We start from the raw sequence: 71,905 nt of genomic DNA on the forward strand, positions 1-71,905 counted from the left end.
TATTTATGGCCCTGCCACAAGTGTGCTAGCAACTTTTAGTAGTTACAAACCACAGCAGAAATGGCCAAAATCCAAAGTGGGTACTTCCATTCTGTCTAATGTCCCCAGACAGTAGGATGCTTCTTCACTTGCTGTCCTAATGTGTTGTGGAGTGTTGCTGTATGTTAGTTATCTCCCACCTAGAGATGGCTGTATTTCACTTGACAGTGGAGAAATTCCTATGAATACATTTTCTATGTTTTTAAAGTACTTTGGGACAGGGGTGCACTGAGGGGGAAGGGCCATACACTACCTCCCCACCTTTGGCCAGCTCTGAGCAGAGACCCAGTAGATGCCACCTCTTCCCAGCCATGCCTGAGACAGTAGTGGCCCCTGGGCTGGGGACACACCACCGATACAGGAGGTAATGGGTTGGGTTGCCCAGTGACGAAGACAGTGCTGCAGTCTGGGAAGGGAGGTCTGGCACTTCCCTGAGCCTGCTGCCCCGGCAGGACAGCAGTGGAAGGGGGCTGCACCCTGGATTCTGGGACTTGCTACAGGGAGTGGGAGTGCTTGGGGCCTGCAGGGCTGCATGGTACCTCCCCCTGCACTTTCCATGCATTGCCATGGTACCAGAGGCCTGGGCTTGGCACATCTCAGAGCTTCCTTCCCTGGCTGCAACCCCACAAACCTGTCTGCAGCTGGATCTGCCCTCTGCAAGCTGTGCGCCAAGCTAAGCCATGCCCATGTGGCACCCTGTGCTTTACTATCTTCTCCATCCTGGGACAGGTGCCCTTCTGGGGAGGAGTCCTCTCTCTGGGCCTCCTCCTTAGGAAAATGGTGATTGCACCCTGATTTGGGATCTGTTGGGATGAAAGGCCCATTATCTCCTCCACAAATCAGTTGATGAGGAATTGGTGGGTGTAACCTACCCGTTCAAGAAGACATAGAAACCCTTTGTGGTTTCTAGGATTTTCATTTTTGTACCTTGATTATTTCTTACATAGCTATCAAAATACAATCATCCCTTAATGATAGCTAACTTTTCTTCATAAGATTTGACACAGTAATTTCTTGGATTCATCTTTGCACAATGCAATTTATGATAGGAGAATGCCACATCTGTATAGCTGGAGGACTCTTGACTACAGTCAGAAAGAACTGTTATTTTGAAAGACGCTGTTCTTCTAAAGTGGTATTCACCAAGTCTCTGGTTTAGTTTCCTGATTGCAAATGTCTTTTTAGCAAACAAAAAGTGCCATTGTGTGTGGCCAAACAGAAAAGAGACACCCCTTTGTTCTGTAAATAATCTGTCTGAAATTCAAATTACCCAAGCAGTACATCCTGTGGCACTGGAAAGGAGCTGGTGTTTATGGTCACTCAGAGAGCATCCACTAACATTCAGAGAGGTCAAAGTGAATGGCAGCTGCAAATCCACAAACTGAAGTCAAGGGGATATGCTAGATTTACACGGATGTAGCTGAAAGTAGAATTTGGCCCATCGCTACCCTGAAATCATGTGCAAGACCTGAACACAAATCCAGAAATATCACTCCATGCTTTAGACTCCAAGGCCTTGATATACTCATTGCCCAGGCTGCCAAACGTCAGTGGCGATAAGTTTGCCTGCAGTGGGGGATACAGCGGTGCAAATTGGATATAGTGGTGCCTGCAACTCCTGCTCCATAAGAGAAAGTGAAGCCAGCTGGTACAGTCTCAAACTGGACAGAGGACACTTGTGATTTTTAGGGCCTCAGGTTGAGGAAAAGCCTCTTGTTGGGGAGAGTTGCAGGAAATCACCTAATGAGTAACTTTCCCTTCTGTGCCAGCTGTAGAGAAGCAGATAGAGCAGCCTATGATTTGCAGAGTCTACGAAAAGAGCAGGAACCAAACTAGCCTTTTGTTTGCTTACACTGAAGGCCAGTCCTAGCAGCTGGTTTCACAAAGAAATTTCAGCCCAAGCAGCAAAATATTCACTGGTTCAGGGACTCTGGGGTCTAATACACTCACAATGCTCATTTTTAAAAAAAAGGTTAACAGAATTAGTTTTGTATGATTTAGAACAGATAAGGCTAGGGGTCAAATTCTTTCTGCATTTACCTCCTATATATCTTGTTATAAGTCTTTGTGTCATTCTGTCAATTATACAGAATGCACCCACCAAATATTTGGAGGAATTTCCAATTATGAAAGCTATGTATGCATTTCCCCATCCATCCTTTGGAGGAATGAGGAAACGAGCACAAAGCAGGTGGAACTGGCATATAAGAGCAACATGTATCTGCCTCTTGAGAAAAATAACTAAATTTGAAGAGGCTTATAAACTGGTCAGCTTTCGGTTACCCATCTAGAGTCTGATTTTCGGAAGTACTAAACACCCTCAGTACCAGCAGAAGTTAATGGGAACTGCGATGCTCATCGTCTGACAGAAGCAGGCCCTTAGCCATTGACCCACTCACACCATAATATGATCACTTCCATAACCCAGACACACATAATTAATTAATAATCATCAATATTTGATATAACAGTAGCACTTCACTGGGGCACCATTACACAGATTACATCCTGAATTTGGTTCAAATATAGTTAATGCCAGCTAATAGATATGGAAATGGGAGAAAGGCAATGGACGCTATTTTCCGAATGCTTTAGGCGACACTGTGCTAAATACCTCTTTACTTTACGGAAAGTTAAAGGTGCTCAGCACTGCACAGGATCAAGTCCTAAATATGTAACAATAGCAGCATTATAGGCCAAATACAGGGGCCATTGAAATCACTGTCCAAACTCTCATATACTTCATCAATATTCATTAAAAAGCAGTTGCTACATTTGAAGAGTAAGCATCACTTAAAAATTACAAAAGAGCCATCAAAATTATTCACTGGAGTAAGCTAAGGAAGGATCTAGTGCAAGCTATTCATTTTATGCGCCTCAGTTTTTATAATTAAGTGTATGAGGGCTTACAGCAAATATTATAGTTTCCTCCTCCACTGAGAAAAGCCAGATGGATTCCTTTGCTGAGAGAAGCCAGATGTCCTTTATCTACCAACACATACTTTTCTATAAACAGAGAATCAATCCGTTTACTTCTAATGAAAACACTTTAAAGACCTATCAGCCCAAATACTCCAGCACTAATAACTAATGTAATATAATATTAACAATAAAAAGCATAATAGAAGTTGGAGATGGAAAAGGTATTGTAGTCAACTCTGGCCAATGCAAGATGATTTTCTATGTTAACCTTTCTAGTGTTTTGTCCACTCTACTTTTTAGCGTCTCAAGCAATAGGCTTCCACTACTTCCCTTCCCCAGAAGTGACTGGATTTCATAGAAGCTGTATGTATTGTACATAGAGCTAATTTGTAGCAAATCTGTAATAAAACAGTGCTAAATGAACAAGGTTGCAGCACTAGCTGAAAGAATAAATCTGACCAACATATGCGTGACTCTGGATTAATCAAATCAGCGATGTCTACATTCACATGGGCTTTTATCAGTATTTTTTCCCCCACTTTCTAGTAAAGGAAGATTCCCAAGACACCTAATTGTAATTTCCTGGGACAACCCCCACTCCTCACTTGTCAGAATTATTTTTATTTGAAGCTTGTTTACGTTCTTGCAGTGTGGGATTGGATGGAAGTTTGGGTTTCCTTGTGATGAAATATCTAAGTTGTTGTACATTCCCACAAAATGAAGATAGGAAAACTCGAGGTTAATTAAACTAATCATTAAACCTTTGGGAGATCTGACTTTGCTTCTCCCTTCAATTTGGCTATTTTCCCCACTCCTCCCAATATACTTTATCTATTTTATTCTTCCATTTTGAATTTCACTACATTGTTTTTTAAATCTCCCTATGAAATATTGTATCCATGTGAAGGATTATTACAAACATTCCATTGCCGTGCAAATTATTTGGTTCCTTATAAATATATCTGATCCTCTTTATACTATGCAGTTCCATATCCAATCCTGGTGTAATCAGGTGTTCATTGCACCTGGTTACATGAGGGTTGAATTTGGTCTGTAATCTTTTTGTTTGTAGCATCACAGTTGTCAGCATGGAAATTATGATGATGTCACAAATGGAGGATTATGACTACAGATGGGGAGCCAGCAACCAGAGCAGATTTGTTCTTTAAAGTTTTCTATAAGAATTCTGATTTTTAAAATAGTCGATGGCATGAGAGAATGGAGACCAACAAGTAGTTGCAAGAGAGGCCAATGAGGAAGATGAGCAGGTTCTGTTTGATCATGATTTACATAGGGACAGAGTTGCTGAATTAAGAGGGATTGCCTTCACTGCAGAGTTAAGTTATAACTTGAGTGTTGTTCCTAACTTGAGTCCCATCCAAACATAAAAACCCACAAGTCAAATGGGGTGGTGCTTCTAACCGTAGGCACCGACTTCCTCTCTACCCTGGGGGGTGCTCAATCCCCACTCCGCCCCAGGCCACGCCCCCACTCTACCCCTTCTCCCAAAACCCCACCCACTCCGCCTCTTCCCACCCTTGCTCTGCCCATACCACCATTCCCCCTTCCCCCAAGGCCACACCCTGCCCCACCTCTTCCCGCCCCCACCCCGCCTCTTTCTGCCCCCTCCCCAGAGCATGCCACGTCCCTGCTCCTCCTCCTCCCTCCCAGCGCCTCCTGCAGGCTGCAGAACAGCCGATCTGCGGCGGGTGGGAGGCAGGGGGAGAAGTTGATCAGCAGGGCTGCTGGCGGGGGAGAGGCATTGGGTGTGGGGGGGAGCTGGCTGCCTATGGATTCTAAGCACCTGCTAATTATTTTCCGTGGATGCTCCAGCCCTGGAGCACTCACGGAATCTGCACCTATGCTTCTAATTCAAGTTGGCTGGTCCATCATTGGTTGTAGGCTACCGCTCCAGTTACCATAACTCATCAGCCACTAATACAATCACTCTGTGCAGTAATCCAATTACTCTGTGCAGCTTGAGTGTTATTTTGCAGAGTGGCTGCTCTTGAGAGGAATGAACTCAAATGTAGATAACAGGTTAACTCAGTAATGAAGACATAGCCACAGTGGGACTGGTATCCCACAGTGAACAACTGAGCCCATTCGTGATCATGACTCAGCAGGACACTCTTATTCCAAAATCAAACCAAACAAAATTCCAGCATACATATAATTAACTCTCACCGCATCTCAGTATCTAGGGTCAGATTGTCCGCTATACGGAAAACGTATCCTCATAGCAGATAAAAATTTCTACGGAGTTCCCACTAATGGAAGTGCCCAATGGCTTAATTCCAAAGAGCTGGTCCCTCATGGAACTTCACAGGGGTTTGTCCTCATAAACCCCTAAATCCACCCTCATACAACTGCAGATATTTCATGAGATCTGTGAAAGCCAAGGTAATCCTCATCATTGGAGGTTTTTAAGAACAGGTTAGACAAAGGTTAGACAAACACCTCTTAGGGATGGTGTGACCCAGGGACCTGTTGATTCCAACTGGCAGAAGACACAGGAGATGCATACGGTTTTACAGGAATATCTAGTTAATCAAGTCTACATTCTAGACTGGGGTTCTCACAACAAATTTTTTGGTGGCCTCAGAGTTCGGCCACCAACTCTTGCTGGTGGCCGCTATGACAATTTTTCCAAAAAAATTAATTAACTTTAGAAAAAAACAAATAAATATGCCTATATACCTGTCCAAATCATTGTAATTTATTTATATAAGGTGGGTTTTTTTTGCAGACTCAATAATAACAACGTACAGTCGGCGCTATTCTTTACTGGACCTAATCAGAATAGAAATACAAATAAGGTGTTTTGCATGTTCTTGTCTTTTTTGTTATTGTTGTTTCGTTTGCTTTTTTGGTTACTGGTTGTTGTTGTTGTTTTTTAATAGAGTTGCTAGCTAGTAAATCTGCTTCTGTGAAAAGTGGTATTTGTATGTTTGTTAATATCACTTTTCACAGCAACAAACTTGTTAGCTAGCTGGGAGGCAGTGAAAAGTGATATTAACAAACATACAAATATCACTTTTCACAGCAGACTTACTCAGCCCTGGCAAGCTGGGGGACAAATTAAGCCTTGGATGGAGAGGTGGGTAGGGAGGCATTGGGGGCCAGGGATGATGGGGTGGATGGGTCAGGGGCTGGGGGAGGCAGCGGGGGTCAGAAGCGATGAAGGGGGTGGTGAGCCTGAAGCACAGAGGCCAGAGCCTGCTGCCACGTGGCCGAAGCTTGCCACCTGCCACCCCAGGGCTGAAGCCAGAAGCCTGAGCCCCACTGCCCACGGGAAGGTAGGGAACTCACACTAGCTGTCTGCTCCTCCAGCATTTGTGGCTCCAGAGGGGGGCAGGGCCCAACCGCTACTTGCAGACAATGCTTTGCCCTCCCAATCACTGCCCAGACAGCTGTGGCTGCAAGAAAAGCCTCTGGTGGCCGCATGCAGCCACGGTGGCCGCATTTGAGAAACACTGTTCTAGAATATGTTATGATTTTATTTTATATGTAACCATTTATTTCATATAATCATAGAATATTAGGGTTGGAAGAGACGTCAGGAGGTCATCTAGTCCAATCCCCTGCTCAAAGCAGGACCAACACCAACTAAATCATCCCAGCCAAGGCTTTGTCAAGCCGCGCCTTACAAACCTTTAAGGATGGAGATTCCACCACCTCCCTAGGTAACCCATTCCAGTGCTTCAGCACCCTCCTAGTGAAATAGTGTTTCCTAATATCCAACCTAGACCTCCCCCATTGCAACTTGAGACCATTGCTTCTTCTTCTGTCATCTGCCACCACTGAGAACAGCCTAGCTCCATCCTCTTTGGAACCCCCCTTCAGGTAATTGAAGGCTGCTATCAAATCCTCCCTCACTCTTCTCTTCTGCAGACTAAATAACCCCAGTTTCCTCAGCCTCTCCTCATAAGTCGTGTGCCCCAGACGCCTAATCATTTTCATTGCCCTTCGCTGGACTCTCTCCAATTTGTCCACATCCCTTCTGTAGTGGGGGAACCAAAACTGGATGCAATACTCCAGGTGTGGCCTCACCAGTGCCAAATAGAGGGGAATAGTCACTCCCCTCGATCTGCTGGCAATGCTTCTACTAATACAGACCAAAATGCCATTGGCCTTCTTGGCAACAAGGGCACGCTGCTGACTCATATCCAGCTTCTCGTCCACTGTAATCCCCAGGTCCTTTTCTGCAGAACTGCTGCTTAGCCAGTTGGTCCCCAGCCTGTAGCAGTGCATGGGATTCTTCCGTCCTAAGTGCAGAACTCTGCACTTGTCCTTGTTGAACCTCATCAGAATTCTTTTGTCCCAATCCTCCAATTTGTCTAGGTCACTGTGGACCTTATCCCTACCCTCCATCAATCTACCTCTTCCCCCAGTTTAGTGTCATCTGCGAACTTGCTGAGGGTGCAATTAATCCCATCATCCAGATCATTAATAAAGCTGTTGAACAAAACCGGTCCCAGGACCGACCCCAATATATCTACTTGTTATTATTTGAATCTCTTTGCTTTGTTTAAATAACTTATACTTGATTTCACTATAAACATCTAAGTGTTGTGTGTTAAGTGGAATGGTGATCTGAGGTGGAATTAGTTAGCTGGGTGTACTGTTTCTTTAGAAGCAGTGAATTTGTGAATACTGCGAGTGTCCAGTGGACCAGGGGCTGGACACTCAAGGGAGACACTAGGAGGGCACAAGAGTTGGAGCATGCCTATTGCTAACCTGTAAAGTAACGGTGGGGCTGACAATGCCTAGAGAGGAGTGCTTGTGTTGGCCATGGCTGGTGGAGTTGGGGAGCTGAGCCATGGCAAACACAGACAAGGTTTCCTCATTCTAGGGCATGTGGTAGCAGACTAGGTATACTTGGTCCAGCCTCAATGCAGGGGGCTGGACTAGATGACCTCCTGCAATCCCTTCCAGCCCTACATTTCTATAATTCTATGTTTCTATAGATACCCCGTGCCTCCGCAGGGTCTACAGGTCCCTCCAGTTCATGAGGCAGTATGGTTCCTGGAGCTGTGCTGCCATGGATCACTACTGGCCTCTGTTCCTAAGGCCCTTTCACAGGTGGTTCAGACCACTTCAATACTATGGTGATGGGGCCTAGACAGAACATGAATTGTTGTAGGATGATCTTAAGATGGGATGCTCTGTGCGGTTTGGGGTGCAGTGGGATGATGCAATGGAAAATGGCTGTTCCTTCAGCCACTCCACCACCCCATGATCCATGCAGAACATCCACAAATGGGGTTGGGGGTAATAGGGGCAAGCTGCAGCATTAAATCAAATTATGTATATAGTGAGATATCTAAACATGTGCCTTGCAACTGGTAAGTCTGCTGAATAATAAAACAGAAATACACCAAAACCAGAGCTTTCTATGTGAACTACCCTTCTCTATCCCCTTGAACGTTGGTATTTCAGATAAAATTAAACCCAGATCTTCCCCAGGTACTGATTTTGTATATCCGAAACCTGACAGAAGTGGTTTTGCAAAACCAGCTTTCTCATTTGACCCCTACAAAAAGTACCCCCAAGAGCTTACAGTCTAAAAAAACAAGTTTGGGTACAGTTTGGTGAACAAAAGATTGTTGCTGGCATACCTTGTGGAACAGGTGGATTCGCAGAAATGTTCTGAAGATAAAGAGGGAAGGGTCTTAGTGCACATTCATTATATGTTGTATACTATAGATCCATCTCTGTGTTATGTGAGAATCTCTGATAAATTCTTGAATGTAACCACATGACTAGAGCTGCTCAAAACTCAGGATTTCCATTCCACAGGAATTCTGACACTTTGAAAAAGTTTTTGTTTAATTTTCAGCTTCCCTTGAGTGAGGGGAATCCCCCGCCACGAAGCAGGGAACGTAGAAACCCTGAGAGCTCCATCTCAAACTGGGACAGTCAGACTTCAGGATCCCAACTCTGTGGCAGGGAACCTGAAAGCCTTGGGGTCCTTGGCTGAAGAGCAGGCTGCATGATCGAGCTGTCATGGAGCCAGGGACCCTGGAAGCTCGGGGATCCCTGGCACCAGGGCAGCTCACTTGTTAGGACTACCCTGAAGCTGTGGACCCTGAAAGCCTGAGTTCCCCAGAAGCCTGCCAAGTGAGCTGGCAGAAAACCAGGCAGGGTTCTGTCAAAATCCAGTCTGTGGCTTGACAAAAGTTACCACTCTGAAACCAATATATTTCTGTGAGACATTTTGGTTTCAACCAATTGGCATAGTCAGATAAAAAAACATTTTGTTAGAATATTCCCAACAACCTCCATTCATAACCCTGTCCTGCCAGGGAGGTAAGCAGTATTATCCCCATTTTAACAGATGGGGAACCAAGGCACAGAGAGATTAAGTGAACAGTTGAAGGTCACACAATAAGTTTGTGACAGAGCTGGGAACGGAACCTAGATCTCCTGGGTGTCTGTGCCTTAACTAAAAGGCTATCCTTCCTCTCTGTAGCAAGATTTTTTCCTAGATCTCGTCTTTTTTCCTAAATCTCATCTAAACCTACTGTAGCAGAGTGGTAATACTGGTGGTAGTTAAAGGATTAGTCTCTTTGACAGGGTTTACATTAGCAAATTTAGTGCCAGTTCCTCAGTACTAGTGCAGGCAGGATTCAGGCATTTCCAGCATTGCCTCCTGAAACCCTGCTCTGATTTTCCAGGACACAACACTGGAACCCCCAGAACCCTGTCTACACTAGAGTTTGAACTGTTACTAACAATGATACAGCTGCCCTGGAGCTGACAAATGATCACAAAATTGGCTAGTATAGACACAGACTTTTAGGATATGCTCTGTCACCAAATTAAGAACAAGAGCCGTTTGAAAATTATTGAATTTTCAGAAACTTCCATGAACATTTTTTTAAATGTTGCTGTTTATGACCAACTTTTAGTATGGCTGAAAGGTGTCAACAAATTGAAATTTCAGCAAAGGTAATTTACAAAATTTGTTCTGCATTTTTTCAACCAGCTTTATTAAGAGCCTCTTTTTTCTTCTCTTTCATCTAGTATTTTGAGTACAGCTGGGTAAAAGTGGCATATGCCAATCAATCACCTTTTCCCCAATCTTAAAAAGCTAAAGGATTCATACATTTTCACAGTATTTGGTGGAATTTTTACATAGGTAGTTTAAATATATCAGATGATGGTCTAAGAATCAAGGAGGCAGGATTAGAGACAACCTTAAAAGTTAAATCAAGCCAGTGCTAGGCACCTGGAGAATACCCTAGAACAGCAGTCTCAACCTTTTTCTTTCTGGGCCCCCCAACATGCTATAAAAACTCCATGGCCCACCTGTGCCACAACTGTTTTTATGCATATCCAGTAGATTAAAAACTGTATTAAATTGATAGTCATACAGTTAAACACATACATACAGAATATAAAAAAGAAAAGGATAATATAGGTACAAAAATAAAAAAGTGAATATTATTTTTGGTTTACTTACTCAGTCTGAATCTTGTTGCTGGTGCTGATCAATAGTTGTCAGGACGTGAGGGGTATCTTCAACAAGCACGTGTACATGTCATGGTCACTTTGTTTTCATTCATGTCATGGCTGACCTGCACAGCCCCAGCCCCTCCACCAGCTAGCCAGCCACCCAGGAGACCTGTACAGCAACATAGCCCCTCCATCCATGCGGTGGGGCTTGGCTTCAGCTCCTTCAGCCCTGCGTGGCAAGGCTCGGGCTTGGGCTTTCTGCCCTAGATCCCAGCAAATCTAACGCCGGCCCTGCTTGGCAGACCCCCTGAAACCTGCTCATAGCCCCCCAAGGGGCTGGGGACCCGTTGAGAAGCACTGCCCTAGAAACCTGTCAGCACACACAGACATGAAGACACAGTCCCTGTACTAAACAGCTTAACTCTAAGGCTCCAACCTGCAAAAATGGCAGGTGCTTAGTTGGCATGAGTTTAATTTTACGCTCTACAAACAGTCCCATTGAAAGGACTGGGGATTAAGAAGACAAGCAACATATAAAGGAAGGAGGAGAGGGATACAGCCCAAATATGTATAATTTTTATTTACATTTGGCCAGACTCATACAAGCTGAACAGTGACATCCAACTGCTTCTCAGCCTATGCATTATTCATTGGCCAATTACTGACTCCCCACAATGGAAGTAGGATTTAAAGTGGGGACAGATTTCACACTGTTATGCAGACTTTATGGGCCCCCGTTTTATGCGTGCAGTGACTTTCTATGGTCTCAGGCCAATCTTCTTTCTTCCATTCAGGATAATAAAAGGGCACATTTTTGGGAGTGGCAGCAGTGTAAGGACATTCTATTCCTTCCCTGAGGAGGGGAGACTGGACAGAGTGGTATTTGCATAGGCACAGGGCAGCAAACCACCTGGATATAATTGCAGGGCACATCTCCCTCTCCCCTCTGGCTGCCAACTGCCAGGAGAGAGGAAAGACAGGGAGTGGCAGAGGAATCCCCCAGAGGGAGAGGCGCTAGGTTGAGTGGTGACTGAGCCTTCTGTCCTCCTACTCTAGACAGGGGCTGAGAGGAAAACCCGAGCTGCCCAACCCCCCTCGTCGCTGAGCTGTGGGGAAGCCTAGCTGGGGCTGCGGGCTCCGCGCCTGGGGCCCACCCCCTCAGGCGGGCCTCGCCAGGTGCTCCGGCTGTTCCGCCGGGTGTGTCCGAGCGGTGCGCGCGTCGGAAAGTGACACCAGCCGACGGAGGGGGAGGGGCACCGTGCCCAAGTTTGAGCGCGCGGTGCCAGGCCGGCGGGTGCGCGCGGCATGGAAGCGGGGCACCGGGCAGGAGTTGGTGCCTGTCAGGTACCTCGGCGGGGCGCGAGCTGGGGGAGCCCAGGGTGCCGCATGCCCGGGGCTGGGCAGAGGGGAGCGGGGAAGCGAAGGGTGCCGGCATGGCGCTGGGGAGCGGGCGGCAGCAGCAGCACAGTGCCAGGTGCCCCCGGCCGGGCGGGGAGGGGCCGGGAGCCGTTGCTAGGCGGGAGCAGGGGCCGGGCGCAGACACCTGAGCGGCTGCGCTGCCTCCTCCCCTTACGCGGGTTTCGACTTTCTCCCCCGCCCGGAAACTCGCCGGCCGAGCCGCGCTCGCCACCGCCCCGCTGGCTCCGCCACAGCCCGGCCGGAACGGGGCGACCCCGCCTGTGCCGCCAGGTGAGTCCCAGCCCGGCAGCGACTGCGCCCCCCTCGGGGGGGCTTGTTGGAGGGAGGGTCCCAGGGGCTCCCCGTCTGGTGCCCGGCCCAGGGCAGGGAGGTGGCACATATGGGGGGAACTGGTTGCAGGGGCGGGGGAGGAGAGGCACAGGGCAATTCTGTGCCGAGCTGCTAAAGGGAACTGGCTTGGGTATTTTTCAAATCGCTGCCCCCATCCCCTGTAATTGACATACATCGTTGTAGTGTTTTTAAAATAATCCCTTCTCAGTTAGTTTATAGGGCTGCATAAATAAAGCCTCATCCCAATTGACAGACGTGGCTTGGCTCACTGTTCTCATGACAAGGAAAGTCCCACTCAGGCAGTCCCCTGTAACTGTAGGGTCTCCTTTATTTACATTTTAAATTGTTGTTTTTATTACTCTTCATCGTGTACCTTTGTAAACATGGTGCAGAGGAATGGCAGTGTGCTATTTAATTTATATTTTAATAGCAAATAATAATTGAAAATATTTGTAGTTGCTAGTAGCTTCGGCAATACCGTCACATTGTTTCTAGTATAAACAGTTCCTGTTTTTATTGTGATTTTGTAATTACAACTTTTAATTCTACATTTTTGTTCTTCTATAACTCAAGTTTATTCTTTAGGATTATAAAACTTAAAGGCTGACCGAGTTTCTGGGTTGGTGTCAAATTTTCCTTCATTTTCCTTTGATCTGCCAATGGGATTGCCTTTGTCAATTTATTTTGCTTCTCTGGGCAACATTCTAGTGCTTTTTCCCATGTCATTACTTGTGTGTATAACTTTTGTTCCCAAGTATTCACTAAAGGCCAGGTTGAAAGCACCTAGATGCTTTTGAAAATCCCACTAGTCACCTAAATACCTTTAAAAATCTGGCCTAAGGATATCATGCTATCTTCTATGAAATCCTTTGCAAAGGCAAATTTCTACTATAATTTTTACTAAACATAGATACACAACCAAGATTGACAACCACAAGAATTAAAAAATGTGTTATGCACTCTAAAGTTATGAAATTAAATAAATAAATGTTCAGTTCTTCTTGCCTTTTTGTTTTAAGAGGCTTTAGGGTGCACTAGCTACATGCATGTATTATTACCTCTCCGAAAGAATCCCTATACCTAATACGTTCTTATAATATTCAATACCATTTGGACATGGTTTTTCCCCCCTCCCCCCACACACTTTAATTGAAAATTTATTACAGATCCTTATCTGTGTAAGTAATCCTTCATCCTGCAAATACTGAAATACATACTTACTCTTCTATTATTTCACTTGTTGCATACATTTTTTTCTACTGAATTGTTTATTTCTAATTGCATTTTAATTTTATATCCTCTTATATGCGACATTGTTATGCGTCATTTCAATGATGAGCTTCATTCTGACAAGTTTACTGTTTTGTACTGCCAAAATCGAAGAGGTTTTTTTAAATTAATTATTCTGTCACTCCTTTGCATTATTTGGGAGGGGAGCACAGCGCTTACCTCACCTATTTTGCCTTTTGGTGAAAGTACAGTGCCATGTCTCCTATGTTCTTACAGTGGGATAGCTAATGCATGTTAGTTATTCTGCGGTAAAAACACTTTCTTAGCATTCAGGAGACAGACTATAATACTGACTCAAATGTTAAATGCAGATGTTGTTCATAGTTTGACAACTCTGATAGCTTTCAGAGTAGCAGCCGTGTTAGTCTGTATCCGCAAAAAGAACAGGAGTACTTGTGGCACCTTAGAGACTAACAAATTTATTAGAGCATAAGCTTTTGTGGGCTACAGCCCACTTCTTCGGATGCATATAGAATGGAACATATATCTCCTCAATATATGTTCCATTCTATATGCATCCGAAGAAGTGGGCTGTAGCCCACGGAAGCTTATGCTCTAATAAATTTGTTAGTCTCTAAGGTGCCACAGGTACTCCTGTTCTTTTAACTCTGATAGCGATTATAAGAGTAACACTGCTCCTTTGCCATTGGAGGTAATTGCCCCTGAATATCTGCAATTTCTGTGGGTGTTATGGAAGACTAATTAAAGCATTTTAAACTAAAAAAATTAAAAGAGCTCCCCCAAATTTCCCTTATTCCCTTTTTTTTTTACTTACTAAGGAAGCATCTACATGGACACACTAAAGGTGTGAATTTAATGCACATAAATTATAGCACATTAAACCTCTATGGGGACGCTCTTTACTTCCAGACAAGTGTCCTTAGTTTTGACAATGGCAGTCAGAGCAATCATGGAAGATTGCAGGAGTCCTTCCCCAAAACATTATTAAGCATCAGGTCTTTGATCTGGCTTGAACATTTTAAAAGTTTTGTATACTTCAGGTGCAACTCACATTTCATTTTTTAAGTCCAAAGTGCTCCACTGCTTGCCGCCTTCTCATCTTAACTTTCCTGAGGGTTGCCCCATGTACAGGGCCGGCTCCAGGCACCAGCTGACCAAGCACGTGCTTGGGGCGGCACCTTGGGGCAGGACGGCGCTCGATTTTTTATTTATTTATTTATTTTTTTGATTCGGTGGCACGGCGCTCGGAGGGGGGTTGGGGGCTTCGGGCGGCGTGGTGCTCGGGGGGGCGGAGCTTCGGGCGGCGTGGTGCTCGGATGGGGGGCAGGGGCTTCGGGCGGCGCTCGGGGGGGCGGGGGCTTTGGGTGGCGTGGTGCTTGGGGGACGGGGTCTTGGGGGCGCGGGGGCTGGCGCGGCGCTCGGCGGGGGCTTCGGGCGGCGGGGCGCTTGGAGGGGGCGGGGCTTCGGGTGGTGTGGTGCTGGGGGGGCGGGGATTTCGGCGGCGCTCGCGGGGGGCGGTACGGTGGAGCGGCGCGGCTCTCTTCTTTTTTGCCTGGGGCGGCAAAAAAGTTAGAGCCGGCCCTGCCTATGTAGAAAAGCCTTTATAATGTTTCACAGAGATTTAAATTTTATAAGACCAAAATTGATATGTGGTTTAAGATTCAAATTTAAGCTGATCTCACTCCTTCTGTCTGCCCTGTGCTGGTCAAGACATCTTTTGTGATGAGGAGATCGAAGGCCTGACAGTGGCATGGTAGATCCTGCTGTGCACACAAAGGGTGTTGATCACTGTACAGTTAGGCCACCTCTATAAGCAATGAATGTGAAATGGTGGCACTCTTGTCTCATTAGAGTTAACCAGTTGACCCACATTTTTCATGCTTTAAACTGTAAAGATTCCTTTTTGATCTCATCCTCTACCAGCTCGCTAACCAAACATGATGTAAACCTTATCTCTTACTGTGTGCTCTCAGGAAAATTTAACTTACAAACCCAGCATTCTCTCTTGCGCCTTTCTTACATTAATATTACCATCATAATGAGCCCATCGCTGTCCTGTCCACAAAGGAGTGAGGACACGGTCTGATAGGCTACAAGAAAAATATTTTCAGCTCACTTAAAACATTGTGATGTTGTGTCTCAGCACAGGTGCAGAGTGCTGGGCTGATCACCTGGCCCAGAAACAGGGTGTGGCAGTTACTAGACATGTTCTGCATTTGTTTCTGCAGCTGTATAGGATATTTTCATTGTAGGCAACACACCTGGAAGGTCATTCCCTGTTTACTCATCTGATAGCTGAGCCAATCAGCGCTCAAGGGGGGAAATGTTATATCTGCTTAAAACAGCCACCTTACATCAGTGGCTGATCAGTGCAAGAGTATGCATGTGTCTGCTGTAAGGGATAGATTTGCTGACAATATGGAGAAATGTTTTGGAAAGAGGGAGGATGACATTCTTAGCAAGATCTGAACTAGCCAGGCATGTACACTCCATAGTATGGCCACATTATAGAGACTTAGGGCTAGATTCACAAAGATACTTAAGCACCTAAACTTCAGACTTAAGTGCCTCAGTTTTAAGCTCCACTGTGATTCACAAAACTCCTGACGAACTCTGTAAGTGCCTAAATTCACAGTTTCTGCCTTTCTGAGCATGTGCATTGCTGCCTTACTCTAGGCTTATCTCCTGCATACGCTCCAGACCGATTCACGAACAGGAGAGAGAAGACAGGTGGGTGAATGCCTATGTATAGTGCCTGATCTAGTAGGCATGCTCAAAGCCTGCCTACTGGATCAGGTCCCATTCAAAATCTGGCTGGCTGAGATGGGTGCGCTATCCTCACCCACCACATAACTTTTAGTGCAGTGGTTAGAGCACTGGCTTGGGATGTCGGAGAGGGGAGTTCAATTCCCCCCTCAGGCAGAGAGGGAGAAGGGATTTGAAAAGGGGGACTCCTACATCCCAGGTGAGTGTGCTAAACACTGAGCTAAAAGTTATAAAGAAGGCAGTGACATCACCACCACCTCCTGCTGCTGTTTTGTGTGCCTGTCTAGTTCTTTCTCAGAGAAACAGCTTAGTTTAGGTGCCTAAACAGCCTGACTCCAGGAGGAGGATTCCTGGTTGTGAATTGCTAGCAGAGATAAGTGCCTCCTTGCAGCCTCGATTTAGGCTCTGAACTCAGAGCAGGGTGGGGTTTAGGATACATCCCTCATGGGCATCTCACATTGGTTAGGTTTGGCATTTCCCTGCTTAATGTGCTGGCTTTGTGGCTTACAGTCTAGGCACCTAAAAGTTGGGCATTGCAACATTCAGCATCACAATGCCTAGTTCCTTTCTGAATCCAGCCTTTAGGCCTTTTCCTCACTGCTTACAAAGGTGTTTTTTTAATCTCAGAGTAGATAAGATGTATGAACTATCCTGAGGTTTAAAAGAAAAACAAGGAAAGAAAGAAAGACAAGGCACTTCAGTTTCCTCACTGATAAAAAGGCCTGAGAAAATATCTCTGAAATAAGATCATAGGGCAATGCGTGTACGTGGCAAAGTACAGAAGTTCAAATTTTGCTTTGAAAACTTGTTTTTCAATATGTGTAGTGGTGACAATGGGGTGGGGAGACTGTAATACAGAACAAGGTGGATTTTCTGCTTAATAGCTTGTATATAAAAGGTATTCATACATATTCAAAACTGTTTACAATGCTGTCTGATATTTTCAGTGTTTTTTATGCAGACCTAAACTGCAATGGAAAGAGACTAGAAAAGAAATAACACCTTCATTCAGAGTTTTACCTACAATAGCACTGAAGTTTAACTCTGTAGAATGCTTTTCTAAATCACTAAAATATCTTTGTGTGTCCAAGTTTAAAATAGAGATTTCACAATGATAGTAAATGTGATGGGAGTGCCCCCCATCTGTCAAAGTTTGCTACCCCTGGACCAGAGGTTGGAGAAAGGCAAAACAGCAAATTTTAACAGGGCAGCAAAACAGAATACCTAGGTGTCAGTAACTACTACCAGCTGCAAATTATGCCGGGAGCATCACACCTGCACTTGGGACCTGCAGGGGAGACAGCCACCAGTCAGCAAGTGTGCTCCTTAGGACTCAGGTGGGAGGGCTGTTTAGGCAGCAATGCTGGGGCATCTCACACAGGGGGTTAGGCTTCTCCCATGCAGACAACTCTGCTCAGTCTGTTTGGTTAGTGACACCAAGGCTTCTGCAGGCAACAAGGATTTGTTAATTTTAGTGTTAGAACTTGTCTGACTTTCGAAAGCTACAACAAAAAAAGAGTGCCCTTAAATACCAATTGAAAGGGCATCCTCTGGGCATGTACAGGTAGATTAGCCCCAAAATGTAGGTGTTATGAACCCCACAATACGGCTATACAGCTGATCTTGCCAGAGGTGTGTAAGTGACATTTAAAAGTCAATTAGAAGTTTTGGGGTTATTTGTGACTGTATGGTCCCAGGGAACATTGCAGTATTGGGCGTGTGTTAGTTGTGAGAGAGAATAAGAGAGCCTGTAGAAATAGACTGTAAACAAAAAGGAAACTGATCAATCTACTGAACAGTCCAACCTAGGTGAAATGCAAAGAGTAAGTCTTCCTTTTCATTTGGTGTTCTTATTAACAGAAATAATGCATTGTGGTTCATAGGTGTCAGGATACCTAGGTTCTATTTTCTGACTGTTATGTTCTCATTATGTGACTTTGGGCAAGCTACTCATCCTTTCTGTACCTTAGTTCCCCCCCCCCCCATAAAACAGGAGTAATGTGCTCACCCACCTTTTTAAAGTGCTTTGAGATCTATGGACATAAAGCACTAAGAATTTCAGAATTATACTTTTTTTTTTTATTTTAAAGAATTGAGTTTTAACTTGACAGTGATCTCAAAGTGCAATTTAGCTGGAATAGTGTTCTTTATGCAGAACACTTGAGTTGTTATACAGTGTCTTATGAAAGGAGACTCAAAGAGCTTGGCTTGTTTAGCCTAACCAAAAGAAGGCTGAGGGGAGATATGATTGCTCTTTATAAATATATCAGAGGGATAAATATCAGGGAGGGAGAGGAATTAGTTAAGCTTAGTACCAGTGTGGACACAAGAACAAATGGATATAAACTGGACATTAGGAAGTTTAGACTTGAAATTAGACGAAGGTTTCTAACCATCAGAGGAGTGAAGTTCTGGAACAGCCTTCCAAGGGGAGTAGTGGGGGCAAAAGACAAATCTGGCTTCAAGACTTAGGCTTGGTCTACACTAAACCCCCAAATCGAACTAAGGTACGCAACTTCAGCTACGTGAATAACGTAGCTGAAGTTCAAAGTACCTTAGTTCGAACTTACCTCGGTCCACACGCGGCAGGCAGGCTCCCCCGTCGACTCCGCGGTACTCCTCTCATCTAGCTGGAGTACCGCAGTCGACGGCGAGCACTTCCTGGTTCGACTTATCGCGTCCAGACAAGACGCGATAAGTCGAACCCAGAACTTCGATTGCCAGCCGCCGAACTAGCGGCTGTGTGTAGACATACCCTAAGCTTGATAAGTTTATGGAGGGGATGATATGATGGGATAGCCTAATTTTGGCAATTAATTGATCTTTGATTATTAGCAGATAAATATGCCCAATGGTCTGTGATGGGATGTTAGATGGGGTGGGATCTGAATTACTACAGAGAATTCTTTCCTGGGTGCTGGCTGGTGAGTCTTGCCCACATGCTCAGGGTTTAACTGATCGCCATATTTGGGGTTGGGAAGGAATTTTCCTCCAGGGCAGATTGGCAGAGGCCCTGGAGGTTTTTCGCCTTCCTCTGCAGCATGGGGCACGGGTCACTTGCTGGAGGATTCTCTGCACCTTGAGGTCTTTAAACCACGATTTGAGGACTTCAATAACTCAGACCTAGGTTAGGGGTTTGTTACAGGAGTGGGTGGATGAGATTCTGTGGCCTGCGTTGTGCAAGAGGTCAGACTAGATGATCATAATGGTCCCTTCTGACCTTAAAGTGTATGAGTCTATAATAGAGGGAACAGAGAAATGTGATCTATTGACAAACAAGGAAGAATAAAAGATTTCAGATAATATTTGAAAAAAAATGGAGCTGATGAGAAAAGACACTTATTGCTCTAGATATTGTTTCAGTTTTGCTTCACACCTTGTAGTCACACCTTGAAATAGTCAGTCAGTCTCGCTCATTTTGTGAGCTGCTGAAAGTAGGGATGGCATAGTTAGCTATCTGAGGGCCTAAAGTTTATTGTTTTTATTGAGCGTTGCATATGGACCACAGCTTCCAGAGATGAGGCATAGAATCAAGACACATCTATTCTAGCTGGACTTTTTTCTAGTTTTCAATTATAATTGAGAGGAAAAGGAGATAAAGTAAAATTCTTCTTATATAGCACTATAAACGTGAATCGTTATTTGCAATACAGGGGAAGATGGAGTCCCTGCTTCAGAGCTATATCATCCAGAGCCCCATTTCTACAAAGAAAACTGTGTGGGCCTGTGCAGAGCCAATTAAACTCAATATAATTAATAGAGAAATGCTCCTTTACCTCAAAGGGAGGTTAAATTCATTTATATAGGACATATTCCGATGCTATGGTTATAAGTGCAATAGAAGAGCCTATAAATAAAACAGAAGATGACAACATCATGGGCAAGAAAGGAAAGGACAAGGGAGAGGACAGCATGATTATGTGGCAAATTGGGAGGTGTCAGAGTTAAGACTTTTTTCACTTAGTAATATCAAGAGTGTCTTTCTGGAAAAGTTAGCATAAGATGTCTAGAAGGAATGTTTGAGGGCTGCTGTTTAGCTGGAATAATCCTGCCTTATTTTGTTTGATGTGGCTATGCAATTCTTTTTGGTCTTTATTTTTCTCTTTAAAACGGCAGTGAAGTATTTGGCATTACTTATTTTGCAGTGGGACAAACAAACAAAGTAGAAATGTAAAGTGAGATCTTCACCCTCTTTTTGGCCCCTTTATGCCAGGTGAAAGGGGCAGAGCTGCATAAAGCCCTATATCCACCTGTGGGAAGATTTCCTCAGTGCACAAACTGTGGAAGACCACTAAAAGTCTGTCCTGGCTTCTGAGGATTCCCTTGACAGCACTAGCATAGGGGGTGTCCTGGGGCAGGGCCACAGCATGCAGTGCTGTGGAGACTCTGGTAGCCTAGGGAGGCTGCCATAAGTTTGACAACACCCCCTTCTAGTTTTTTAATTTATGAATAAAATACTGCATGTCCAATTATAAAGATTTTTTTTTTTTCTGACAACTAGAGCAGGCTTATTCTTTAAACTATCTTTCAATGGCAGTTAATTCTTCCTATGGACTATTGTGTTTTGTTTTTTTAGAAAAAACGTGACCAGATTCTTTGCATTTTTGCAGCTAGATTTCATATGCTAGGCCTTAATCTGCATCTATTAGAACTGCAGTGAATCATTACCAGGAACTATATCGGCTCAGATTGCAATGGGCTCCAAACCCCTACATAAGAGATGAAGGGAGAATTTGTTATGTGCTGACATTGTTCTCTGTAAGGAATAGACTGGGACAGTCCCTGCCCTGCGAGCCTTAGTCTGAAGAAGTATCCTGTTTGAATCCAGCAGCTCAGTTGATAGCAACCAAAAGTTCTTACCATCTGGTGGGGTGTTCTGTAGCCTGTATGAAATAAATGCAATGTACGAGCATCCTTGTGACTAGAAACCGCACAGTTGTTGCCAGCTGGCCACCTTGTTGGCAGTCTTGGAGAAAGGGCAAGAAATTAATAGGCCTAGAGAAAACATCCTCCCTCTCTTGTGTATTCTATCAAGGCAAACTTGAGGAGTATTGGCAGGTGACAGTCTGGGGAAGTGTGTGCTGTTGCTGCCCTGTTTTTGTGGATAAAAAGAGGACTTCTGTCTCCTGTGTTGTCACTCCAGCAACTTTAACCAGAAAGGAGAAGAAACTAAAGATAAATATATATGTACACACAGTGTAAATATGTACATGCACGCACACAGCATAGGGTAACAATGGTTCTACAGAAGCTATTGATATTTCTGATATTGGCTCAGACTGACCTTACCTTAGCAAATTTAAGAAAGTGCACAGCTGGAAGAAAACAGAGGAAAGGGAACAAGTTTTGTTGTTTTTGCTAGTCTCTAAATTCAGTAAGAAACAGCCAAGAAAATTCTTACATGAAAGGACAAAATCCTCCCTAAATTACATCCACATAACCATATTAAAGCTGGTGGAATTGCATAGGTGTAACTGAGAACAGAATACAATCCTAAATATTTATTTTTAAAAGTCCGAATGCTCTTCTGCCTGTAAACATGCAGAAGGTAGCAGATTGGATAATTCAATGGTCTTTTCTGCTTCTACTGTCTAGAATTTTGAAGTTTTACATAATGATGAGTTGCTTTTCACTTTTCTCCCCCACATTCAATTAAGATATTGGGGAAAGCTTTAATTAGACAGTTTGTAGTTTACATATGAAAAAAAGAGAGGCTCAAACTTTGTTCTAGCATTGGCCTCTACACCTCCAGAAATTCTAACCTGGGCAGAACAATCCACTGTCGGTTGTTGGTGTCCATGGGTGGCATAGATCTGCCATAGTGGCACAGCCAACAATTGCTATTGTCACCCTGCACAGTTTAGAGCAGCCTGGAGGATCAGTCCAGTGTAGTGTGGGCACAGAATTGGGGAATCTCAGAAGGGCAGTTTGAAACTTGTCTCCTCCAGATATGCTCTTGGGTTGCCTCTGATAAACCTGACTTCAGCACAGTGAGCCAGATTGAGTCCCTAATGTATCAAGAAGGTATTGAATGTACGTTGGGCCAAACTCTGCTGTGGTACTCTGGTATCAGTCAAGACTTACACCAGTATAACAGAGCAAAATTTGTCTTATTGAGGAACTTTCATTCACAGTTCAGCTTCCCTCACTGCTTCCTCCTGCAGTAAAAAGTCAATCCAGCATCTGATATCTCCATCTGAGGCTATGAAATTGACTGGGATGAAACACATTCCACCACACTGGGTAAAATTCTGCTTTCATGTACATCTCTGATATAAGAGAGGGCAGAATCTATCCTTGCTACTTCATCGCCAGATCACTTGTGGTGGGGAAGAAAAATTAATCCCTTATGCAAATGTCCTATAGAAAATAATCTTCCTATGGGTTTTTCAGCTATCCTATAGAAAATAGAGAATTCTAGCGCAGGGATATAATTCTGAAGTAGGACTATAAAAAGTTATAGAAATTAAGCTTTCTAGATTAATTTATACTAAGATATTAGTTTAATCGCATTAAAGTCTAGAGGACTTTCCCATAAGAAATAAGGGGTCAGTATAGAACTGCCATATAATCTGCAAAAGCAGCAATTGCAAATAGTGGGATATCAATAAGTGGATTGATGTTTAGATGGGTTAATTTTAAAATAAACATTCTCTCCAGAATCAAAGTCCCCTTTTAAACTAGGATGGGAACTGCCACCTGAAACACTATTCCCTACCCCCATGCTACTTTCACTGGTATATGACAATGGGTAGATGTCTTTAATGCTGAATTTTATAAAAGTTTCCCAGTTTCAAATACAGTTGTATAATGTGAGGAATGCTGCTCACCATGAAATCTTCAGGGATTATTGTGGTAGATGGAAAGTAGTGCTGCTTTCTTCTTATGTGTATTGTATGGACAACATCCAGATCTGATATGAGCATTGACATGTGCTTATTCAAGCTACTGCAGTAGCTGGCAGGGTTTTACTGGAACAAAGGCATATGCCAAAGACATGCCTATGCACATTACACATTTAAGATCCCGTAAACCATAATGCTGACTTAGTATTATCTTCCTTTCTTTAAAATAAATGGAATTTACGGACACACAGGAGGATGTGTATTAGGAATGCCTATTGTTTATATAGTTGATAGACACGTGGTCTTCTTCTCAAAAGCATACCAGAACCTTGGAAAGAAGCGCACTACTAGCTACTTGGATGAAGTCTGAGTCTTAACTTAAGGTCTCCTAGTCTTTTTGTTTTGGTTTGGACTTTGTGTTTTAATTTCAGGAGAAGTTCAGATTATTAATTAAAGTTTAGATGCTTGATCCTTAAATTGCACCACTGGATGCTTTTTCCCTTCCTCTCCACAAAACTACTTGCTTACACAAACATCAATTTAAGGATGGAGTAACAACCTTATAAACTTATTTTTTTGGACAGACATGGCTGCCAAGTTCAAAGTGTGTATCAAAGAGAGAAGTGAGGGGAGATGGGTGTAGCAGAAAAAGCATCTAACAAAAATGTATAATAAATAAGGTGTGTGGCAGTCCTGAGGGAAAATGATAAAGCAACTTGCTAGCTGCTTTTCCTGCTACACCTAACACTACTTCTGCTTTCCTGGCATTCATTTTACACATTTTGAATTAAAATAATCACAAATTAAAACTACCTAACCACCTAAACTTGTCTTCTGAACAATTTACATACCACTGAATCGCTGTTAAATTTGGCCCTCAAGAGACCCATTGTTTAGGTCTTTGAGATAATTATATTTAGACACTTCTGTAAATATGTATTGTACCTTTTTAATAAAAAGGTGGTCGGAGGGAACCCATTTGGAATTATTACCCAGGCAATGTTCATTTAATGACAGGGCTAGATTCTCTTTGTGTTGCATGGATGTGAATTAGGAATAATTATTGAAAAATCAAATCAAATTACACTCTTGTAAGTAAGAAGAGACTCAAGCATAGAGTCGCTTTGCTTTAGAATGTTAGAATTGCTAGATCAATGATGTTGCTGTATCATTAACTGGTCCAGGAAGTGGATATTTTATTTGCCTGCCTTGTCTGGTTTGTTTTACTTCCCCAGGAAGCCTAAGGTACTAATTATTTCCCAGTAGAGTGCCATTCAACAAGTCAGCTACATTCTCCTTTGTAAAGGTGTCATTTCACAGGCAATAGCTTTAAAAAAATGTATGGTCTTGTAACAAATGCAACTAATAATATGCTGTAACATTAAAAAACTTGCATCATATTGGGGACCTGATGTAGTACAGCTCATTCTGGAGAGAATTTCCATGGGATAGTTCTAAAATGAGAAGAGGAGATGGTGCATAATAGAAATGCTGACACATCCTCAGTATGAACAATACTGTACTGTCTGGATATTTGAAAGAGTCTGAGCTGGATTCTGATCTTTTACATGGGTGTAAATTGCAAGTAACACAACTGAAGTCAATGGAATTACTTTGATTGCAGTAAAACAGCTAGGTCTAATCCTCTGCTCTTGTTCTCTGGGAATACCTTAAGTACTCTACACTGAAATTTGTGGCATTCATATAATTCTGGCTTGTAAGGCACTTGTAGATAAATAGGTAAGTCAGCATTTTCTCAGTACTGAAGTGTTCTGATTCTTTCCTCATGTTCACTGTAAATCAGGAGTCTTTTAACTGAAGTTAGTCACACAGTGTAAAACCAGTGAAAGGGGAGGGGGGAATCGGGCCTACTGCTGTGTTTGATTTCATTAGTATAACATTTCACACCAGTTTGCAAAATTCATATAAATAAAAGCAGGAAAGAAACTTAGTCCTAGGGTGACCAGATGTCCTGATTTTATAGGGACAGTCCCAATTTTTGGGTCTTTTTCTTATATAGGATCCTATTACCCCCCACCCCGTCCCGAATTTTCACATTTGCTGTCTGGTCACCCTACTTAGTCCCCTACTCTAAGCGCACACTTAAGTGCTTTACTGAATAGGGATGGATTTAAACACATGCTTAGGTGCTTTGCTGAATTGGGGCCCTTGTTTAGACTATGGGCTAGTCTACACTGGCAATGCTAGAGTGCTGTCGCAGCAGCACTTTAATGTGGCTTGTGTGGTCGCGCTGAAACTTCCTTGCTCAGGGGGGTGAAAAAACTGTAAATTGCCAGTGTAGACAAGCCCTAAGGCTGTCATACTACTGGCTTCCTACTTCGTTAAGCCTTGTTCCAGAAACTTTTTTTCTGTCTACATTGGCCAGTCAAACCATGCTAGCACATCTCCAATAAGAATAATGTTTAATAGACGCTCATTTTGAAGTCTGTTTTTAAACATGAGAAAATAGTAATTTCTGATATTACACCTGCCCCTGATGTCCCCTGCCTTTTTTATGGTTTTACAATCATTTTCTTATTATTCTGGTAACTAGTTTCTCTATTTGTTGCTGTAAGAAATATCCACACAAAATTCTGTGAAATGAACTAACTGAAAAGAGAAAATTATTTTTCTCCAAATCCCCTTTCATTTATTGTAATCTTAGTGGTTAAACAGTGGGTCAAAATGGTTAGGATAGAAGAAAGATCTTTAAATTGGTGGTATCTCTTTAAGCTTAGTGTGCTAAAGGAGTGCTAACTTGGTTTTTCCTGGCCAGTACACCCAGAACTAGACAGAGCTTCGCAATAACTTAATAGAGACTGGATTAAAAATGCTCTCAGAGATGGCTTATTATAATAACTCCTAAAGTTAATCATTAAAAGGATCACCTTTTCTTTAGCTGTACAAAGACATGCTGATTGTAGCTGCCTTTCTTTGGTGCTTTTACCTCTGGTGGTTTAATCTTTGGCAATATCAGTAAGCAAAGAACAGTAAGGAACAGCAATAGAACACCAGAATGAATGGTGTCCCCTTTGAAAACTATTCCTGGATTTGATCCTGATTTGGCCTACCTTAAGTGGTGGTGTTTTGTTTTGTTTTTAAACCCAACGTTTTTTTAAGTAGTCTGTGCTTAGCAATAACAGCAACAATTATCTCTGCACCATGGCTGGACAGCAACTGAGCTAGGGTTGTGAAACATATTAGCAACATGAAATGCTCAAAATATGAGCATTACTGTATTTCACATGAACTTGGTCCCTTTTCTGGATGCCAAACTTTCACTCAAGATGGAGCCCAAATTTAGCTTAAAAACCCAAAACTCTTCATTGTGAAAATGAGCAAAATTCTGCATGTTTTTTCCAGCTAATTCACCATTTTATGAAGATGCAAAATTTTGCAATTGTGTGAAAACTGGTCACACAAAGTTGCAGAAAGTTTCACAGTTATTTTCCTATTCTTTCATGCTGTCCTAGATATATTTGGATGTATGTTGCACTGGCTGCTCTCTTTGTCGTCTTTGCTCTGAGCAATCAGGAGGGTGCTGATGCTTACAAGAACTTTATATTTGCATCCATGATCTCAACCAACCCAGAATGCTCTAGATTTGTGTTTTGGCCATCCAAGGAATTTAGATTAATTGTTGCCGCTCTTATTCGTTTTTAATCCAGTAATTGGAATGTTGCATTTCCAGTCTCCCAGGGAAATGTTTTCATAAACTTAATAAGTAAAATAATATTAATGCAATAAACTATTGCATAGTTTACCTAATCTAGGCATGTACTGTATGTAGTTAATTAAAAATCCATTTTGAGATTTTTAGCTTGGGGCTTTCCATGGGATCAATGTAGCATGTAAGTGTAACCCACACACCTTCTGGGTGTGGTGTTCTCTCCCATCTAGTGGCACTGAGACCACTTAGGCCTGGTCTAGACTGGGGGAGGGGAATTGATCTAAGTTACGCAACTTCAGCTACGTGAATAACGTAGCCGAAGTCAACGTACTTAGATCTACTTACCGCGATGTCTTCACTGCGGTAAGTCGATGGCTGACGCTCTCTCGTCGACTACCAGAGTCGACGGGAGAGTGCTCGGCAGTCTCTGCCTGTCAATCCAGTGGGTAATATAGACAAGCCCTTAGAGCAGTGGTTCCCAAACTTTAACAACCTGTGAACCCCTGTCACTAAAATGTCAAGTCTCGCGAACCCCCTCCTAAAAATGAATATTTCCAGGGATTTTCTCCTTTACCTGGGCATAAATTATAAAAGCCGTGATCTTGGAAATATAAAATTTGTTTTTATGACATGCTTATTACATACTATTTATTATTAATTATTAGTTATCATTACAGTATTTTTATTACATTATGAAAACGGCAACACTCTTCCAAGATCTCACTTTCGTAGCTTGTATCACTTTGAATAAGCCTGTTATAAGACAAGGCTCCTATGTTTCATCAAGGAGTATCCGATGTGAAACAGCATGAAGGCATTTAAGAAGCCAACTCAAAGAGTTCCTCCTACACAAGCATTCAGGTCTTGAGCAGTCCAGGCAAACAATGCACATTACAACAAAGCTTAAAATTGTTCATAATAATTTTAAAAACAATACTAGCTGCCTATTTAATTTTAAAAATAGCAAAAAATATCCACCTTCCTTTCCATTTCTTATAAGGAGTCTTGAAGTTTAAATCTCCTCAGTGTGATAGCTATGTTTGCTTTGATCTGCTTAGCTCTTGGAAGTCCAGCGGCTCCAGGCTGCTGGCCCCCTGCTGCCCAGGATCCCTAGGGACGGCTCTGACCGCCATTAGTGAATTTTTTCCCGAGAACCCCCTGTAACATTTCGCGAACCCCCAGGGGTTCACGAACCCCAGTTTGGGAACCACTGCCTTAGAGAGAGAGATAAAATGAGTCTGCTCTACAGCCTTAGCTAACAGCCAGTTGGCTTTTAGCTCACGTGGTAGAGGCTCATGCACTAAGGTCCAGAGGCTCTAAGTTTGATCCTGACAACCAGCATCTGTTGGCATTACATAAACGCTTTCGTCTAATTGCACAATATAAAACTTTTAAACTACCAAAATATTTTCTACAGTACAAATAGTAACTGTATGTTCCCTTATTTTGTAATATGTAAAGTTTTCTAGGTCTCGCTGACCATTTTTCTCAAGAACGTAGAAAGAAGTTTATTGTTTCTACATAACTATGTCAGCTTTTAGTTCAGAATTACAGATGAGCCAAAACCAAAATAGCTTATCTCAACACCTCAGTTCCTCACCCTCCCACCAATACATAATTGTTTTTTGCATAAAGTCTTGGACCTAGGTCTTGAGAGACCTGAGTTCAATTGTCTGCTCTGCCACAGACTTCCTGTATGACATTAGGCAAGTCACTTGTGGTTCAGTTCCCCATCTGTAAAGTGGGAATAATACTATTTCTCTACCTCATTGGAGTGTTGTGAGGATAAATACATAAAAGATTGTCAGGTGTTTAGATATGAGAATTGCAGGGAAGGGAGCACATGTAAGTACCATAGATAGACCTGGATTGGATTTTGCACATCTGTGCTCCAAACTGTTTTATTTTTTATGATTGAGCTAAGTGCTGAAAACAGGAAGTGGAAATGTCAGAACTTCAAATGATAGCATTGCAAACAGTGATGCTTTAATATCTGGATACTTCAAGAACAATCACAATTATTTTTCTCTAAAAGAAGTACTACAGTAATATAAAGAAGCTTAGTACAGTCAGAAGTATAACCTTGGGAAGGGTTTTTTTTTTTTTTTTTTTTTTTTTAAGACTAGCATTCCTTGTTAAAATATCCCAATTATGAGAGTATTGAATCAGTATTTGCAAGTTTTAAGAATTATCTGATTTTAATTTTAATTGGAATTCCATAGCCTGAAATAGTACTGAAAGGTTCAGTGTTTGTGTGTTTCTTGGCACACTACATAATTTATTAGTGCTATTACTAATGCTGCAGATGAGCACAGAGAGGGGATCTATATCTGATACAAGGAGTGCTGGAAGCTCCATCACTTGGCACAATTAAAACAAGAATAGTCAATCCACTAACATATTGCAGGGAATAGTTTTGCATTGGCAGAGTAGACAACCTAATAGAGAAAGGAAGAGACCTAATTTCTATTATTCTGTGATTCAGTGTTGTAGTACAAGAAAATAGGATATACAGTAGAACCTCAGAGCTATGAACTCCAGAGTTACAAACTGACCAGTCAACCACACACCTTATTTCAGACTGGAAGTACACAATCAGACAGCAGCAGAGACAAAAAACCCCACAAAAATACAGTACAGTACTGTTAAATGTAAACTACTAAAAAAAAAAAAAGGGAAAGCAGCATTTTTCTTCTGCACAGTAAAGTTTTAAAGCTGTATTAAGTCAATGTTCAGTTGTAAACTTTTGGAAGAACAACCATAATGTTTTGTTCAGAGTTACAAACATTTCAGAGTTACGAACAACCTCCATTCCCAAGGTGTTCGTAACTCTGAGGTTCTACTGTACTTTTATATGTGTGTAAGAACCCATGATGTATTTGGTGTGGTAAAGCCAAAACACGACAGTTCCTTCCTAAGAAATTTGCACTCTAGCACATGCAAGACATGAAATACTGAGAAATCTAGAGGAAAGTTTTTGCTTTCTAGGATTTATTCCTCCCGCTTTATCCTCTTCCTTTTTTGTAGTGTATAGGAATAGGGTAGTATCTCTTTAAATAGTCTGAACTCTCCAGTGGCATTCACTATATTCTGTGTTTTAGAAGCACCCAGAAAATAGTCAGGAGCAATAATAGCATGCAGCTAGGCCTTATAGGGTTGTGCATATTTAGTAAACACAGTTATTTAGGACCTAACTTTGCCCTGTGGCTTCTTCATACTGTGTGTTTGTGTAGTGCAAAGAGTAAAAGACAACATTTTTCTTAGTGTTAGGGTAGACAAGGCATTTGACTGATGTAGTTGGTATTTGTGGGAAGAATGGGTCTTGGGGACAGATTTGAATAATATAGGGGGCTTGGCACATTGTCTTAAGCCACAACCCAGAAGAAGTCAAAAAAGTGGAAGCAGGGGAAGGAAGCTAAGTGGCGTTGATTGGTATAATTGGAGTGAAACAGGAGAGAAGAAACAAGAGTGTGTTGTGAGATGGAGTGGAGACAGTTGATTTTTGGCCCTTGAAGATGAAGATGAGAAGTTTAAACTTGATAGAAGCTTCCCATGACGACTCCAGGTGTATTTTAAATTGCATCTTTAGAACTTGAATCTGAGTTTACAGGGCCTGATTGTACTCTCACTTTTTTGGTATAAGAGTGACTAGACTAGAGTGACTCTGTAAAAGCTAATGCACTCAGACCAGTGTGAGAGTAGAACCAAACCCTCAGTGCTGGAACTGCATCCTCCAAACATTTAGTGTAACAAAACTGATTCTTAAGCAGTTGTCTTTGCTGAGTAACTTCTTACTAATTTTACTTACACAGAACATCTGCTTTTTGTTTGAAATCACTGAACAGCCAGTCGGCATGTTCAAGCTTGCCACCTCACTAGTGCTGTTCACAAACTACTAGCTTGCCGACGGGTGTGGGCTGGGTTTCATCACTGATGTGACGGGTTTAGGTTCCCAAACGTCTGAAGCAACTTCCTCTTTGTTGAAAGGACAGTGATGTAAGGTAAATCCTATCTGAGCACTTGGAGGAGTTAGACAAATTGGGTGTCCAGTTTCCTATTTTTAAATATGGAATCTTCAAAAATTAGATTTGGAGTTAACAGTGGGATTATAGGGAAATAGAATTTATAAGAAATATATTTACTGGATTCAGATACGGAAGTCTCTTTCCCACTAGTCTAGAAATGACATATGGGATTTACCTCCTCATGTTGTAGCACAAAGAGCAGAGAATGAAACCCTGTAGGATATGTTTGAAAAGGCCTACAGTGGTTTATCAGCAAAAGTAGGAGTGAATTCTTGGTTTTCACTGAGAAACTATGTATTGTTTAATCACCTGCCAAAATGTTTTATGCAACTATTAGAACATGTAGTATAAACCCAAAAGCACAGCTGTGCCTCTGTGTCTTACTGATAGTTATTGGCTTTGGAAAGCGTGGGGTGGACAGGTGGGGGTGTTAAGTTGATGGTATTGGGCTGACTGAATGCAAGTATTCAGTGGTGTCAGGGGCTTGTCTGAAGTTGTAATATTACCTCTTAGCTTTCAAGATAAGTGAGGATCAAAAAGTGTCCTTTTGTATGAAATATATGGCAAGAGAGGCTGTGCTTGTGTGCTTTAGATGTACTATATGTACCTGCCTGCTGCAGCTGGCACAACACGGGGGCTTCTACAATGCTGGAGCATGGGATTCTTCATCTGTACTACATAGGCTTGGGTATTGTTAACATTCTCCCATTATCTGAAATATGCCTCCTATTTTGTTCATAATGTAACTCCATCAATGTAGTTGCAGCTGCAGAGAGCTGAATGTGTCCCATTATCTTCATCCTCCACAACTTTGAGATTTATTTACAAAGCCAATGAAGTTCAATCATTTTGGATACACTATAGTGAATTATGTAGTGGCCTGGGTGGGTATTTCTATCCTTCATTATAAAGCAGTTGTTTTTTTTAGTTCCCTAGAATCCTTGTATGAACACACACAGAATGTGTGCCTGTGTGAGTAGTGAACCATACACTCATGGTTAAAACTAACAGGGTTTCCTTTTTGGGAAGGAGAGGACTGGGAGGAAGGAAATGCCTCCTAGATTTAAAATTTCCTTTCAACCTTCTCTTCCTTTCCCTTCCCCCCCCAAAAAACCCACTAACCCCCATCTCTTTAAGACAAATACATTCAATACCAACCAGAAAGGCAGACAAGGACACTGTCACTTAATCACTGTTCTTGCACTTATTATTGTAATTAGAAGGAATAAGAATTTCAGTTCATTTCACTTTGTGTATTTGACAGAATTGTGTCTAGTCAGTGTCACTATTTCCCATGCATAATCTTTCGGGATTCAAATCACCAAAATGCTTAAACAGATGCACAAATGCTTTGTTGAATCAGGGCCTTACTTTCCCCTGCTGCCTGGGTGGGTCTCTCTCATAGTTACATTGGAAAGGAAAAATTGGGGAGGAGGGGGGGAATAGAAAAATGCAAAATCACAAAAATTGGCAGGGGGACTTGGGACAGGTGTGCTTCTTGAAACAAGATTTAACTTATTTTTAACTGACTAGATTTCAAGTTGACAGTGGCATCTTAACTTGCATTTTAGACAATTTTGAGTGATTAATTCTCTCTCTCCTCTCTTCATTAGAGAAGTCCTGTCAGACCACTAACTCCTGGTCTTCAAACTGACAAACTTTCTTCTGATGTTGGATATCATGGCTGACCCTGCAGTGGAAGAGCAGGTCTCCAAAATCAGTGAACTTTGCCATAAATGTGGCCAGTTCCACCTGTTACAGGACAATCATCTTTATAACTTCCAAGATGAAGTGGATGATGAACTGGTTTGCCATATCTGCCTTCAGCCTTTGCTCCAGCCCATGGATACACCCTGTGGACACACATACTGTTTCAAGTGCCTTGAGAACTTCATGCAGGAGTATAACTTTTGTCCCATGGATCGGAAAAAACTGAGTTTCCAACACTGCCGGAAGTCTAGCCTTCTAGTGAGAAACCTGCTGGATAAATTGACTATCCTCTGTCCCTTCCAGAAAGAGTGTCAGCAGATGATGCAGAGGTGTGAACTAGAAGCCCACTTACAGAACAGGTGCATATATGTTTACATAACATAACTAAAAGTTAGTAACATAGCACTATCTGTGGTGCCTTAGTGAACAGAACAATGGTTTCCTTACCCAGAACAAACTAAGTTAAGATGAGAACATCAGGCAGAGATGACAAAGGGACGGGCCAGTAAAGTGGGAGGATGAAGACAATATGCTTATGTGTTTGGTTGGTTAGTGCATCTGTGTTGAGGATACAGGTTAAACTACTTGTCTGCCCAGACAGATAAGCAGAAGCAATGCCCAACTGAATGTAGCAAGCCCCTGAATTGTGCCTGAATACTAGGGTTACCATATTCAAACATTTAAAAAAGAGGACACTACACGGGGCCACCCCTGGCCCCGCCCCAACTCCACCCCTTCCCCGGCCCCACCCCTTGCCCTGCCCCAACCCCACCCCTTCCCCGCCCCCATTCCAACCCCTTCCCCAAAGTCCCTGCCCCAACTCTGCCCCCTCCTCTGAGCACCCCGCATTCCCCCTCCTCCCTGCCGCTCTGATCTTGGTTGGGGGTTGCTAAGTGCTTCCCTGCTCCCCACTTGCCCTGCACCCCTGCAGCCTCTGTGCCCCCTGCTCCCCACTCGCCCTGCAGCCCCTGCCCCCCCCGCCCCTGCAGCCTCTGCGCCCCCTGCCCCTGCAGCCTCTATGCCTCTGCCTGCCCTGCTCCTCCTCGCCCTGCAGCCTCTGCACCCCCCCGCCTGCCCTGCTCACCTGGCAGCCTCTGCCTGGCGGGGGCTTCAGACACTCAACGGTGACGGGGGCAGCGCGGGTCCCTGCAGCCCCGGCACACGCCGCACTCCCCGCAGCCTCCTTCCTGCCGCGCGGGGTGACAGGGCCACAGGAAGGGTCCCCCAGTGGCCGGGGAGTCCCCGCCCGCGAGGGAAGCCTGAGCTGCTGGCTGAGCCCGGCCTCCCTGTGGTCCTGTGGGCTCGGCTGGGGCGCGTGGTCTGCCTGGCCTCCGGGGGCAACAGCGGCCCCTTCGCCGCCTTCTGCGGCTGTGCCCCCGCTCACCCCCCGCCTGAGCTCGCTACAATGTAGCCAGGCGGCTGGGCTGCGCTGCAGACCCTGCGGGTCGTACTGGGGCCGGGCGGACCCTGGCTTATGCTGCCTCCCTATTTCCCCGGACATGTTCGTTTTTTTGGCAATTCCCCCCGGACGGGGATTTGAGTACCAAAAAGCCGGACATGTCCTGGGAAATCTGGACGTATGGTAACCCTACTGAATACAGTGCTCCTTTTCACAGAATAGTCCTTGTGCACCTGCTTCCTTGAAGTAATTATAAACATACATACCTCTCGCTTCAAACACAGTGCATGGCTCCTGAGTATTTACAGAAGAGAGACAAGGGGTACAATACAATGCTGCCAGCTTAATTGGTCCAATTAAGATGTGTAACACACAAGTCTTTGATCCAAATACTGGAAGTCACTCAGTGCATTATGCACTTGCTGAATCACATATTTGTAATGCCATTATCTGCCCTCATTCTTTCACAAGCATAGATGCAACTAAAAATATGTTCTGCAGAGAAAGAGAGACTGACTTTTCATTGCACTTCTCAGCACAGATGTTTTTGGCATTTCCACTGCCGGCTAGCTGAGCTGGAACAGACAAAGAACTGTGGTTTTAGAAAAGTGCACACAACAAAGGAGTCTTTCCATGGAGTTTGAAGAACCTTTGTTCTTAGTTAATGATTGCTCAGAATGGAGCTGGGAGCAAGCCATATTGTAAACAAAGGCAAAGTTTCAGTGGCAGCATGTTTTGTTAGTACGTAATGGGTAGTACACAGTAGATTTGATACCATTCAAATACATCATGCTTGTCTATAGCAATACCAAAGTCAACAAGTGTGCAGGTGGTGGTTGAACTAAGGAAATCTTTGCAATTTTAGCCAGGCATTTGTGTTTCTATTGCATGTTCCTATGGTATCTAGAGGCTAAGGTGCTCTCGATATCTTTATCCATACTTTCAACATAAAAGTTGAGAGTTCAGTTATTTTAAAACATTGCCCCTCTTCAAAAAACAAACCTATTCCATTCTCTAGTTTTACCAGTGCATTCCATCTTCTGTTTCTGCTTCTTACAGTATAAGCTCTTAAGGGCGGAGACTGTTTTACTTGAGTCTTACACACACAGTCAGCACTGAATAATCTATTTCCCCCACTTCCCAAATCCCTGTAACTGTGAGTTAAAAGCACCTATATCTTATCTTTGCTAGCTGAAATGTCATTCAGCTTCAGTGAATATCCAGTCACATATGGGAAGGTTAACCTTTCAGACCATATATGGTGGCTTGCAGTTTAGTCCATTGTGACTTAATCATTACCAAAACCAAGTTCCAATAATCTAGTATGTTTTTTTTTTTTTAAATATACAGACTGTTAACATAAAGGTGATTCAAGCTAAATTCTAACTGGCATAAAACCACCACATTTGAAAGTATTTTCCATCAGGGTTTGTGATGATTTTTAGTGAGACTAAGCCACATCTGTGCATTTAAAAAAGAACGAGCAGCAAATTTTAAGAGACTAGTCTTGTGGCATTTTTCCCTGCACTTTGCAGTCTGACTTCAGAGGTGTTAATTTTACAGAGATCTCAAGAGTGTAGTAGGGAGATGCCAATATTAATAATTGAAATGGCTCTGAGGGCCATTCCTGGGCCTCCAGTTTGTTAACAAGCAGATGTATTTTGGACATTGGGTTTGATTGCCCTGTGCCTTTGAGAGGTATCTTTGGCCACTCTACACTTGGGAGTAGAGTGACCAGGAAGAAATAAGAGTAGGTGAAATTGCAGAGGGACTTTAGTAGCCAGAATGTAAATACTCCAAATAGAATTTGATTTGGACACAGTGGTAACCACCCATAACTTAGTATCCTGTATCATTGTTCTGGAGCACTGGTTCAGTACTGACTCAGGGAATAGTATCTGCCACGGAGCCTCCAATACCACTTCTGCATCACCAACCTAACTTGCCATCCATCCTCTTACCAAAGGTGGTAATAGCCTGAGTTTGTTTTCCTTCCCCTGCTTCTTCTGTAACATTGATTGCTTTGTTGCTTACAGGGTTTGGGGGTTCTTTTTAAAATGTTGAGTTTGGTGCTTATGAGAAGAACTGGATGGATAGGCCTGGTGAGAGAATACTTCTATTTATTATAACATGGGTACAGCAGCAGCAGTGCAAACTGCCTCATGCTGCCCCACTCAGTCTTGTATGTTGCTGGTTTGGTAGAAACATGGCATATTCAAGGCTATAAAACTTCTGTGATTCAAATGTGTGGTTCACACTCTTACCTTGGCTCTGAAAGAGCAGAGGGAATAAGTATTTACTTATGCCTCACAAAATGTATTCTCACCTTCATTGGGAGCAGCAGGGCTTGAATGGTAAATATTTTAACAAGGAGTACTCCTTCCTACTGTCCCTTTCTCAGATTAATTAAACTAATCGGTCTCTTAAATTAAAAAAAAAAAAAAAAAAAGTTGACAAAGGAGTTTCTCTCCCCCTTCTTCCAGCCTCAATTTGAGGCTGAGATGTGAATGAATCTTTGCTAGCACCAGCTGCTGGAAAGAAAATGTGTGACTGACAAGACTTAATCATGCTTCCTGAAGCACCTTAGTTACCCAGTGCTTGTATGTGCTGAGTTTACTATGTGAGATGAGATTGTTGCTGCTTGTGTGGATGACTGACTTCCAAACCTTCTCTAGGTGTCCTGGCTTCAAGAAATACAAATCCGATATAGAAAGGAGAAAAAATCCACATTCCAGAGGCAAGGAAGATCCCATTACCAGGGAGGAATCGAATGCTGCGAGAGAGGCGGAGCTATCAGACGGAGCATCATCGCTGGTGGCAGAAAGCTCTATAGCGGCTGTGGTATCTCTGGGGACTGTGGAGCCTGGACTTGTTAATCCAGCCTTTGAGGAGGGTGAAGAAGGCGGTAATGTCTCTCTCTGCAGTTACCAACAGTGTCTCTCACCACTTTGAATAGCACAAAATGCAATTCAGTTTCAAATCTCCTTTTAAAAAAAAAAAAAAAATTAAATAACGTTAAGGATACTCTTTAAAAGAGCTTGTCACAGATTCTGCCCATATCTGTATGAACAAACACTTGGAAACCTTCAATAGTTTCAAGCTTCTCCTTTTACTTTTTACTCTTGGCCTTTCAGTTCCAAAAAACACAAACCTCTGCCACTGACACAAAAAAAAGTTCTTTAACTAAGAGCTAAGCATCCAGGATTTTCCTGGAGTCTCCAGAATTATGTCATGTGATGAAACCTCCAGGAATACATCCAACCAAAATTGGCAATCGTACTAAGAGTAGCAGCTCCCTTATCCCCTCTCAGGATGGCCATGTGCACAGAGTATTGCAAGATTCTTTCACAAACCCTAGGTTAACAAGAGCAATACACCAAGCACCATTTAGAAAAAAAAAAAAATCAGAAGCTTTTCAGTAACAAACAATACACCAGCCACATGAGAACAGGGCACCAAACATAGCGTGAAGATGCCAAGCAATCAGTACCAGGAATTTGTGCCAGTCTGTCTTTTTATTTTATATTTACTCCTTTGAGGCAATTATTTGTTCAGGTTGTTTATTTTAGTTCCTCCCTACTGATACTAAACAGAAGCATTTTTATGCCCTTTGCTAGTGCTTGGATTTGAAATTAATCATCAGTAAGAAAACAAATCCCATCACATTACAAATGAAAATAGCTATATCTCCATTCAAAGATACCACCACTTCATTAAATCTTTAGAATGACAATAAGTAGCGTAAAACTCTTGATAGCATGTTTCAAAATGATTTTCTTAATTCCTGTGCGCACTTAGATGGTGCTGGGGGGGACAAGTCTATCTGCTAATGAACCTGTCTAATAGTTACTGTGTAAATTAGCTTGGTTCTATGTTGGAGTTTCCCCAAGTACATGTCAATCTCTCTGTTAAAGCCACTGTGTGATAGAGAACTACAGCTGTACTTGGCTGACATTGTGATTGCCTTCATTACAACATCTAACGTGCCTGGCTTGCACAAATGCTGCAATGATGATAGATTTAACATACTTTGCCAAAAGTGCAGGGAGAGGTAACAATTGTCCTCTTCAGAATGGTTTGGAAGTATTAATTAATTCTCCTCAGCCCTCTGAAATAGGTAAATGTTACTCCCATTTTACAAAGGGGGAAGGGAAATTGAAGCAGAGAGCTTAAATGACTCGCCCAAGATCATACATCAAAGCAATGTCAGACCCCTGATTAGAACGCAAGAGTTCTAGGCTTTCAGTTCTTTGATCAGAGCACTAAATTAAGTCCTTTTCTCTAATGGCCTGAGCATCAGACTGGGAACCAAGAAGCCCCAAGTTCTAAGTAGTTTGACTTTAAATAACCTGGCAGTAGATCTAGAAGAAGAAAAATTTCTAAATGGCAAATTAAGCATCTATTTACAAAAGGCCTCAAAAATGCTTTGTTTCCATTCTTGCTACACCATCTGACAATCGGCTTTGCACTGAGTGAGCACTCGTTGGGAACATATGGGGAGAAAGTCTAGGAAATTTAACTTTTCTGCTTTTTGTTCGTGATCTATTCTCTTCCCTCCTAAATACCCCCCCACACACACACACAATACCATTTTTGAGCACATAAGGGCCAAACAATACAAGCCCTACCAGTACTATATACCTGATCTCTGAGTGAAACTAGAATAGAGAAAGGACATGGGGATATTATCTGTATTCATGTGTTGCTTTCTCTTCTTTGATTCTCACAATCAGACCTGCCTCAGAAAGCTAGTCTTGTGGCTGAAACAAGTACGATTGAAATTCATCGAGATGATCCAGAAGAAGAACTAGGAATGCGGATAGTTGGGGGCAAAGACACCCCTTTAGGGAACATTGTTGTTCAGGAAGTCCTTCGGGATTCTGTTGTTGCTGCAGATGGAAAAATAGCACCTGGAGACCATATCCTTGAGGTACGTTTGTTCTGTTAGTAGTAAAGTTACATTACCACCCTTCTTTGTCTAAGAGAAGGCTTTTTATTATAGTGGATAGCAAAAAGTTTGTCATGCTGGGCAAACCTCAAGAGGTTTGGATAAGCATGCCAAAGTTTGAACACTTGTCCAAATATCTTGGTTCTATGAAACTGGGCTGTGAGCCTTAAAAGAACAGGCTGTCTCATGTAATTTCTGACCCTTCCTGCTTTATCAGGCCAGAAATGCCTTGACAGCCGCCTCTTTTATAGTGTTTGGTTAGTTCTGAGCCCAGCTGGAGAGAGGTAAGAGAGCCCCATGGAAATAAGAAGTAAACTATTAAAAAGGTATCAGAACACTTTGAAACCTCCGAAGGTTTGGATTGGTTCTTATTTTTACCTGATCCAGCACTTGAAGGGTACAAGTGCGGGAGAGAAAATAGAATTGTTTTGAGTGGTGGAAGCAGGTGTAATTAAGAGGATTTTTTTTTTTTAATTTCATCTCAATTGGACAAACACCTCTTCTGTCTGAAAATGTTTTATCACCTATTGTTACAGATCTCCTTAGATTATTTTTTTCTTTGAACTTTTCAGTCTATTTTATTTACTTTATGTATCTGACAGCTTTTTATGAGATTTGTATAGAGTATAGTTGTAGCCATGGTCCCATAAAAGATATTACCTCACCCTCACTTAATCTCTCTAACAGCACTATTGCACAGAGAGGCTCTTTTTCAAACCAGCAGGTCCTAAATCATTTAAAGCTTTCCATTTCAAAACCAGCATTTTAATTCACCCTGAAAACCAACTGGCAGCTAGTGCAGAGCACAGAACACTAGTGCCATATGCTCCTAGCAATATACCCTGCCAAGCAACTGAGCTGCCACATTCTGTACTGCTAGCTTTGGTTTCCAAATTGAATTAATGCTTCACAGAGAGTGCATTGTTAGTAGTCTAATCTCGAGGTGACAAAGGCACATGCTTTCTTTAAGATCTGGACCTCACTACCGTTGTATTACATCCTCCTGGCCAGACAAATCCAACAACTGGAAATCCAACCCTTTCCTTCGATTATACATTCTAATAAGGATTGGCAGACCCTTGCATTCAGAGTGGCAGATACAGTCTTGGTCATATCTTCAGGTGGCTTCTCCAAGCCAATCAATATCACATCCATCTTATCTGACTGAGCCTCATCCACCTCCCAGTCTCAGCCAGAAAGTAAGACATTCAGCAACGCTGGCTGGGTGTCATTAGAATACTGAAGATGCTGTTGCCCATGTCTCCTCGCTAACCTTCCCAATAGTCCCATATGCACACCAAAATGAGACAGGATGGAATCCTACATGACTGCCCCCTGGGGGAGGAATAATAGTTACCAAAACTACCTTGAAAAAAGAAAGATTTAGACTGAAGATCCTAGGGCTTGTCTCCACTTACCAGGGGATCAATGTGTGGTGATCAATCCACCAGTGGTCGATTTAGCGGATCTAGTGAAGACCTGCTAAATCGATCGCTGATCGCTCTTCTGTGACTCCGGTACTCCACTGGAATGAGAAGCATAAGGTAAGTCTACGGGAGAGTTTCAAGGCTTCAGAGCTGTGGAAAGGTCTCAGGGAAAGCGCCTCATGTATGGAGGATCCAAGTGTGCTTTTTGCTAACCTTGTGATACTAGGTACAGTGGAAGACCCATAAGCTCTCCAGGATCTAAATGGTGCATTTTCCTTCCTCTTTCTAGGTGAATGGTGTCAACATCAGTAGCGTGACTCATTGCCAAGCTATCTCCTTGCTGCGCCACCCAGGTCCCGTTCTTCACCTTATGGTCCTGCAGGAAAAAGGGTTTTCCAACAGGACTCTCAAACAGGATTCTAGCCCTGCTGTTAACCGGGAAGTGATTCACGTTACACTGATGAAGAGAGACCCATCTGAACCCCTGGGAATCAAACTGATTAGGAAGACAGACGAGGCAGGGATTTTTATTCTGGACCTGCTTGATGGAGGCTTGGCAGCCAAAAATGGAAAGCTGAGTCGGAATGACAAAGTTCTCTCTATAAATGGCCAGGACCTGAGGCAGGGAACACCTGAGACTGCTGCACAGATAATACAGGTAATTTATTGAATGGAGCAGCTGTCTGTCTGATAACTCTGTGACTGTCTGCACCACTAGCGCAGTGCTCCATTTCTGACCCAAGGGCTAACAAAACATGCCTGAGCAATTTGGATACCCTTAAGTAACCATTTTTGGGAGAGTGGCTTCCCTACAGAAGTGGGGATTACTGTTTCCTAGCGATCATGAATACACAGGTGGGAATCTGCCATGAATCATCTCTGACAATACCACAGTGAGTCAGATGTCTACGGTGGTTTAGTGCAGCAAAGGCAAACTGATCTTTAGGTGTAGCCTTTTTACAAGAGAAATCTCTACACACAAGGCATACATCTGTGACAGATACCGGAACAGAGTACGTGAAGCTTCCCTAGAGCTAACCTAGGGAGGTCTGAATAGAGACCGCATGGCCTGGCAGTACAGAACAGAAGCATTTTTGATTTAGGTCAGGATGCTGGTGGTAAAATTCCCAGTTAAACTGCATGTGGAAGAGGGGTCCATGAGTCAATCTGAGGCCCCTTGCTGGGAGATGGTCGTTCTCATCATGATAGAAATCTGTCTCATTTTAATGGTCTGAACATTTGGTGTAAAGTATTTGTGTAAGGATTACTCCAAAAGCAGTGGCCTTTGTTTAGATCAGTTTCAAATGCTCTGTCTCCTGGGGCAGTGCCCTCCAGCTTCTAATAGCTGGGTTTCTTTTTTTGCCCGAAGATCATGACAAACACAAGGGCATTTCACCAGAACTTACAGTTTAAACCTTAGAAAAGATCCAAAGATAAGGGAGAATTCGTTCTCTTCCTGGCAATTTGGTGAGTCAGTGGTGGGAGAAAAAGGGAAGAGTTTTGATAATTATGGAGAGCCTGTGTTCTTACATAGAAAGAAATATTTGAACCTAAGCAGTGATGTTTAATATTAGAAGTAAGTCAACAAATGTTCCCGATAAACAACTTTCTAGAATTGAGGACTGATTGCAAAGCCCAAAAACATACTGTTCAAGTTAGTAAATGTCAAAGCACTGGACCACGAGGCTGGCATGTATAGAATTGAATCTAATATGTTGGCACTCAGCCTCCCTAGGTGACATGTTCCAGAGCGTAACTATCTTTAGGAATATCTTTCTAACCATAATATCTAACCTAAATCTCCCTTGCTGTAAACTAAGATGATTAATTCTTGTCCTACTCTTGGTAGACATGGAGAACAATTGATCACAGTCCTCTTTATAACAACCTTTTACATACTTGGAAACATATATCCCTTTCCCCCCTCCCCTCCCTCGCCCAATCTTCTCTTCTCTAGACCAGTGACTCTCAACCGTTCCAGACTACTGTACCCCTTTCAAGAATCTGATTTGTCTTGTGTACCCCCAAGTTTCACTTCACTTAAAAACTTACAAAATCAGACATAAGTGTCACAGCACACTACTGAAAAATTGCTTACTTTCTCATTTTTACCATATATTATAAAACAAATTGATAGGAATATAAATATTGTACTTACATTTCAGTGTATTGTATACAGAGCAGTATAGACAATGATTTGTTTATACTGCTCTGTATATGTAATTTTAGTTTGTATTGCCTTCGCTACTGCTTTTTATGTAGCCTGTTGTAAAACAAGGCAGATATCTAGATGAGTTGATATACTTTCTAGAAGACATCTGAGTATTCCCAGGTTACACGTACCCCTGGTTGAGAACCACTGCTCTAGACCATGTTTTGTAAACCTCTTATCACTTTGTTGCTCTCCTCTGGACTCTCTCCAATTTCTTCACCTCTTTCTTCAAGTATGGTGTCCAAAACGGGACATAGCACTTCAGCTGAGGCCTCACCAGTACTGAGTAGAATAGAAAAATTACCTCCTGTATCTTATATGTGACGCTCCTTTCGTAGATTTGTCTGGTCTCTAGAGGTGTGTGCATGCCTGTTACATTTTTCAGAATGCTACACAAAGTCTGAGCCATGCAACTTTCAGAGAGATCATCAGAAGTCACAAGGTTAAGTCTCTAGATGAGCCATGGTGAAACTTTACCCATTGAAATTACTGAAATATTATTAAGCTTCTCCTTTTGTTTTTCCTGGCAGACCAGTGAGGCAAGAGTGAACTTTGTGGTCCTAAGGCAGTCTGGTGTAGAGCTGCCAGATGCTGTTGAAGATGGTGGCACACCAAACAGTAGTAGCAGCAGCAGCAATGGAGGGAGTCCAGTGCACCATCGGAGGAGACCTGACCAGAATCATTACAGACGAAAATCAAACTACCAAAAGGTAAGTTTTGTAGTAATAGCAGTGCTATTTTCTGCTGGGCCAGTTGTTCTTTGTTTCTCAAATCTATTACTTTACTTTACCACCGAGTGCTATGAAAATATAAACCAAGAATACTGCAGGGTTATCAAGAGTAGGGTTTGGTCCCATATAGCACCTTTTCTTTACCAGATGTTGCAAAGCAATAGGAGTTGAGAGCTGGCAGAACAGTGAACTGTACAGTCAGACCAAGCGTCTGTTATCTACAGAGCAATGCAGCAGCATTTGTGCAGCCTTTGAGGTTAAAGCCTGTCTAAAGGGGAGGAGGAATGCTGGCCAAAACAGCAGAGTTAATCTCTGCTCCTTGAGAAAGGGTCACTGGGTATTTGACAGCCACCAGAAACCAGTAAAACAACCATTGGGTTTAATTCCCTATCTGTAGGACAACAAGCACATCAAGCACAGCTTTCCCCCCTAATATTAAATTGCAATGCTAACACTGCGTGTGACTCCATGTCACAGTATGGGACTAAATGGCCTTGTGGCCTAGAGGTGAAAGCTGTACTAATGAAGCTAAAGAAAGATGCTTTTGCAACTTCTCCAACTTAACTAGTTACTTTTACACTCAGATTCCCTCCTCTAGAAAACTGTGAACTTGAACAGATTTGCTTTTATGTTGCTGCCTCTGGCAGGTTGTACCATATTTAAACTAAAATTTGTGTGAAGAAATTCTGCCTGAAATATGAACTGCCTAGACTTGTGTTTAGTTTCCCAGGTTACTATCGTATGCAGTTTCAGCCCAGTTCTTTCCTTTATAAACTTCAGTCCACTGTCGTCTTCTGTTTCCACAACACACGTGCACACACTCTCTCTCTAACCCTTTCTTCCTCTTAAGATCTATAGGACATGATGTGCTAATATTTCACTAAGCTTAGGGGTGGGATTTTCATAAGCAATAACATCGACCTAATTCTGCTCCCATCAAAGTCAGTAAGAGTTTTTTGCAGCTGACTTCAAGGAGAGCAGAGCTAGGTTAATGCTGAGCTGTTTTGAGAAATTTCACCATTAGATTCTCATTTAAAGTAGATAAGCTATTTGAGTCACTATAAACTGTCCTTTCATCCCATGCAACGACATCTTCAGAAATAAATTTCTCCTCCTCTTCATACTCTCTACCTTGTGTTTGGAAAAATATCTGCTGGTTGCCTTCTTACTTTTCTTGGCCTTATGGCACAGTAGAACCTCAGAGTTATGAGCACCTTGGGAATGGAGATTGTTCGTAACTCTGAACCAAACATTATGGTGGTTGTTTCAAAAGTTTACAGCTGAACATTGACTTAATACAGCTTTTGAAACTTTACTATGAAGAAGAAAAATGCTGCTTTTAACCATCTTAATTTAACGAAACAAGCACAGAGACAGTTTCCTTACCTCGTCAAATCTTTTTTATACTTTCCCTTTATTTTTTTAGTAGTTTACGCTTAACACGGTACTCTACTATATTTGGTTTTTTTCCGTCTCTCTCTGCTCCTGCCTGATTGTGTACTTCCGGTTCCAAATGAGGTGTGTGGTTGACCGGTCAGTTCGTAACTCTGGTGTTCGTAACTCTGCGGTTCTGCTGTATACTGGGCTTGTTGAAACAGAAATGGGGACTGTGATCATTCCAATGGAAACATTATATATTTTAATAACAAGCTCTATTCTAAAACATGCATGAGGTTGGATAGCTCAGCCTTTGTAGATGGATTTAGAAATGCCTCTTTACTCTGTGTCACTGGTTCAAATCCATCCCAATTTAAACAAAGTTCAAAAGATAAAAAGTTGGTAATACCAGACATGTTTGATGACCTATGTGAAATGAGTTGGTAGTTTCTTTCCACTTCCTGGTGGGGAAACTCTCATCACAAAGAGCCTCTATGTAGACAAAGGATCGAATGGACATGTAGACAGGCATATATCCTCACTTCCCTAGCAGCAACCCTTCTGAGTCAGGGTTGAATTGCCTTGGGAGTACAGTGTGCTATAGCTTCTGCTGCCTTTGCTATTTGTGCCTAAACAAACAACTTCAGTCTCCAGAGCTATTAATGTGGCATCTTTCACCAGCCCTGAATTTTTAGAGTTCTCTGCCTCCTACCCTAGTCATGGACCTTTCTAAATTCTGCTGCATTGATTAACCCATATAGTCATCTCTTTGTAGGATCTACCTCAGGGATACCTCAGCCAGGAAAAGACCGTTACAATAAAAAAGGAGCTAAAGGAATCTTTGGGAATAACTATTGGAGGTGGAAGGGACAATAAAAACAAACTTCCTATTTATGTAACTAGTGTGCAACCCATTGGATGCCTCTTCAGGGATGGCAGGATCAAGAGAGGTAAGGAGACTTTCCAGACCCTGAGTTTCCTTGTTTATAACTTCGCTAATTAACTCAGTGAATGGGTTTTAGTGTTTTTAAGTGAAAATTGGTATTAAACACCAGTAAAGTTTGAAGCACTAAGTCCTGGATGACACCTTGAGGCAGAGGTGGTCTATATTGCAAAAGGTCAGTAAATCCATGCGGCCATGATAATCCTACTTATTTAATCCACAGGAGATGTGCTTTTGAATATAAATGGCATCGATTTGACTCATCTAAACTACTATGAAGCTGTCTCTGCACTGAAATCCAATGCAGCTTCCCACACCGTAGTGCTGAAAGCCCTGGAAATCCTTGTACCAGAGAGGGTGCCAGAACCCACAGACCCATCCTCTGATATCAGGGAACATGGGTTCAGTTGGTCACCCCTTTGGATCACATGGCTCGGATTACCTACGTAAGTTTGTTTGGTCAATTCTTTCTCTCCTCAGTATTAACCATTGAGTCAGGTATTTTACCTCATCTGGCATTTAAGCAAAGTGAATCACTGGCTGACTCTCTGAACCAAGTCAAACTTGGTGACAAGCCCTTTAAACAAAAGCAAAAGAGACTATCAGTTGTCAATGTGTTCAAATAAATTAAGAAACTCCCACTGCACTTCAGTATTTCTGAGCCCCTCCTGTTTGCAATATGGTCAGTCCCTAGGTATCTGACAGAGTTCACTGAACATTTTCTCAAACTGAATAGGTCACAGAAATTGAGAACAAAAGCAAAAGTGTATGTTTGGGAGCAGGGGTGGGGGTCAGAGAGAGGGTGTTTTGTTACACAGCCTGTGTTTGAATTGTGACACGCGCACTGCAAACAATCCTCGGTAAAACGTGATGAACCCAAGCCACTTTGGCTATTCTACTTAACAGAAGTCAATGATCAGGCACTGCTACTGCCTTTTAGTAGCTAGTCTAATAGTTTTGTTTTAAGGCAAGCAGTCTTTTATTAACTTCATCTCAACTGTGAAATTTTTAATCCTAGGAAAATAATGCCAAATTCTGAATTTCCTTGCTAAAATGCATTAGAAGGTAGCTTACCATGTTGCTGGTGCTAAAGGTAGTGGGAATTGTGCTGCTGCGTTCCATGTGGCAAGCATTTTAAGGTTTGAACTCTTCAGCTACTAATTTCTGGAGAGATGCAGCATGTGTTCCTCTTTACTGGTCTCTGCTAAAGGTCAATTTGGAGTGAGCTCAACCCAGAGAGGAGGTGCAGGTTATGTCAGAGTTAAGGTTTGTGGCTGGACAGGGAGCTTACATAAGGTTCAGGTTAAACAAAACCCTCTCTTCTAAGGGTTCTGATTTATTTACAGGTTTGTTTTCTGGTGCAACCAAAGGAACGGAAAGCCTGTGGCTACCTTCCCTTCATGCAATTTATCAGTTTGTAAACTCCCAGAACAAAAAACAGAGGGCAGATCTTATTCCTCCAGAGCATTATGTCTGGGCTTCTTGTCAAGAGAGTCTTGGCCTGTTTTTTCGTGAAAGGAACCCAGCTTTTTTTTTTTTTTTTTTAAGTTCTGAGACTAACTAGTCTCAGCTGCACCTGATTAACTCATGTTCATGTAGGACGCTAGGATTTAACCCCCAAATCTCTATGCCATTATCTAGTGCAATGAGGTTTCCTCAGAGGGGTCACTCTTGGGCCAGGTGTATTGTGACTGCAAGGCAACAGCTCCTTTTACATCTCATCACTTGTGCCAGGGAAGGTGAAGAGTATTCTATCAAAAGCTCCAGAGACTCGAATGCTTTCCAAAATTCCATTTCTATTAGGTCAGCCTCTTAGCGCTCCAGTCATCTGCTTTTGTTTTAAGTATAGGCCCCGGAGCTAGCATCCACCAAGTACCTTGCCTCAAATATATTTAATGTTTGGTTTCACCTACCCTAACTCACTGTAACTGGCTGAGGACCTGAGCTAAATTCATAATTAAATTCGCCAACTTTAAGATCATAAAAATGTGCTCTCATTTTAAAAAGTAGTGTTGGCTGTATACCTACCTCACGGGACCCTATGCAGCAATTTCAGCTTTTCCCACTGAGGTGGAGAGCCATCATGTCAGAAGCACCCTCGGAGCACTGAAGCAGTGGCTGGAAAGTAATCTCCTTCTATTGCTCTGAACTGAATTCTGGCATCTCCCAACTATAGAATATTAGCACCACAGGCTGTTGACATGCTTTCATGTGGGGAGGTTTTAGGATATGGTCTGAGAAGCACACAGCAGAGCTATTTCATTTTGCGGTCTGCCAATGTTTACATCATTTGTTCCAAACAATATAAATGGTAATAATTCCTTCCTTGCAGTTCTTCACTAATTTCCCCAGTTGCCCAAAGTGGTGGCCAATAATGACTAGTTGGCTCTGTGTGCTATAATTTCACTAAACCACTGAGGAAAAACAAACCTCTTGCAGATCAGTGCTGAGCTCCTCATTGTCCTCTTCAGCTAAACGTAGGTGTTCAGACTTTTTGGCATGCTGACTTCTATGCACTACACAATTGAGGGGTTTTGTGTTTTTTGTTTTTAACCTCTGCTGGGAAATTTTTGAGCCACCACTGAGTATAGCTTTCTCGAAACATTCCCTGAGCTGTGTTTTGAAATCCAATATGAAAATCTGAAGTTTACTGCTAGCACATGCTCAGTATTTTTTCAGGTAAATGCTTAATCCAGAAGATCGCTCCTGTGGTGCTTATTCTCTTGCGTTCTGTTTTGTTGAGGAAAGCCACATGTTAGTTGTTAGTCTGAGATAGCCGTTTGGTGCTGGAAGAGCAGAGTCGGAAGAGGTTATGTTCGAAGCCTTGCTGGCATATTCAATCCTTTTCAACACCTCTGTCCACAATGCTTAAAAGTTCCACTCTTTATTGTTACACTTGCACTTGTGGCTTATTGTTTGTGTCGAATGTAGTTTGTCGGCCTGGCTCATTTAGTAGTATGCTGCCTTTGTGTTTACACGCTGTCCTGACATTGCTGCACTGCATTGCCAGGACAGCCTTTCACATGAGAGGGCTCCATCCTGTCTCTGATGAGCTGCCTGAGTGGAAGTTAGAGTAGGAAAAAACCCAGGTGTCCTGGCCAGTCTTCTCCTCACAATAACAGATTCTATATGCTGTTCAAAGCTGTGTATGAGCTATTAAACACACAGGAATTACCATACATGACCAGATGGATGGCCATCTGGTCTGTCGCCTAGCATTTTATGTCTGACAGTAGCCAGTACCAGATGCTGCAGATGGGGATATAAGACACCTACATAGTAACATTGGACTGGTTTTACCCTACGAGGCAGTTAGTGGCTGGCTTATGTTCTGAAACAGGCGGCTTGATATCCCATGTTCATTGTTTTTCTCTCTAACATAACTGGGTATTTTTATTGTCTATATAAATGTCTAATCCTTCTTCATTCTTTGCCTCAGTTAATTTGTGGTAGTGAGTGCCACAGTTAATTACATGCATTCTGATTATTGCTGAGTGCCGATTTATGGCTGCTCTGTTTGTTCACACAGCACTGGCGCCCTTCAGCCACTCCTTTTGGATATCTAGTATAGGTCACTGGGCTCTCCTTTCTGTTGAGCAGTGAATTCCAGGAGAAAATACTGTTAGTATTTGTCATCTTTTGAAGAAGTCTGTCGAGCAGGCTTGGTCTTGTGATATAATACATCAGACATTTTAGAAATCAAGAAGCAGGTATATCTCAAAATGTTTGGATTATGTTCTTTATGAACAATCTCTCATAGGACTGTAATATCTTATTGTACAGTACTTCTTATGATAAGTCCTGCATGAAAAACCCTTCACAAACAAACCTTGACTGACTTGATTGTTTGAATCATTTAGTAGAAGAAAGGTTGCCTTACCTAACGACGTAATGTTTGCTTTCCAACTGTGATATCTGGCTGCTAACTACAGCCATTGTACCAAGTCCCCACAATACATGTGAAACCAGAAAATTGACTCCAGATTAATTATAAGGGCTGCAGCAGTACAGCTTTCAATTACTTCATTTTTTTTTTTTTTTTACAAAATGATGCTGTAAGATAACTCATGAACAACCCTGACCCGTCTTCCCTACCTGGCTTCCTACTCTCATCACAATACTTGTGGTGGGATAAAGCTTTGTCCCCTGATGGATGCAGGTAATCTAACAAGGGTTATTGCAGTGGGTTCCTGCATCACCAAGAAAAATGAAGATTTTTAGTCAAGCAGTTAATTCTAGCTGGAAAATAGGTGCTTCAGAACAAGTTGTGTGTGCGCCTCTTCTGTGATTGTGCCTGTCTTTCCAGCTACCTTCACTGCTGTCAAGATATTGTCCTTCGTAAAAGTAACTCAGAAAGCTGGGGATTCAGCATTGTTGGAGGCTTTGAAGAAGGCAAAGGAAACCAGCCATTTTTCATTAAAACCATAGTGCCTGCAACACCTGCCTTCCATGACAGAAGACTAAAGTACGTATGGTGTTTCTTCCATTATTTGTGTCTATTCCAGAAGTACTGAGCTTAGATGCAGTGTGTATAATTTTATTGAGCTATTGTGCTGCTTTTAACAATTAGCCTGGCTGAAATGTAATGATTTATCCAAGTTCCTTTTCATCCTAACTCTTAGTAATAACCACACAACCAGCTGTCTTTATTTCTACAATTATGCTGGAAGAGTCAGGCTTAGAAATGATTTTGAGTGATTTAACACTTTTTCCCCATCCTGTGAAGGGTGTAATTATCAAGTGGGAGAGGGATTAGTTAGGATACTACAAGTGGTGATTATGCTATAACTAGGATTAACTGGATGAAATTAAGGGGATATTTAAGATGAATATCAGGAGAAACTTCTTGACAGTGAGATTTATTAAATTGTGAATAATCTCTCAAGGGGCGTGGTGGAAGTCCTGTTGCTTGGGATGTTTAAAACTAATCTGGTTGATACACTAGGAAATGGACTGGCTCTTTAACTTCTATGGGTGTTTTCCCCTCCAGCTAGGAACATGTACAGCTGGCTCCTTCCAGAGCAGCTGTTAGTGTTGCCCTTTCAGCCCATCTGCCAGGGATACTGTCAGAGCAGAGATCTGGCACTGTTCCCAAGGGGATTGAGTTTCAGTGAATGGTGCAGGCATTAATCCAATTAAGGACTTTTCAGTTATTTAGCAACTATGTTCTGATATCACATTAGTGCCTTGTTGACAGGACTTGCTGTTACCTGGATATCCTATCCCCTCTCTTAGGAGAGCATTCATTTTCCTGGTCTGTTTCCAAGGAAGATGCTTTAGCTGGGGTCCTTAGCTCTGACTACTTTGTAAACTGTAACCAAGGACCTTTTACGAGGTAGTTTGGGTGTGTCCAATCCCAGCATGTAAAGCAGACTCACGAACTACCAGCATGACCGTATCCTCCATGAGGCCTGTAAGCACTTCCCCATAGCTATTACTAAATAAGCAGCTGGGACCTTGGATCACAGATTATATCATCCACATCCATCTGCTTTTTACAATTTTCCTCTGGATTGTCTTCCCTTGTGCTAACTGGCTCTTTTCTTGAATCCCCAACCACCCTTTCCCTCAGTCATTTCATTTCAGCCTCTCTCAAATGCTTCCTCTCTTCCTTTCACTTGTCCCCTCTGCCTTCCTATATCTCTATTTGGCTAATCCCCTCCCAACCCCAACAATTAAAAAGAAAACAACTAATGGCACTAACATGAGCTTTGCGGACCATCCCTTCCCCACACCCCCAAGTGCTGTCAATTTAGATAGACAGTCCTTTGCCAAAGAGTTTACACTTATTGGGTTTGTATGGTGCTCAGCACAATGGGACCTTGATCAGTCAGGGTCCCTAGGTGCAACTGTAATACAGATAATGGAGGGTTTGAGTTTTATCCTGACAGAAGTTTCCTCTTGCCTTGCTAGGTGCGGAGATGAAATAGTGGCAGTAAATGGAGTATCTGCTGTAGGAATGAGCAACTCTGAGCTAATTCCCATGCTGAAAGAACAGAAGAACAAAGTCACTCTTACAGTTGTGTCTTGGCCTGGAAGTTTTGTGTAAACATCAAAGCCAAATCTATGTTCACTTGATTTATGAGCCTCTTTGGGACCAGATGCTCATTAGATTGATGGGATAGCGAAACATGTGGCAGGCATACCAAGGAAACCCTGAACTCTTGGCATATGATGTGTACTATCCAGTAGGCTTTCATTTCCTATTTGAAGAAAACATTTCCAGAATTGATGAAGGCAAATGTAGCTTGTTGATATATCTAAATTTTAGATCCAACATTGTAGCAGATTGGAGCGGCACTTTCACTAGCTTCATCATGGAGTTCTAATCAGTACAGGATTATTGTGGGGACAGTTATTTTTCCAGTGGTCTATATGAATTGTGCATCTCTATTTTGAGCCAGTCTCCTTTTTTCCTCCAAATCCTATTTTAGCTGTGCTAAACCAATAATTGTAACTAAAACATACCTAATCTCCTAAAATAAGAGTAATGTTTCACACACTGGTCAAGGGTCACTGGTTGGCTGGTGTACTTGGACATGCCATTTTGTATCTGTTTTTAAAAGCCGCTAATAAAACTCTAAATACATGGACTGATAAAATGGTTCATTACCAGTGGTGTTTACATTTCTTGCCCATAGAAGTCTAGTATTTTTTTCAACCCTTTTGTTGTCAGGTAGATTAAGAATTCCTGTTAGTACTAATGCATTGTGTTGGCTTGTGCAGAAATCCTTACTCCTGGTGAATTGCTGGATTTCTAACCCTTCCTCAACTCTGCTCTCCTTGCCTTGTGATTTTACTAAAACCATCTTTTTTTAATGTAGAAATGGGCTGTCTGAACACAATGGGCCCACTTATTCCCAAGAAAAGTCTGCCCCCAGGAAGTAACCTCGTTGCTTTTATGCATAGTTTCTTGATAGTCTGAAAGTGATGTTTTTTTGCCTCTCATATTCACCACTTTTCCCTCCCACCCAGCAGAGCTAAGAATGTGGTAGAATGACATGACCAAATTATATACCACCACCTCCAGCCACACTTCAACCACTGTATGTGAAATGAACTACCTCCAAAAGGACAGTATCCATTTTGGTTTGTGAACTTCGTGCAGTATATTTAGGCTTAGCTGAATTTCATTAATTTTTTTTTATAATTTCAACAGATAAGATGTTTAAGCTTTTTTTAAAATCTTTCAGTTGCAGGACATTGGGGGGAAAGGCTTATAATTTAATGACAGACATGGAGATTTAAAAAATGAAAGTTTTATAAACCATTTAAACACCAATTGTCAACAGCACATGTCAAAATATACAAAGAGAATATCCTTCTCAACCTTGCTGGGTTCCAGACCCTAGGCAACATTTACACTGCTATTTTTAGCTTTCTGTGAGCCTAAGTCAGCTGCCCCAGGCTCTGAAACTCTCTGCCAAGGTTTGTTATTTTGTGTAGATGTATGCTAAAGTTCTCAAGCAGCATTTTTCTTTCTTGGCTTATCTGTAAATTACAATTATTGCTGGAAATGTCAGTTTGCGTGTGTATACGGTGAAATAGATAGCTACTGCCACTGATGATTAGATTCTTCCAAGCCTAACTATATAGTAGAATTTTGAAGCCTGAGGTATAAAGCTATTCTGGCTATCGGACATTGATAAGCTGGGCTTTTGGGAAAATTCAGAATATAGTAGGTATTCCTCAAATATTTTTGTTTATTATATATTACATTTAATTCTAATCCCTAGTAGAAATGATTGAGGGTTTTCACTGTTAAAACAGAAAACCCGTTGAAATATGCTAGCTCTACAGCTTTCATTCTGACCAGCGTGGACCATAATAGAAATGAAAGGAAACTCATTTCTTACATCTCCCCCTGTAAAAATACTAGCTAGAGCGATTTCTTTTAAAAAACATAATGGAGTAGGAGCTCCTGTCTTCTTAAGCAGAGCCTTGCAGGACAGAGCTGGCTACTTGTAAATTAGCCACTACAGCAGATCAGAGTTCTGTTCCTTGCTAGATTAACAGTTTATACACCAAGTGACTTAACTTGCTTTTAGCTATTAGCTACAGGTTGTATGTAAGGACTCTTATCAAAGCTCATTAAGAGCCAATAGTTCAGTTATGAAAGCTTCCATGGTGCATTATGCAGCCCCTTTCTTCAGTTGATAAAACATTACTGTGGATTTAGACTGCAGTTTTTCTAGGCCAGCAGGACTTCTGGGCCTCTTACTCCTGACATGTTGAACAGCAAGAGTAAAAATTCAGAAGTCAGCAAGCTGCCTGTGAAAAAACTAGTATGATTAACTCAGTCTCCATCTGAAATGAAGGAAATGCAGAACTTCAGGAGTGGGTTTTTTTTTTGGTCTTTTCCATACAAAGATACATAAGCAGAGCCTTGGACCATACAAAGCTCTGGTTAGATCTGAGAGACTGTTAGGCTTGGCAGAATTCCATGGTTTTTTTTGTAATTGACAACTGTTTAAAAATTTTAATCAGTTTTAAATTCAGTTGTGCAAAATTATGGGTTTAATAATTTATTTAAAGTTTCAGTTGTGGGAAATTATGAAGGGATCAGAATTATTAAACAGTAGATGTTGATTTCAAAAAGTTAGCTTTGTAACTATTACAACACAAACTGTCAATCAGGTGTGAAGATATACAAAGTAAATATCCTTAAATCAGATTTATCAAGCAGCATTTTTCTTCCTTTGCCTCCGTAAATGTATTACCAATGGAAATATTTTTTTCATCGGTTTGTGTGGGTATGGTGATGTGGATGCATACCAATACTAACTGATAAATCTAATCATTCAAAGTCTAGTTACTATTAACTTAGAGCAGTGTCTGCTGCTATTGTAACATTTGTCCCTTATTAACAGCCATGCTGTTGTGGTGGTGGGATATGTTTTTAAATGAAGGGGATGCTGCAAAAGGCATTGTGATTTTACCATTACTTCGTCTTATTTCTAGGTGCCTTCAGCATCACTAAGAAGTCTTAGTACATATTGTTTGCATTGAACATGTAGAATCATCTTAATAAATGTTGAATAGCTTTGATGCCTTTAAGTTATTCTAAAATGACTAGAAAATATGGTGAGTGTTCTTACCTGAGGGTTTCAAAATGGGATGCCTGATCCATAGTGGATATTTCTCCAACAGGTTCTAGACCAAGACAGGAAGCATCCTAGCCTCTGCCAGTGGAAGGAAATAAGCTTGTCATGTTGCATCTCCCAGGAAGAGAGCTGGTCTAGCTGAAGATGACCTGGGCCTGTATCTCCATGGGCCTGAACCTTGGCTAGTGATTTATACTAGTGAATATGAAGAGCATATAAAATGTTCCCAAATCAGAATAGTATCTATTAACCAATGGTGTCCTTGGGTACAGCTATCCAAGTACTTCCACATTTACCACCACCCTCACTATTACCCCTATTTTACAGGTATGAAATTACTTGCCAAAGGTTCTACCGGCTGTGAAACAGAACTTGATGCCTTTCTAAATCATCCCTGGCTCCCTGCATTAACCTCTAAAGCTTTTCTTCAAGTGAGGCAAGTTTACATTTCCTTTTGGTAAGCAGATAAGAGGGCTCTGGCAAAATGCTTGTTTCCAAATGTTAAACTCATCCTCTCTCTTACCTCATCCTAGTGTTTAGCACCAAGTCCTGTACATCCATTAGTGTATACACCGGGCCAGATTCTGACTTTACACCACTTTCACACTGGAATTATTTTGGACTAAAAGTGGTCAAGATTTTGAGTTATGAAAATTTTATGCAAAATGTTTTTCAACCTCCTGACTACAACAAGGGCAGATACAGACCCAGTGTGTATAACAGGCAAACAAATAAGGTGCACGCACGAGGTGAAATGGTTACAAACTACTTAGTGCAGAATCCCATCTTCTGGCCATTCTCCTGTAAAAAAAATATGCTCATCAGCTAACAAGAATTTTTTTTTCTCCTGACATCAAGTTATCATTGCAGAGAAGACCAAGAGTGTCTCCCTTCAAGCCAGAGGCCAGCTGCCTCCCTGGTACAGTAGCTCCATCTAATGGTAAAGTGACTAATTGGGCCACATCTCTACAAAAACATGCAATGATCCAGGGCGCAAGTGGAACTTAGGACAGTAACTGTTATTCATGAGATTCCGCATCCTCTTCCCCTGAAGCCAATCAATGAGAGTACAGGGCACAGTAATGCAGTAGGCATGGAGGAGAAATCCTACCCAGGTATGGACATGCTCTGTATTAGCTTCCATCACTCTTATAGCCCCACTCTGTCCCTAAGCGTCCTGTATGCAGTCAGGAGGGAGAGGAATTTGAAGGAGACAAAGGGCAAAATTCTGGATTAAGTCAGTGGCATTATACCAGGTTAAAATAAGTATGCACAGATCATATGGGTCTATGCAGCAGGTGGAAGTGCAGCCAGCCCAGCTCAGATGCACATGCTAGGAATAGCAGTATGGATATTGTGGCACAGGTAGTGGCTGGGCTAACCCCCTCCACTCCCCCAGCTAAAAGTCTACCTGACTCAGGTGGCTAACCTATGCCACAACATCCATGCTGCTCTTTTATGCACTAGCTTGAGCAGAGCTAGCACACGCTGGGAGACATACTCACAGCTGCAGTGTAGACATACCTTAAGTCTCTAGACACTATAGCACTGGCGTATTTCCTTCTGTGATGATTGAGCTACACAGTTGTTGGGTGTCCATAATAATAGTACCTCTACCACCCCATTCAGAACTATAAAGCATTTATTTGCGGGGGAGGTTGGCAGGCAAATGACTTCCATTGGTTTGCTCTGCCCTGTCACTTTAGCTGAAAGTGGGGGGGGGGGGAAATCAGGATGGGGTAATAAAAACCTATATATGAAAAACTCCAAATATCAGCACTGTCACCCTACCTAAGGGTGATCACCACCACCTTTGCAATATTATACAGGCAAAGTGAAGACTGGTTGCTAATCCAAAGTTTTGAAGTCCTACCAAATGACTTCCTCAGTGCATTTTATTAGGGCTGTCGATTAATCGTAGTTAACTCACGCGATTAACTCAAATTAATCGCAGTTTTAATTGCACTGTTAAACAATAGAATACCAATTGAATGTTTTTCTACATTTTCATATATTGTGTATTGTGTTGTAATTGAAACCAAAGTGTATATTTTATTAAATATTTGTACTGTAAAAATGATAGTTTTCAGTTCACCTCATACAAGTTCTATAGTGCAACCTTTGTTGTGAAAGTGCAACTTACAAATATAGTTTGTTACATAACTGCACTCAAACAAAAATCTAAAACTTCAGAGGCTACAAGTCCACTCAGTCCTACTTCTTGTTCAGCCACTTGCTAAGACAAACAAGTTTGCTTACATTTACAGGAGATAATGCTGCCTGCTTCTTATTTACAATGTTGCCAGGAAGTGAGAACAGGCATTTGTATGGCACTTTTGTAGCCAGTATTGCAAGATATTTACGTGCTAGCTATGCTAAACATTCGTATGCCCCTTCGTGCTTTGGCTACCATTCCAGAGGACATGCTTCCATGCTGATGATGCTCATTAAAAAAATATTCATGAAATTTGTGACCGAACTCCTGGGGGAGTATATTTCATCTTATAGCAGTCTCGGATGATGACCCAGCACAGGTTATTCATTTTAAGAATACTTTCAGTGCAGATCTGACAGAACACAAAGAAGGTACCGATGTGAGATTTCGACCCAAGGTTTAAAAATCTGAAGTGCCTTCCAAAATCTGAGATGAAGTGTGGAGCATGCTTGCAGAAGTCTTAATAGAACAACACTCCCATGTGGAAACTACAGAACCCAAATCACCAAAAAAGAAAATCAACTTTCTGCTGGTGGTATCTGACTTGGATAATGAAAATGAACATGTGTCCATCCAAACTGCTTTGGATTGTTATCGAGCAGAACCCAGCATCAGCATGGACTCTTGTCCCCTAGAAGGATGGTTGAAGCATGAAGGGACATATGAATCTTTACCGCATCTGGCATGTAAATATCTTGCGACGCCAGCTACAACAGTGCCATGAGAACTCCTATTCTTGTTTAGTGTTACCTGGAAGTGAGAAGCAGGCAGCATTATCTCCTGCAAATGTAACCAAATGTGTTTGTCTGAGCAATTGGCGGAACAAGAAGTAGGACTGAGTGGAGTTGTAGGCTCTAAAATTTTACATTTTATTTCTGAGTGCAGGTTTTTTTTAACATAATTCTACATTTGTAAATTCAACTTTCATGATAAAGGCCTGGTCCACACTAACCCCCCACTTCGAACTAAGGTACGCAACTTCAGCTACGTTAATAACGTAGCTGAAGTCGAAGTACCTTAGTTCGAACTTACCGCGGGTCCAGACGCGGCAGGCAGGCTCCCCCGTCGATGCCGCGTACTCCTCTCGCTGAGCTGGAGTATCGGCGTCAACGATGAGCACTTCTGGGATCGATCCGGGATCGATTTATCGCATCTAGACAAGACGCGATAAAATCGATCCCAGAAGATCTATTGCTTACTGCCGGACCCGGAGGTAAGTATAGACCTACCCAGAGAGATTGCACTACAGGACTTGTTAGGTGAATTTAAAAATACTATTGCTTTTTTTACAATGCAAATACTTGTAATCAAAAATAAAAAGTGAGCACTGTATACTTTGTATTCTGTGTTGTAATTGAAATCAATATTTGAAAATGTAGAAAACATCCAAAAATAATTAAATAAATGGTATTCTATTGTTTAACAGTGCAATTTTTTTTTTTTAAGCGCTTGACAGCCCTACATTTTTATATATTGGGCACATGTTGAATACCTTTTACACCCTCTTTGCTCTAAGCAAGTGTTCCTGGTATGGCCTTTTCCTCCCCTCGTAGTAAGGACACCTTTCCTCTCCAAAAATGAATAAATTCAGTGCTCATTAAAGTTGCCTAATGAACATGGCTAGAAAATGAAGCTTTCGCTCTAGAGCCAGAGCAGTGCTAGTACAAAGTGATCCTTGTACTGTTTTCCACAGTATGCCTGAACTCCCCAGTGCTGGGCTGCTCTGCCAACCTGGCCTCTTGTACATTAAGAACTAGACAGATACCACTAACTCTTTGCAGATGTCACCACAAAAGCTAATCACTACTGACCTAGTCTGACTCCTAAATGGTAACATGAAATACTCCATAGATCTCATCACCAGAGCCAAATTGTTCTGTTAAAGTTGAGGCATGGCTGCACAGAGCACTGAAAAGGGAGTAAATACATTTAAGTGTGGTCTGGGTTTTTTTCCCCCTCTGCCTTCAGTATGCACTGCATACGATTCTGTTGCTTCAAGACAATGGAAAAAGTTTTTAAAACCCACATTTACAAAAAAAATTGCTTTATTCTGCTTCCCACAGGTTTTGTAGTTAATGACCCATCAAATGCAGTGTCATAGCATACAAATTGATATCATGCTGTACGGGCTCAAGTTTCAAAGGCTGTAAGCTTCACACAACACTCAGACTTGCATGACTACAGTACAAAAAAATCATATGTAAAATTTCAGAACCATCTTCTTTTGGGGAAGGATTTAAGACATTTTTAAATATCAATTCATAGAAGTGGAAGATACTTAAAATGAGATACTTGTGGATTCACACAAACAAGTGCAGTATTCTGTTTAAGAACCAGGTATACACAACAAACCCCCACCTTCCACTGAGAAATTTGTTTAAAAACTAAACAAACCCTAAATCAAACAGAGCATGGAATTTGATTGCATTATTCTGAGATCTATGGGGAGGAGGCAGGGTGAAATGCATTGCACAGGTGTATTAGTGATGAATATAAATAAACCCAACAATGTCAAACTGCTGGATGGGGCTTCATGTTCCTTAAGGTGTTAGATTATTTATCTCAATTGTTACAAAAAAAATAATCCAAACTAATTTAAAAAAGGAACTCATACTCTCACCACAGTCTTCCACGGATCATGACTTTCCATTTACAGGTATAACATGTAGTAGAACTACATTCTCAATGGGTTTAAAAAAAAAAAAAAAAAGCTGGGTTTGAAGTCTCTGAATGCCCTACCTTTTAAAAGCCATTAGACCAAAGCAGATTCAAATGACACACCTGTAAAGTAGTTCCCTTCCACATGCTGCCAATCCTGCCATGGACAGATGAGAGATACTTTCATAGCTATAAAGAAATGGATTTGGGGATGAGACTTTCACTAACAGACACCAGATTCTAAACTGGCTCACAGAGGACCTAAATCACACTTTTCTTTGGACAATAGAGTTCAATTTGCAGTTACTGTCCTACTTTTTAAAAAAAAGGAATCATGGTTGCGCAAAAAAACCCTATCACCTAAGTACGTTAGTTTCAGCTGAAGCTGTCTTTCATCAGAAACCATAGGATCTGATACAATGAAGTTCTTCTAGGGTCATTTACAAGAAGAGTAGCTCGGTGCTGTATATACCATCACTGCCATACTTTGTCTCGTATCCAAGTTTAACTGTGTTCAGCCTTAACGCTTGAGCTGTCACATTGCGTTTCAATACTTGGCCACCAGAGTCATCTCTGCTTCCCTTGGAAAATAAAGTTAGATGCCACGCTGCTTGCAAAGGAGCAAGTCCCTCCTAAAGGACAGCTGGGAGCCGTTACTCCTTAGCATCTTGTTCATCTCCCTCTGCGACACCATCATCGCTGGCCTCCTTCTCCTCTTTGCTGCGCTTGTTCTTTTTGTGTTTGTGGCGCCGGTGGCTTTCACCCTCTTCACTCTCGTGCTGCTTACTGTAATGAGGGGGAAGGGGTAGAGAAACCAGAATCAAGTGTCAGCACGGCCAACTGCCACAGAAGTTCAATTGTACCTATGACAAAAGGTGCCGACAAGGACGACATGTTTGACCTAGAATAAATGTGATGCCACAGAAAGGTTTTATCAGCACTCGTTTGGGATGCTCTTCTTACTCTTGAATGTCAAAACCATGAGGGAGTTACGCAGGTTGGCCCAAGTGGATGCTAATAAATCCTTTCTGCCATGGTGCACCATTATGTAATCTGTACATGCCACATATTTGACAGAGGCTGTTGTAGGAATAGCTTGGGGCTTTTACTAGGACTATTTTTGGTATTCCTCCACCTGTAAAAGCCGGGCTCCAATAATGAGTGGAGGGAATGCAAGCTGTGTAGGGGATGCTGAGGGAGAGGACAAGAATACATTTGAGAGACTGCTGAAAATTTACCTACACTAGTTTTTCTACGCAGAATCTCTTGGGATTTACCCAGGTTGGAAAGGAAAGACTGATCCTACTGGCAGAGAGAACTGCTGGCTTCCTACCTGGACAAAACAGCCCAATTCTACCTCTGATAAGCCAGGTGTTGGCCCAGGACTGAACTTTCCCCATCCTAGGTCTCAGGCCACAGGACTGTGTGGGAAGGTTCCTTCCTGCTTCCCAAAGGTGTGAAGGTTTCTCTGCCAGGTTTTGTTTTTAAAGAGAGAAAATGAGCATGCAGTTGCTCTGTGGGTTAAGAATGGACAAACCAATGCAGCAGGGTTGTGTAGGGGATAAAGTGCAGATAAGTAGCTCCCAGGGGAGTGTAAATGGAGTTTAGCACATGGATACCTTCACGCAGAGCATGTGAACACATTCTTATTAGAACTGGCATTCCCAAGCCCAGTGGTGAAGGTGCACCTCTTGCTGAACACTCAGGTCCTGTGTAAAAATCCCAAGGCTGCAAGTCAGTTTCTAACTTACTTTAATCATGGTTCCATTATCATAAAAAGAAACCACTCTTGGCATGTTAACTTAATACCTTCCCTCCAAGGATCTCACAGCATTTCCTGCACAGGGAGATAAGCCTCCCAGCACCTGGGAGACAGATGGTATCTCCTAGCCAGCCACCCAACACATCAATGGCAGAGCCAGGAACTGAACTTACTTCTGCTTGTTTTCAACCCTGCGCTCTGACCACACAACCATCCTTCCTCTCAAAGGTCTTGAACATTTGAAATGGGGGCTTCATTTGTAAACATGACAGATTTTCTTCAGACTTAAATCTAACCTAAAGCAGGTTGAAACCCAGCCCCTTCTCCCACTCCAAGAGTCCCAAATGACGTCAGATCTTACTAGCATGATCACCTCAAGCACTAGGCTCCAAAATGCAATTGTAATTCGAAGCCACCTTTAAAAACACTCTACGTGGATTTCACCATTTACTCAGCGGAACAAACAATTCTCATCCAAGCACTCTGGACTGCTCAAACAGGGGAGTGCTTGCTTTTAAAGAGAGCAAGAGGAAAATCTCTCTCAGCATTTCATTTCCAGCTGGCATTCTGTATCCTAATTCTCTATCTAAGCACGCTAATAGCTTTTGGCATCATTTCAACAGAGTTCACACTGCTTGTACAGCCAAGCGATTTGCTGTATTCCTACTACAACATCAAATCTCTTGGGTATCAGGAGTATTGTTATTAAACTAGCACAAGCTTCCATTTGTTTTCAGTTCGGTTTTCATTGTGGTTCCCACCCTCTTGTGAGATTCTAACCCTTCCTTTACACCAAGAGAGCAGTCATTACCTCTTGGAGAAATTCATGTGCATCCTGAAAGATGAGACCTGCATTTTACCTCTAGTCTTCAGAGAGAAGGTTTTTCTGATACATCAATTACATGAATAGAAGGCATTTTTTTCCCTCTTCCAGAGAACCAGCCTGAAATGCTAAGGCCTGGTTGGTCTACACTACAGTCAGGTCAACATAAGGCAGCTTACATCAACCTAATTATGTCAGTGTACATACTGCAGCCTTGCTCCCTCCAATGTAAGTGCCCTACTACATTGACATAACTCCACCTCCATGAGAGATGTAGGGCTTATGTCGGTGTAGTTAGGATGACGCAGTATCCATATAGACACTCTGTCAGTTACATACAGCAGCTGTTGGCTGCCATTCTTGACAATTGTCGCTTACAGCTCCAGCTGTCACCCTCGGGCAGGTGGGGAGCTCCAGCTGGGAGCCCGGGTGGTTGACGTGCTCCTGGCAGGGAGCCGAGAGCCCTTGGGGGGAAGCCGCAGAGCCGAGAGCCTGGGCTCTCGGCCCCCCACACTGCCCCTCTTAGGGCTCCTGGAGAGGACGTGCACCACCAACACAAGGAGGGCAGTGTGAACATGAACCACCACAGTAAGGCTGTGAGTCAACATAACATAGGTCAACTTAAATTTGTAGTGTAGACATGCCCTTAGATCCAAAAATCTACCTACACTGTTAACAAGATGCCCATTGCTGTGGTATCTGAGCAGCTCCCAGAATTCTGAAGCATATTAATTCAGAAGTCAGAGGCTGGATTTTAAGCTTGTTATTTTGTTGATGGGAGTGCTATTTTGGGAAGGATTGGTTCAAGAAGTAGTTTACATTTTGCTCTGAAGGAGTGGAGATTCACGAACACCCTGATCTGCTCCATGAGTGATTTCTTTATCAGAGCATCACTAGCTCCATTTTATTGGGGGTGGGGGGCACCCTGAGAGAGACAGTGACTCAGGCAATATCACTCACCAACAGAGATGGGAACACCACCCAGATCTCCTGACTGCTAAGCCAGTGCCATAGCCCTGCACCACACTACCCCCCTGCTCCAGGAGTGAAGTTCAGACCAGCGGACTGAACCCTCCATCCTGTGCACACCCCTTGGAGCGGACCGGTCCATTGTTCCAGCAGAGCACAGCTGAGTTTTTCCTTCCTATTTTAGTTTGACATTTTCTTTTCATGGAAAGTGAGAGTCTCCTGGTGCAGAGTCCATGACCAGCAGTATCCCTGCTGGGAACCAATGTGGGGGACCTACAGATGGCGCTTTGCCAGATTCCCATAGATAGCCTTGCTTCTCTAGAATGTACAATATGAATACACAGTAATACAAAGGAAGCCTTCCCCTATCAAGGATGGCTCTGAATCCCTGGCCAGATGCATTACTTATGGGGATTTTGCCTTCCTCTGAAGCATCAGATATTGGACAATGTCACAGGCATAGGCAATGCCAGAATGGACTAGAGGTCAGGTTTGCTGTGGATATTCCAGCCTCTGTCCTGAGCCAAGATCCACTCCCACTTAAAGGGCCCGCTCCACCAACAAGGAATCTTACCGTCTTGAAGACTTATGTTTACTGCTCTCCTCCTTCTCTCTGTGCCTGCGCTCCCGGTGGCGATCCTCCCGCTCTCTGCTCCGATCTCTACTCCTGCGATAATCCCGCTCAAAATCATAGCTTCGCTCTCGACTGTAGTAGCGATATCGCTCATCATCGCTTTGGGGGAGAGACAAGAGTACAGTGAGGCAGAGGGAGCTGCTAGACAGAGGAGGGGGAATACACTACTCATTAGCACTTGAGCCTGCCCTCTAATAAACTGAGCTATGTTCCTGAAGCCTGTGAAATCCCAGGGTCTCAGAGGGCCTCATCTACTCACAACCTGACCTATATGCAGACCCCCATGCCCCCAAGGGAAACATCACCTCTTGGCAAAGTGCAATGTTGATTTAGTCTGGAATTCTCTATTAGCACAATCAGAACAGATATTTAAAAAGAAAAACCCTTGTAAGTCCATGAGCTTAACGTTTCTTGCTTTTCGTAGCTCAGAAACAACACTGGAGTTCAGATCAACACACACGTTTCAACAAACATTCATGCAACTATCTGTAATAATAAACAAATAATCATTGCCTATTCCCATCCATGGCCCTCCCACAACACACTCCAACCCCTCCTACACAAGGTATACGAGATCTCAACTAAAGAGAATGGTTTAGAGTTTCTATAAGGATGTAAAAGAGTCTAAAGAGTATTCTTATACGTGGGTGTGTGGCAGAGAACCTGGCCTTTGCCCAGGTGGTCTTTCTGGAACACATTTGTGATACGCCCTCTCACCATTGTTCAGTCTTGCTCTACATTTTCCATAAACTAGAAGGAAATGACCAAAGTGGCCCAGAAACGTGGTCCTTGTATCTCTCCACTCTGCTAGTGCAGGACTATACTCTGCAGTACTCTTGTTCAGGCTACTTTTACATCACTTTGCTTGAGTCTATTTTTATTTAATTACACACAAATATAGATAAACAAACACGTGCCTAAGAAAACGGTACGATGCACACAGAGACCACATGATCTTATGGTCTGCACCCTTTCTCCAGCCTAAACATCTCACTCTCTTCTATATAAAACTGCATATCCAAAATGCAGACACATTTTGCAATTCCCACTCTCTTCTCCTCTATGCCTGTCTTATAACTCCTCTTCCCCATAAAAACACTGAATACTAAACCCCCAAAAGATCCCAAGTCCCACAGTTGGAAACAAGAATGAAACGCTGTTTTGTGACCTACGGAAACAAGTTAAAGAAGAAAACTCCCAAAATAGAAGCAATCAGACAGAATCAAAGAAAGAGGTATCATCTGGAAACTATCACCTCAAATGGGCTTACCTGATTACTGTGACTTGCCCTACCTGGTGAATACAATTTAAGCTTCTAGATGCGAACATACTCTACAGCAACTAAAAATTCTAGCACGGTGCCTGGAGTGCTAAGCAGATCACATGATTCATGTCCCCAGAATTACAGGAGCCTTACAAATTCCAGTATGTTAACATCCTCATTCCTTCCCTGCCTGATCACCTTCCAAAATGCCTGAAGCCTTTTTAAAAAGCTCTCTGTTACAAGAAAACTGCCTTGTTTGCTCAGCTCAGTGGCCTGGAAGTTCCCAGACCAAGCAGCACCCTTTGCCAGGAATAAACATATATTTTGGTGATGTTTTCAGCAACTACTGGCATTGCTGGGCGTGACGCTTGCAAAAATATCAACAGTGCTGATGACAACAGTAACATCACGAAAGCCTATGGTGGAGAGTGCAAAGCAACTGCATTGAAAGAACAGCAACTGTCTAATCTTTCCTGTGTCTCCGGTTTGCAGCCTCCTTCACTGAGCTCTCTCATGGCTGCTGTCCCCTTAAATCACACTTAATTCCCAGCAAGGTGGCTGTCTCCAGAGAAATGCTCATTGTCATTAAGGATTTACACTGCCTGGCATGTTCACGGTGAACAGTGCTCCTTATCCCACAAGCTTTCAGACCATGGGGCTCAGCAAAAGGGGGCAGTTTCCCATCAAAATTACAGTATTGTTACATTTAGAAGCTTTTCATCTTGAAACTACAGAATAATAGCATTTGTATAGAACTTGTCATCCAGAGACCAAAGTGCCTTACACAAAAGGTGGATATATAATCTGTCATTAGCCCTGTGTTACAATCAGGGAAACTGAGGCATGGAGATTATGTGGTTGCATAACAAGTCAACGGCCGAGAAGAACCCAGGTGTCCTATCTCTTGTTCTTGTGCTCTAGCTACTGACCAGTGCTGTCGCCTCCCAGCAGGACTTGGTGGGGACATGTGAGCATTGAGTCCTTCAACAAGACTACTGTAAGTGTGGTGAGAGCATGGAAGTTATTATCTGGCAGAGCCTAGCCCCCTCCCTGGGAGGCCATTGCAGTGTCACGTGGACTACCATGCTTACTTGTTGTATTCACTGGTGGTTGGAGTCCGGTCTCTGTCTCTCTCCCTTTCCCTTTCCCTGTCTCTCTCACGCCTTGAGCCGGAGTACTCCCAGTGGCTGCTGCTGGAGCTGCTCGTGCCCTTATCCACTGTCGTCACCCAGGGCGTGTGAGACGTGGAAATAGGAGGGTAGCTGATGAAACCAGAATCTGCAGTGAGAGAGCAGAACCTTCACTTGCCTGAAGGGTTAGTGCTGCCCCTTACGCTGACCCAGTGGGGAAAGAAGACATGCTTCTCCGCACCCTGCAACCAGGCCACATTGGGCAGCAATTTCGTCAGATCCTGCAACCTAAGCAGGTTTGGCCTAGGTCAGATCTGGGATTGGGACTCACCCAGTAACATGTAGGTGCTCTAGTTAGTGGTACTGCTGGATCAGGAGGTGACACTACTCCCTTTGAATAACCACTAACTCAACCCCCACCTCTTTACCCATGAGCCCCTGATTTCCCCCTTGCATATTCATGTATGATATTCTAACAAGTTTTAAGCATCATCTCCCTAGGCCAGAAAGAGGCAGATGTTGCCGCAATCACTCCAGGCACTGATTAAGGATATTCAAATAGGAGCTGCTGACACCTGCCCTCTGTGGATCACAGCTGCCCACTTGGCCATGTTACTGGTCCTCCCCCAGGAAGCCCATCATTTCTTCCTTCCCCAGCCAGCATCCTCTGAGCAGGAGGTCAAGACAAAGGATCCTGAGAAGCCCTGGCACTTTCTCTCTTTTTGATCAGCCAGCAGAGTCTATGGTTTGGTCTTCAAGATTCCTAGCCAGCTCTGTTAGCTCAGAGAGCAAGAGGTCTGGCCCCTGACCCCTTGCAGGGTTAGGGCTGGTGCCTGCAGCAGGTAAATCCCAGGTTCTTTCTCTATCAGATGTTGAATTAAGAAGTGCTTTGAAATATCATGCCGAGGTCTCAGTGCTGGCAAAGGAAAGAGTGACACCTAGTGAATCCCAGACCACCACCAATCTCCCTGGAGGTGTCTCATTCAAGTATTGACCTGCCATTGTCCTGCTTCATTGGAAAGGGCCATCAAGGTCACAGCCTGAGATGGTACAGGCTGCTGCTGGGATGTTTATTTGAAGGAATACTAGATTAGAAGGCTGCAGTTTCTCAGGATGCCTCATGCCCATACTCTGCAGTCCCTACCTCCCTCTCCCCCAAGAGAGGGAGGAAGATGTCAGCGTCTGCAATCCTGCCTACTAGATGGATAGGCACCACTTGCAAGTGCCGCTGACCCAGGACAGGAGCCAGCTGGACTAAAGAAACAGGAAAGGACATGGGCAGCACGGGCAGGGTTGTAGTGGGGAAGGAAATCTACTGAAACACTGTTACTGCCTCTGCCATCAGGAGACAGATGCTTGTGAGTGTGCCTAGGCAGGGTGTGTACATGTTGCAAGGAGGGAGGATACAGCAGGGGTGGGAGAGGGACATTCAAAGGCTCATGCAGGAAAAGCCTGAAATTTGGCTGGGGGCGTGTTCTTCCCTGGAAAAAGCCAGGGACCCATGGCTGCACTAGGAAGCTTCTCTGTTGCTGACATGGGAGTTGGGTACTGAGGGCAGCTGATACAGGAATGAGAACTATTTAATTACAAGCATCACCTGGGTCAGAGTCACTTCAGAGAGTGCAGCTGATCTAAGACTGTCTAGAACGTTTACTGCTAGGCCCATTACCAACACCCGCTGTCAGCGACTGGGCGGTCTGGAGCGCAGACACAGCTTCAAAGGTCACAGTGACAGAGGCATAGGTCAGCCTAGCTGTAAGTTACTAACAACCCTCTGGCCAGCCCCATGCCCAGTCAGTTCCACCATCCTGTGGCTTCCGTGCTCACCTGCAGAGTTGTATCCAAATGGTGGAGGCTGCCTGTTATTGTAGCCGGTAGGTTGGCTTTGGAGAGAACACAAGGACACCAGTTACTAACATCAGTTACCTGCCATCAGCTTAGCACACAGAGCGAGAGCCTGCAATACACTTACTGTTAACTCAATGGAGAGATTAAGACAGGACCCCTCCCCGCCCCCCAGATGCCATGAGTCTCCTCCTAACCCCCTTGCTTCTGTTCAACTCCTGAAATCCAAGCTGGGTTCTTCACACCTGCCTGGTCTCCAGGCCAACAAGTCTCCACTCCTGGCTGCTGCAGTTTCCCTCCATTGCCCTGGGTTGAGGCTGGATGTGGGATCTGGCAGTAGGGAGAGGCAGGACAGAGTGGAAGGTCTTGATGAAAGGATGGAGACCAGAAGGGAGGGACTGGCTCTGGCCAGAAGCCCTGACAGTCTCCCCTCCCTCTAGTCACAGATCCTCCTTCCTCTTTGCCATGATGCCCTATAGTGACCACAACAAAATTCAGGAAAATGGTCAGTCTTGAAAAGGCCAGAGGCAGTGTGAAAACGGAAGATTGTGCTAGAAATGAGAAGTTAGGAAAGCTTATCAGAGTCTAAGAAAAGGTTCTACTTAGGTTCACTCATGTTTTGGGCAAAAAATTGTGTAAATTAATGTAATATAGGAATGAGTTTGTTCATCTCTAGCGAATGGTGGCAGACAAAGAGATCATTTGGGGAAGGAAGGAGTGGCGATTTGAATGAAATGAGAGATTCTTTAATAGCTATAAAGCCATGTGTTATGCTACACTTAAACAATCATCACACTTTGCCCTCCATAGCATTTTTCATGCAAGGATCTCCAACCATTTTTTTTTTTGGGAGGGGGGGCCATCTGGTAACTTTAGTCATGCAAGATGACCAGAGGTCACATCCTTTCACCTCACAGACGGTTCCCTGAGGCAAGACGTGGTGTGGTGGACTGGGAGTCTGGCAATTTAAGTTACAGTCCTGGCTCTGCCATGAGCCTGTTCTGTGTCCTTGGGCAAGACCCTTTGCCTCCACGAGCATTAGTCCTCCGTCGTCCTCCCCAATCTGCACGAGGCTAATAATGCTTCATAAGAAATAATTCATAGTAGCAAAGTGCTCTAAGATCCTTGGATGGAAACTGCCAGGGAAATGCAAAATGGTATTATTAAGAACACAGTGAAAGCGACAATACAATTCTGAATACTGGTTGTGAAGATACTCCTAGCGTGTGTGAGACATGGCAAGATACCAGTGAACTGACAAACCAAGGGCGAAGTTTGCTGCAACAGATTAAAGGCTTGGAGCAAGAGTTCACTGCAAACCTGGCAATTCATGTTCCCCTTCCAAATCAGGTGCAGGTTGTAAGTTACTCTACAGATATTCTAAACACAAACCTAGCATTCCCCGATACCATGTGGCCATGCTGATGGGTCCCCTACTACGTAGCACACCTAGTTACGGTATTCCCACATCCTGCTCCTTAAGCTACCTTGATTCTTAGTACTTCTTAAAGATTCTTTGTGTTTCATAAAACTGTGAAAGAAACAGGATAGCTCCTATTTCCCTACTATGCCTCCCACCCAGAGGCATTCCATTCTACTGTCTAGCTGCACCTGGCTGTGTAAAACCAGGATGGAAAATTATCTACTCAAAGGAAGCTTCTACCTTACCCATCAAGTGTTGGAATGAGGAGAGCTGGTGGAGGAGCCAGAGGTGGAGGGAACAGCCCTATAAATAAAAGCAGAGTGTCAAGATGAGGCCGCAGAAGGCTTACGGTGTGGGGCTAGACTCCCCCAGAAATTAGGCAATTAAAGCAGTTCTACTCTGAACAGTTATGTGGAAATGGCACCTTCTTACTCCACAAACTCACACCTCTGAGTGTATTCAGAGCCATATGCACTTACCACAATTGAACCTCTACTGCTTTTTATTCCTATTTGCCCTACAGAGACAGCACAGATAAAGAAAAAAGAGCCAGACTCTATTCTGGCTTGTGCATCAACAACAAAATATCAACTCCAGTACTGAGTGAAAATTTCCCCCTCCATTAACCCTGTGCAGTCCCATTGAGGACTGAAGGCTTGGCTCTCAGATCCCAGGTTGAAATCCCTAGGGCTGACTGTAAATAGAGTGATGGTTTTATCTGTACAGTGACTGAATGTGACATGCAACATGGAAGCCTACTGTACTCTTTTGGGAAAATCACTTTTCTGATCGTAACTACACTGTAGAAGGCAGAAACCACAGTAGGGCAGAGCACAAACTGGACAGTTAAATGGATGTTAGAAGGGCCCCACATGATCTCTTTCCACTTTTTAAAAGTGACTTGCGTACCTAGGCTTCTAAATCCCATTGACTTTCAAAGTGGCTAAATCACTTTTGAAAATGAGACTTTGGTAAAATTTTCAAAATCACCTGTTTCAAACAACCAAGAAATTCTTGCATAAGCCATTACCAATGGCAAGGACATCACGCTAAGTGAACCACTAGATTGTTCCAGTGTAAACATTTATTTTCGTTGTTTTAAAAGAATATGTTTTCTTAAGTTATTCTGACAGTCATCAAGATTCCCCCCTTCCCTATTTTTGAAAGATTTTTAATCTGTAGATAATATGACTAGAGAAAGTTGTAACATTTGTGAAACTCATCCCTCTAGAGCAGTTGCTATTGTTGAGAGAAAGCACTGATAATTATTAGTGTGTCATGCATCTTCCTCTAATTACCGTAGAAGCAAAAATTATCACAGGGTATTTTCCATGCATTACCCTTTTCAGTCCAATTACTATATATGAAGCTTCCACTGTAGCTAAAGTCATTTCTTTCCCCTCCAGCCCATCACAACTTTAATCTAGATGGAACCAGAATTGCAACTGGCAACGGCAGTGTCCAGAAGTAGGTCGGGATTTGTACTCTGCTTTGCTAGAAGTGGCATTTCCCTAGATCCAAGCTCACTATGAGCAGGGTCCATTCAATAACAAAAAGAATCCATTCTGCAATATTGTTTACATTGAGATGAGCATGAGATGAGAAGTTCCAATCAGGATCTGAAGCTCTTCAAAGTTTGGGGCTGTTCCAGCTTGGGCTCAAGCTTACTTGTTACATTTGGTTTGTTAACATTCACCAACTCTACTGCACATCACGGGAAAGAGAACGTCCAGTGAAAACAGCCATTGTTGCCCCCTTGTTCTCACGCTCTCTCTGAAATCTTACATGAAGCACTTTGATTTGGCAGAAGACTCATCACTATGTGAGATCCCATGATGGCACAAGTTAGGTCTTCTGAAATTTAACCAAGAAGCTTTCATGATGTCCTCTGCCAACCTAAGCTGCTTTCTGGAGTATTCTTCCAAGATAAAATGATTGTTTTAAGTGGCCCTATGGATCATTATTGAGCTCTAGAAGTTAAGCAGTTGAAGTTTGAGATTGCACTGCTTATCAGTGCTTATGTTAGCCTAAGTCTGATTGACCTCAAGGTAAGACGCAGCCACTCCATTTCATACTTTACTTCAGTGCTCAGATAGGACTATTCTGAGTCACTGCCACTGTTAAAAGCAAATCAATAGCCTACCTGGAATGGGACCTGGTGGTGGCAAGCCTACGGAAATAAGAAAACAAACTTAGTGAGAACAACAAGAAATTAACATTATTTTGTTACCACAAGCTAATGAGCCTGGTTTAATAGTATCCGCTTCAAGAAGTTTGGTTGAGGCCAGGTATATTTCAGCAAACAGAATATACAGTAAAAACTGTTCACTTCTCCCCCACCTTTAGCCATCATAGAAATGAGGCAGAAAAGACCAAGGAGGCTATTATTTCATCCATCACTCAGGCAATGCAATAATGTTCTCCATGGATTAGATGCCCTGAAAGCATATTTATTCTGGATCTTCAGAAAAGGAAGCCAGCGAAGAGAGAAGCACTAGTATGATATGCTCTTGCTGACCTCTTCCAGTCAGGAGACTAGCTGCTGCATCCTGGACGAGGTAAAGTCCAAAGTGTGGCCTTCACTTCAGTATTCCAGCCCACCA

General features: G+C 42.8%; 2 protein-coding genes across 5 annotated transcripts in view; one reads left to right on the forward strand and one right to left on the reverse strand.

The window, feature by feature from the left end:
* The first annotated feature begins 11,539 nt into the window (after positions 1-11,539).
* LOC112119268 (ligand of Numb protein X 2-like) lies at positions 11,540-51,990 on the forward strand. 2 transcript variants are annotated; one of them, XM_026653028.2, is made up of 10 exons: positions 11,540-11,766; positions 32,342-32,797; positions 36,513-36,742; positions 38,571-38,767; positions 40,502-40,870; positions 42,955-43,134; positions 45,308-45,482; positions 45,699-45,921; positions 49,782-49,940; positions 51,389-51,990. In XM_026653028.2, exons 2-10 carry the CDS (start codon positions 32,397-32,399, stop codon positions 51,522-51,524), a joined length of 2,070 nt encoding a protein of 689 aa, XP_026508813.1. In that variant the 5' UTR covers positions 11,540-11,766; positions 32,342-32,396; the 3' UTR covers positions 51,525-51,990. The 2 variants fall into 2 exon arrangements, with proteins under 2 accessions (XP_026508813.1, XP_026508812.1); XM_026653027.2 differs by lacking the exon at positions 11,540-11,766 and adding an exon at positions 11,965-12,111.
* A 6,837-nt stretch (positions 51,991-58,827) lies between these two features.
* LOC112119265 (pre-mRNA 3'-end-processing factor FIP1-like) overlaps positions 58,828-71,905 on the reverse strand; it is a 32,772-nt gene continuing 19,694 nt past the window's right edge. For all 3 annotated transcript variants that reach the window (XM_024217860.3, XM_024217863.3, XM_029911841.1), the window contains 6 exons: positions 71,446-71,472; positions 69,548-69,605; positions 67,862-67,917; positions 65,996-66,182; positions 63,581-63,739; positions 58,828-60,238 (listed from right to left, as the gene is read on the reverse strand). In XM_024217860.3, coding sequence (XP_024073628.2) covers positions 60,106-60,238; positions 63,581-63,739; positions 65,996-66,182; positions 67,862-67,917; positions 69,548-69,605; positions 71,446-71,472 — 620 coding nt within the window. In that variant the 3' untranslated portion in view covers positions 58,828-60,105. The remainder of the gene's footprint in view (positions 60,239-63,580; positions 63,740-65,995; positions 66,183-67,861; positions 67,918-69,547; positions 69,606-71,445; positions 71,473-71,905) is intronic.

The sequence above is a fragment of the Terrapene carolina genome, unplaced genomic scaffold (assembly GCF_002925995.2).
Source record: "Terrapene carolina triunguis isolate 2854851 unplaced genomic scaffold, T_m_triunguis-2.0 Scaffold131, whole genome shotgun sequence".
In the NCBI taxonomy this organism is placed as follows: Eukaryota; Metazoa; Chordata; order Testudines; family Emydidae; genus Terrapene; species Terrapene triunguis.

Excerpts from the sequence above, each read along its gene's own strand:
- LOC112119268 (XM_026653028.2), top strand. The coding sequence starts at position 32,397 with ATGTTGGATATCATGGCTGACCCTGCAGTGGAAGAGCAGGTCTCCAAA. Across the intron at positions 36,743-38,570 it reads TGAGGAGGGTGAAGAAGGCG|ACCTGCCTCAGAAAGCTAGT; the intron begins GTAATGTCTCTC and ends TCTCACAATCAG. Across the intron at positions 49,941-51,388 it reads TTCCATGACAGAAGACTAAA|GTGCGGAGATGAAATAGTGG; the intron begins GTACGTATGGTG and ends TTGCCTTGCTAG.